Source organism: Zea mays, chromosome 1 (genome assembly GCF_902167145.1).
Source record: "Zea mays cultivar B73 chromosome 1, Zm-B73-REFERENCE-NAM-5.0, whole genome shotgun sequence".
Classification (NCBI taxonomy): Eukaryota; Viridiplantae; Streptophyta; class Magnoliopsida; order Poales; family Poaceae; genus Zea; species Zea mays.
Genome location: NC_050096.1, coordinates 40,057,851 through 40,129,939, shown reverse-complemented (window position 1 = coordinate 40,129,939; position 72,089 = coordinate 40,057,851). Strand labels below are relative to the sequence as shown.

At 42.6% G+C, this 72,089-nt stretch overlaps 1 protein-coding gene across 1 annotated transcript; it reads left to right on the top strand.

Annotated features, from left to right (window-relative positions):
- Positions 1-36,350: 36,350 nt before the first annotated feature.
- On the top strand, positions 36,351-39,994 carry LOC100216906 (uncharacterized). Its single transcript, NM_001359518.1, has 3 exons — positions 36,351-36,550; positions 37,174-39,520; positions 39,662-39,994. The coding sequence occupies exon 2, from the start codon at positions 37,205-37,207 to the stop codon at positions 39,407-39,409; it is 2,205 nt and encodes a 734-aa protein (NP_001346447.1). The 5' UTR covers positions 36,351-36,550; positions 37,174-37,204; the 3' UTR covers positions 39,410-39,520; positions 39,662-39,994.
- The last annotated feature ends 32,095 nt before the right edge of the window (positions 39,995-72,089 follow it).

Here is a 72,089-nt window from a genome sequence, read left to right as displayed (position 1 = left end):
AGTGGGTTTCAACTCTCAAAGCTTGGCAGCAGAAGGCGCGATACGCCACGCAACCTAGGATTAACCTCGCCGCCGTACCAGTATTCACCCCAGAGTCCAGACCCTGCCATGGGAAGACGCACGTATCGGGTTGCAAATTGCAATTGCATTGGATCAATCGGCGTCCGCCCAGCCCTCGTGCGCCACACTTCATTTGTCGCCTCGCCTTCCCTTGGACCTTGGCCTGTGAAAAGCACCATTTCATTAAAAAGTAATCCGTTCTAAGTACGAAAATGAAAAAAAAGAAACATGTTTTTTCTATAAAACTCTAAATTTTGTAGTATGAATCAAACCAATCCGCTATTTCAGTCTATCTATCTTCTCAAGTTACGCTTGACGCTGTACAGACCTGTCTTAAGACCCTTATTAATTCCTAGAATTATTAGGGCTAGCCAACTAAGGGCAAGTTTGGGAACCCAATTTTTCATGGGATTTTCATTTTCTTAAAAGAAATTAGTTCATTTTCCCTTAGGACTGGTTTGGTGGACATGTAATTGGAGGGGATTCATGGGGAAGTAATCTCCTCCTTATTCAAATTTGAATAGGGAGGAGATTTTTCCCACATGGATCCCCTCCAATTCCCTATCCACCAAATCAGCTCTTAGAAAATTAGAAATCTCTTAGTAAAATATAATTCCCAAACTAGACCTAAATAAAAAAAACCTGGCCCATAGCTAGCCGGCCTTTTATAATGCATCAAGCAGCTAGCATTAGCCACCAATTCTCACTCACCGATGCAACGGAATTACACCAATGAGTGAAACCCCTCTTTTATCAACTGAACACTTTCCCTTTTCTTGAACCAGAAACGGTAATCGACACTGGAATTTTCTTTATTTTTTTCAATATACGAATACAGGTAGTTACTACTCATCCTACAAGTTAATATAGACCCTGAGTAGCAGAGCACTTCGATAATACGTTCAACTTTCTTTCTTTGGCTTTCCTATATGCCATTATGGAGTAGCAGAACACTTCGATAACTCTCCATTCTTATTTGTTCTCTTATCAGTAACCAAGAAAAACATTCCTTTCTTATGAGAACAGGGTTGTGACTCAAGAAAATACTATGAAAAGTTAGGGTAGTAAATAGAAAACGTTCAATAAGTAAGAGTAGTAGCAGTTAGGAGAGTAGTCGTTATCGTACCTAATCTAGCTACCAGGGTGAGTACTAAACAGATTAATTTCTATAAGTAGTAGTTATTAGACCAAATCATAAGTAGGGCTTTACCTGGGATAGGTGACTTTATGGATTTATAGCCTAGTTTAAATATTATTTTATTTTCACTACATAGGCATATGTGCAGAGTTTCTCCGTAACCAAGAAAATAAAAAAGATCCATAGGAGAAGAATCCCCTTGCTATTCAAACTATTCAATTCAATTTTGAATAGAAAGATAATTCATCTTCCATATATCTCCTCCGTTTCTTTGGTCACCAAACAACCATAAAGAAAGTGACCCTATTAGTACTACCATAAGGCATTTGCACTTCTTATGGGCAATTCTAACTTCGCTAGCATTTTTATAAGCAGAAAACAAGAAATGTCTTTTATAAACAAGTTGGCCATGCAAGTCACTAACCTATAGATGAGAGAGCAAAAGTTTACTGATTCTAACCATTCCCCCTCTTATTTCCCCCTATTTATATTTTCTATTCATTTTTAAATGCATCTCCCTCTTTCATTCATCCCTATATTTCTCCTATTCCCCCTATTTTCAGCTCCCCTTTATATTTAAATTGAGGTATTTGACTTTTATACATCACTTTCTAGACTTCAAATATTATATAAAATATTTGTAATACTGTAATGCACATTGTTATCTGGTAATTAAACTTGAAAAGGATCAACTTCACAGTTAATATCACTGATTAGTGAATGGGTGATTAGAGCTTCCCCATAGGGCTTTATTTGGATACTCTAGCGTTTACCTCAATACTCATGGATTGAGGTGGCCTCAATCCATGTGTATTGGGGCAAATACTAAAGTGCCCAAACAAATCCTAGAGGGTGATTTCCCTCTCACTCAATAGAGAGAGAGACTCAGAGAATTGTTGGAGCAACTCGGGGCGCTACATTACACTGAATATTCAAGGGGAACAACTCAGGGAACTGTTGGAGCCGGAATGTGGCTAGGTAGAGTTTTGTACTGAGTACTACCAAGCAACTTGCAGCCCGAGCGTTGTGGCGAACATTAGTCACATCAGAAGGACGTCAGTTTATTTAATAATTATATAATAGTTATTGTAAACAAGCAAACATGTTTTGAATCATATAATAGTTATTATAAACAAACAAACGTGTTTGAAAGGAAGAGGCCTCGATATCATTCTACTTCTTTGACCCTCTCTCACGGCACACAAGGGAGATGTCTTGTTCCTCTTCTTCGCTATCATCTATCAAACGGTCCCAGTCAACGAATGAAGAAGGACTAACATCATTGTCCTTTGCTCTTCCAAACTTTGACCTTCTTGCTTGGATTATCAATAGTCAGCGTCAACCTGACTATAGTGGCAACAGATCTTTTGTTGGATGTTCGTTGCTCAGCTACTTTCTTCCTCTTTGACACTACGACCTTGGTAGTAACCACCTTCTAACGTGTTCGCTTTGAAATTGTTTGGGCTAATACCTTTTCCCTGTCAATACTTGATTGCTCGGGGGCTGTATTAGTTGAATTTATGTCTTCACGCTCAGGGCTTTGCCCTTAGGGATACATGCTGCTGCTGTCCCCTCAAGAACCGTAGCTAGTCACTGAATTGCGATAAAGGTTGATGATTCATTATTTTCAAGATTCTGAGTAGCTACAAGAATGGCTTCCATTTCATGTGGGGTCAATTCAGAAGTTTGCTTCAATATCTGCCTTTCCCTTGTTGGGTGGATCGGACTCGGATAGAAACTTGGTGATGTTACTCTGCAAAGACTAGTTGGAGGCAAACTTTAACTGCAACACATGTCAATGGGTTTTTGTGATTGTCTCAGCCTGAAAGAAATTACTTACTGATGAAGAAGGCTGCCATGCAGAATATGGCTAAAGAGCTCCCTCATTATGAATATCACCCCTCAACATTAAACTAACTCGAGCTAAGATCTCTTGTTTAGTAATCACTCGGTTAAACTCTTGTGTGGGGTTTTTGGCTCCAACATACAAGTAGGTTGGATAAACACAGTCCTTTAGAGGTTGAATGTTGTGAAAACAAAGTCAATCAAAGTAGCTTGATCTGTCAAACCCTCTTCCTTTAGACCGGCAATTTGATTTAACAAGACATCAGTTTCGATAGTCTCCTGATCAGTTTGTGCCTCTTCCCAACAGGGCAACTTTGTGTTAGGTTATATTCCTAACTGTGTCAACAATGAATTCCCATGATTTTCCATAGTGAACCACTCATCATGCCATCCTCTATTGCTATCCTTGAGAGGAATGTCCAAGTACATTGATTTCCGACCTCGATGTAATTCAAGACTTGCGCCACCAACAACTTGTAGTACTCTCGTATTGGGCTTATAGTGGTACAGATATTTCCACAAACTGAAATATGGAACGATTCCAAGAAATGCTTCACACAGATGAATGAAGATGAGAATTTGCAATATGGAATTCAGGTTTAAATGAGTGAGATCTATGGCATAGAAATTGAGCAAGCCTTGGACAAAGGAGCAAATGGGTAAACCTAATCGCAAAAAAAGAAGGGGCGAAGACTACTACGTCATGGGCATCTTTGTTAGGGGCTTCTTCTCCCTCCAACTTTTCCATGCACCTAAATCTTTTAGGGGAAGAACACCCATATCCACTAATAGTAGGAGATTTGCTTCAGATATACAGTGGACTTATGAAAAAGCAGCAAAAGGGAGGGGACCCGCGAGTCTTCATTATACGGAAGCTCGCTATTGGCGTTCCCGCACTCGCTCAAGGTTTTCCTCTTCAGAGCCATCGTCGACGGGGTGAGCAGCGCGGTGTCACACCCGGGTTTTAGGGGCACCAAACCTAGGCGCGAATAATCACCCAATGTGCTGGGATCAAGTCTCACACATATGATGACTCATGGTACAGAAACGAATATCACATCTTTAATATATAACAGAATTCTGTACAAAATAGTTAAATAATTACATCATACGAAGACAATGATCCAACAACCCAAAGTTGACTGAGAGACGATGACCTAGACCTCTCACGAACTCATCACGACATCCTTCATGCGCCTCATCCAGTGGTACCTATTCTTGACCTGGGTGGATGTGAGTACAACAAAGGTGAGCTCACATACGTTCATCGCTCAACATGTTGTGGGGAATGTGCATGAACTTACCAAAGTTGGGAGCTCATGTGAAGTGTAAGGCTTACCAAAGGAAATGGTTAAAGCTGAGCATTGCTTTTAGAGTTGGTCAAAATTTTATTATCAGTTACTAAGTATAAGTAGACACCAACCTAATTAAATAAGAGATCAAAATTAATAATATCACCCATAATGCAATGCATATGACAGATTAGGTTTAGTTCCATAAGTTAATCATGTGAGGGTCCGAGCTGCTCATGACCGTGAGCATGGCTGATATACCAGTTTTACACTCTGTAGAGGTTGCACATCTTTACCCACAAGTCGTGTATCCCGTCTAGCCAGGGTTTGCAAGGCCCTTATACACTTTCGAGGTGAATGGCTAGGGATCCACTACGAGGCCTTTACAAAATTCCACTAGCTTCAGAAAACCCGCTACGGTTTCTGAGAAGGGAAATATAGGAATCCCTCGTCCGAAAAGCCATCGCAGCATGATCGACCCGAGAACCTCCCTATACGTAGCTCCTCTACCGCTCTTGCCCCTTTCGGGTAAGGTAGTCCTCCACTAGCTTTTCTAATTAGTCAGCCAATGGCGTCCCATACCACCATTGTGGTAGCACTGTTTTCTCAAGTGGTTCTCCATGTTCCAATTAACATAATGACCTTATCATGAACAATAATTAAAGCAATGGCTGAATTGGAACATGGTTATAATATAACATTTATTTCCCAAAACCAAGTAGAGCAATAACAAATCTACCCAATTGTTCTTTGGTTGCAAGGTGAGGGATAAACAATGCTAGGAAAACCTATTAGGTCCCATCAAATTAACCTAAGCATGTCACAGTGAATTAACAGGAACATTATTAGGTATAGAAAAGTGATTAAGGGCATAATTTGCCTTAGACTCGAGATCCCTAGGTACCAACTTGGTCTTCAAGTGACTCGTAACCTCGCTGCTACTCGTAGCAATACATACAAATAGACAAGGATCACATAAAAATTGCAGTACACCAAACATGAGAACAAACATCGTAATAATATTCTACACGATGCTACGAGATTGTGGGTTCGAGAACGGCTAAGATCGAAGTTATGGTGAAGAAGTTATGGTTTTCTGAAGTTCTAGGTGATTAAGTAGTGAAACTATATATTCTATGTTAACTAATATAAACCTTGTGAGGAAATAATATGAAGGAACAACTGATCAACTTTTAATCTAAGTTAATCTTGAGCAGGGGCCATATCCTAGTTTGGTTATAATTATGCATAGATTAAGAAAGATTAATCTACCAAATCATAGGTTAAATAATATCTATTTATAAAGTTTATGGGACATGGTCAAATTATATTGCTACAGTGTAGGCAACTTTATTACGAGTCTAGCGCAATTGGAATGAGTTAAATCGAATGAGATATGAATTTTACAAGTTTCTAGAAATTACTTTATACTACAAATCAGTTTCATATTTGATTTATATAATTTAATAAGGTTTTGGACGATGACTACCATTATTTGGAACCTTAGGGTCTACTATGCGAAAGAAGAGACCTAGTTGTAATAATCTTATAACTATAATGGATGGCGGGTTGTTTATGAAGAAATCTGAGGGTCCTTTTGTAAAAAGTACGAATAGAAGGGGTATAGGCTCACATGGGTCGTTGGATCTAAGATCGATGACATCCAAGAAGTCGGACGCCATTGAAACGGTAGGGGTGAGGCGGAGCGCGAGCACGGCAGGGGCTCGGGCGAAGCGCGGGCCGAGGGAGTGGGTTCAGGCGAGCGCGACCGAGGCAGCAGACTTGGGCAAACCAAGGCGGAGCGCGAGTGCAGGGGCTCAGGCGAGACGCACGCCGAGGAGTGGGTTCGGACGAGCACGGGCGCGAGCACGGGAGCTCGAGCGAGTGTGATATCTTGGCCCCTGGGATGCTGATATCCTGGCCCAAGGCTTAATAGAATTAATAGAGTATCCATACCAACAAGGTGCATCTTCTTTTTCGGAAGCCTATCTCGAAAGAACCTTCAAGTTAAGTGTGCTTGGCTTAGAGCTGTTGCTCCTTGTTCTTAGATGCTATACATTAAGAACAAAGTAACACAATTGTTAATAATTAAAGACCTTCGTCCTTCAACACATTATCTCCTTTCGGATATAATGATCTTCAGACGAAGGTCATGAATGATATACCTTCATCATCTCAATCAATGAACAAATATAAATGAAAGTACATCAAATACAAAAGAATGTAAATAGTGATGGTATATCGATAAATTATTTATATTCTCATTTCATAAACATGGATAAATATTCACAATATTTATATTATATTAATATCTTCGGCTTGCCAGAAGGTGAAAATGCGAGAGTGACGTAAGAGCGATTGCCGTTCAGCGTGAACAGTACGATGCTACTGTTCATCTATTTATAGGCGCGGGACGCAGCCTAGACAAAATTACATTCATGTACCTGACATTTACTGTTAATCATAAGGCAAGCTATCAAGGACTAAGTAGTCTTTTCTCCTTTAAGTCGGTTCCATCTTTCGCCTTCGTCATTATACTAAGCCAAAGCTCTTTCAGCCACAGCTTCAGCGTCTATTCATCCTGCCTTCAGGTCGTATCTTCATATCACGCATACCTTCATCTCAAAGCTGAAGCCTCCTATAACAGTCTATATTACATTGAAAAACATGTTAGTCACGTTTTTAGGACCTTCGCAAGAGGAAGGCCCCCAACAGTAGCCCCTCGCAGTATAATTTGTTTCTATATTAACAAATTCATACTGCGATGTGAACGAAGGCCTTTAACCGAAGGTCCAAAAAAACACCTTCCAATTTGGGATGGGTGACCGACCGGGAAGTTTTCTCGGGTGCGCATGAGTGAGAACAAAGTACGCACAAAAGACCCGTGTTGGTCTGTGGGGACGATATATGATCCTATAGAGCTGCCAGGAGTAAGTACAGCTTGTCCACGGATTGGACGGGGTGTTTGAAAGGGAATTAGGCTTACACCTATTTCCTAAATGATTTTGGTGGTTGAATTGCCCAACACAAATAATTGGACTAACTAGTTTGCTCTAGTGTATAAGTTATACAGGTGCCAAAGGTTCACACTTAGACAATAAAAAGGCCAAATATTGGGTTCAATAAAAGAGCAAAGGGACAACCGAAGGCACCTCTGGTCTGGCGCACCGGACTGTCCGGTGCACCACCGGACAGTGTCCGGTGCACCAGAGAACTCCAAGTCGAACTCGTCACCTTCGGGAAAATCCAGAGGCGACTCCGCTATAATTCACCGGACTGTCCGGTGTACACCGGACAGTGTCCGGTGCTCCAAGGAAGAGCGGCCTCAGGAACTCGCCAGCTTCGGGAATTCAAAATGGCTAGTCCGCTATAATTCACCGGACTGTCCGGTGTGACATCGAAGCAACGGATACTTCGGCGCCAACGACTACCTGCAGCGCAATAAATGCGCGCCAGCGCGCGCAGAAGTCAGGCATGCCCATACTGGCGCACCGGACACTCTACAGTACATGTCTGGTGCGCCACCGGACATCCAGGCGGGCCCAGAAGACAGTGCTCCAACGGTCGAATCCCAACGGCTTTGGTGACGTGGCTGGCGCACCGGACATGTCCGGTGTGCACCGGACTGTCCAGTGCACCATACGACAGTCAGCCCTACCAAACGGCTAGTTTGGTGGTTGGGGCTATAAATACCCCCAACCACCCATCATTCATTGCATCCAAGTTTTCACACTTCCAACCACTTACAAGAGCTAGGCATTCAATTCTAGACACACTCAAGAGATCAAATCCTCTCCCAAATTCCACACAACGCCCTAGTGCTTAGAGAGAGAGATTTGCTTGTGTTCTTTTGAGCTCTTGCGCTTGGATTGCTTTTCTTCTTTCTTGATTCTTTCTTGCGATCAAACTCACTTGTAATTGAGGCAAGAGACACCAATCTTGTGGTGGTCCTTGTAGGAACTTTGTGTTCCAAGTAATTGTGAAGAGAAAGCTCACTCGGTCCGAGGGACCGTTTGAGAGAGGGAAGGGTTGAAAGAGACCCGGCCTTTGTGGCCTCCTCAACGGGGAGTAGGTTTGCAAGAACCGAACCTCGGTAAAACAAATCCGCGTGTAACACCTCTTATTTGCACCCTCTCCCGCGGACACGATTATATTTCTAACGCTAACCCGGCTTGTAGTTGTGATTATTTTTGAGAATTTCAGTTTCGCCTTATTCACCCCCCTCTAGGCGACTATCAATTGGTATCAGAGCCCGGTGCTTCATTAGAGCTTAACCGCTCGAAGTGATGTCGGGAGATCACGCCAAGAAGGAGATGGAGACCGGCGAAAAGCCCACTACAAGCAACGAGAAAGCTCTATCGGGAGAGTCCCACGACAAGGAGAAGCGGAAGGAGAAGAAGAAGGAAAAGAAGACTTCTTCCCACAAGTCGCATCAGAGTGGCGACAAAATTAAGAAGATGAGGAAGGTGGTCTACTACGAGACCGACACTTCATCACCTTCTACCTCCGGCTCCGACGCGTCCTCCATAACTTCGAAGCGCCATGAGCGTAAGAAGTTTAGTAAGATCCCCTTACATTATCCTCGTACCTCTAGACATACTCCATTACTTTCCGTTCCATTAGGCAAACCGCCAACCTTTGACGGTGAAGATTATGCTAGGTGGAGTGATTTAATGAAATTTCATCTAACCTCACTCCACAAAAATATATGGAATGTTGTTGAGTTTGGTGTACAGGTACCATCCGTAGGGGATGAAGACTATGACTCAGACGAAGTGGCCCAAATTCATCACTTTAACTCCCAAGCCACCACTATACTCCTCGCCTCTCTAAGTCGAGAGGAGTATAATAAGGTGAAAGGGTTAAAAAGTGCGAAGGAAATTTGGGACGTACTCAAGACCGAGGGAGACGAGGTGACAAAAATCACCAAGCGGGAGACGATCGAGGGGGAGCTCGGTCGCTTCATGCTCCACCAAGGGGAGGATCCACAAGCTATGTACAACCGCTTGAAGACCTTGGTGAACCAAGTGCGCAACCTCGGGAGCGAAAAATGGGATGACCATGAGATGGTCAAGGTTATTCTTAGATCCCTCGTATTTCTTAACCCTACACAAGTTCAATTAATTCGAGGTGATCCTAGATATAAGCTAATGTCTCCCGAGGAGGTTATAGGAAAATTTGTGAGCTTTGAGCTAATGATTAAAGGCTCAAAGAAAATCATCGAGCAAGGCACCTCCTCCACGCCCGAAGCACAACCCGTCGCATTCAAGGCAACGGAAGAAAAGAAGGAGGAGGCTACTCCATGTCGAACACCCATCGACGCCTCCAAGCTCGACAACGAGGAGATGGCGCTCATCATCAAGAGCTTCCGCCAAATCCTCAAGCAAATGAGGGGGGAAGACTACAAACCCCGCTCCAAGAAAGTATGCTACAAATGTGGTAAGCCCGGTCATTTTATTGCAAAATGTCCTATCTCTAGTGACAGTGACAGGGGCAATGACAAGAAGGAGAGAAGAAAGGAGAAGAAGAGATACTACAAGAAGAAGGGCGGTGATGCCCATGTTTGTCGGGAGTGGGACTCCGACGAAAGCTCTAGCGACTCCTCCTCCGACGAGGACGCCGCCAACATCGCCGTCACCAAAGGCCTTCTCTTCCCCAACGTTGGCCACAAGTGCCTCATGGCAAAGGACGACAAAAGAAGAAGGTTAAATCTAAATCCTCCACTAGATATGAGTCTTCTAGTGATGAAAATGCTAGTGATGAGGAAGATAACTTACGCACTCTTTTTGCCAACCTCAACATGCAACAAAAAGAGAAACTTAATGAATTGATTAGTGCTATTTATGAGAAGGATGATCCCTTGGACACCCAAGAGGACTTCCTTATTAAAGAAAATAAGAAGCATGTTAAGGTCAAAAATGCTTACGCTCTAGAAGTAGAAAAATGTGAAAAACTTTCTAGTGAGCTAAGTTCTTGCCATGAAACTATTGACAACCTTAGAAGTGAAAATGCTATTTTGTTAGCTAAGGTTGATTCTCATATTTGTAATGTTTCAATTACCAATTCTAGAAATAATGATGATGATTTACTTGCTAGGATTGAAGAATTGAACATTTCTCTTGCTAGCCTTAGAAATGAAAATGAAAAATTGCTTACTAAGGCTAAAGATTTTGATGTTTGCAATGCTAATATTTCTAACCTTAGAAGTGAAAATGATATATTACATGCTAAGGTTGTAGAATTAAAATCTTGCAAACCCTCTACATCTATTGTTGAGCATGTATCTATTTGTACTAGATGTAGAGATGTTGATATTAATGCTATTCATGATCACATGTCTTTAATTAAACAACAAAATGATCATATAGCAAAATTAGATGCTAAGATTGCCGAGCACAACTTAGAGAATGAAAAATTTAAATTTGCTCGTAGTATGCTCTATAATGGGAGGCGCCCTGGCATCAAGGATGGCATTGGCTTCCAAAGGGGAGATAATGTCAAACTTAGTGCCCCTCCTAAAAGATTGTCTAATTTTGTTAAGGGCAAGGCTCCCATGCCTCAGGATAACGAGGGTTACATTTTGTACCCTGCCGGTTATCCCGAGAGCAAAATTAGGAGGATTCACTCTAGGAAGTCTCACTCTGGCCCTAACCATGCTTTCATGTATAAGGGTGAGACATCTAGTTCTAGGCAACCAACCCGTGCTAAGTTGCCTAAGAAGAAAATTCCTAATGCATCAAAAGAACATAATTTTTCATTTAAAACCTTTGATGCATCATATGTTTTAACTAACAAATCCGGCAAGGTAGTTGCCAAGTTTGTTGGGGGCAAACACAAGGGCTCCAAGACTTGTGTTTGGGTACCCAAAGTTCTTGTTTCTAATGCCAAAGGACCCAAAACCGTTTGGGTACCTAAAGTCAAGAACTAAACTTGTTTTGTAGGTTTATGCATCCGGGGGCTCAAGTTGGATCATCGATAGCGGGTGCACAAACCACATGACTGGGGAGAAGAAAAATGTTCTCCTCCTACGAGAAAAACCAAGATCCCCAACGAGTGATCACATTCGGGGATGGAAACCAAGGTTTGGTCAAAGGATTGGGTAAAATTGCTATATCTCCTGACCATTCTATTTCCAATGTTTTTCTTGTAGATTCATTAGATTACAATTTGCTTTCTGTATCTCAATTATGCAAAATGGGTTACAACTGTCTTTTCACTGATGTAGGTGTCACTGTCTTTAGAAGAAGTGATGATTCAATAGCATTTAAGGGAGTGTTGGAGGGTCAGCTATACTTGGTAGATTTTGATAGAGCTGAACTCGACACTTGCTTAATTGCTAAGACTAACATGGGTTGGCTCTGGCACCGCCGACTAGCCCATGTTGGGATGAAGAATCTTCATAAGCTTCTAAAGGGAGAGCACATTTTAGGACTAACCAATGTTCATTTTGAGAAAGACAGGGTTTGTAGCGCATGCCAAGCAGGAAAGCAAGTTGGAGCCCATCATCCACACAAAAACATAATGACAACCGATAGGCCACTGGAGCTCCTACACATGGATCTATTCGGCCCGATTGCTTACATAAGCATCGACGGGAGTAAGTACTGTCAAGTAATTGTGGATGATTACTCTCGCTTCTCTTGGGTATTCTTTTTGCAGGAAAAATCTCAAACCCAAGAGACCTTAAAGGGATTCTTGAGACGGGCTCAAAATGAGTTCGGCTTAAGGATCAAGAAAATAAGAAGCGACAACGGGACGGAGTTCAAGAACTCTCAAATTGAAGGCTTCCTTGAGGAGGAGGGCATCAAGCATGAGTTCTCCTCTCCCTACATGCCACAACAAAATGGTGTAGTGGAAAGGAAGAATATAACTCTATTGGACATGGCAAGAACCATGTTTGATGAGTACAAGACTTCAGATCGGTTTTGGGCGGAGGCGGTCAACACCGCTTGCTACGCCATCAACCGGTTGTATCTACACCGAATCCTCAAGAAGACATCATACGAACTCCTAACCGGTAAAAAGCCCAATATTTCATATTTTAGAGTCTTTGGTAGCAAATGCTTTATACTTGTTAAAAGAGGTAGAAAATCTAAATTTGCTCCTAAGACTGTAGAAGGCTTTTTACTAGGATATGATTCAAACACAAGGGCATATAGAGTCTTTAACAAGTCCTCGGGACTAGTTGAAGTTTCTTGTGACGTTGTGTTTGATGAAACTAACGACTCTCAAGTAGAGCATGTTGATCTTGATGAGATAGGTGATGAAGAGGCTCCGTGCATCGCGCTAAGGAACATGTCCATTGGGGATGTGTGTCCTAAGGAATCCGAAGAGCCTCCAAGTGCACAAGATCAACCATCCTCCTCCACGCAAGCATCTCCACCGACTCAAAATGAGGATGAAGCTCAAGTTGATGAAGTAGAAGATCAAGCAAATGAGCCACCTCAAGATGACGACAATGATCAAGGGGGAGATTCAAATGATCAAGACAAGGAGGATGAAGAACAAAGACCGCCACACCCAAGAGTCCACCAAGCAATCCAACGAGATCACCCCGTCGACACCATCCTCAGCGACATTCATAAGGGGGTAACCACTAGATCTCGTGTTGCACAGTTTTGTGAGCATTACTCTTTTGTTTCCTCTATTGAACCACACAGGATAGAGGAAGCACTTCAAGATTCGGATTGGGTGGTGGCGATGCAAGAGGAGCTCAACAACTTCACTAGAAATGAGGTATGGCATTTAGTTCCACGTCCTAACCAAAATGTTGTAGGAACCAAATGGGTTTTCCGCAACAAGCAAGATGAGCATGGTGTGGTGACAAGGAACAAAGCTCGACTTGTGGCCAAGGGATACTCCCAAGTCGAAGGTTTAGATTTCGGTGAAACCTATGCACCCGTAGCTAGGCTTGAGTCAATTCGCATATTATTGGCCTATGCTACTTACCATGGCTTTAAGCTTTATCAAATGGACGTGAAAAGTGTCTTCCTCAATGGACCAATCAAGGAAGAGGTCTATGTTGAGCAACCTCCCGACTTTGAAGATAGTGAGTACCCTAACCATGTTTATAAACTCTCTAAGGCGCTTTATGGGCTCAAGCAAGCCCCAAGAGCATGGTATGAATGCCTTAGAGATTTTCTTATCACTAATGGCTTCAAATTCGGAAAGGCCGATCCTACTCTATTCACTAAAACTCTTGAAAATGACTTGTTTGTATGCCAAATTTATGTTGATGATATTATATTTGGGTCTACTAACGAGTCTACATGTGAAGAATTTAGTAGGATCATGACACAAAAATTCGAGATGTCTATGATGGGGGAGTTGAAGTACTTCTTAGGTTTTCAAGTGAAGCAACTCCAAGAGGGTACCTTCCTTAGCCAAACGAAGTATACTCAAGACATTCTAAGCAAGTTTGGAATGAAGGATGCCAACCCATCAAGACACCCATGGGAACCAATGGGCATCTCGACCTCGACGAAGGAGGTAAATCCGTCGATCAAAAGGTATACCGGTCGATGATAGGATCTTTGCTATATTTATGTGCATCTCGACCGGATATTATGCTTTCCGTTTGCATGTGTGCAAGATTCCAAGCCGACCCTAAGGAAGCTCACCTTACGGCCGTAAAACGAATCTTGAGATATTTGGTTTATACTCCTAAGTTTGGGCTTTGGTATCCTAGGGGATCCACTTTTGATTTGATTGGTTATTCGGATGCCGATTGGGCGGGGTGTAAAATCAATAGAAAGAGCACATCGGGGACTTGCCAGTTCTTGGGAAGATCCTTGGTGTCTTGGGCTTCAAAGAAGCAAAATTTCGTAGCTCTTTCTACCGCCGAAGCCGAGTACATTGCCACAGGACATTGTTGCGCGCAACTACTTTGGATGAGGCAAACCCTTAGGGACTACGGTTACAAATTAACCAAAGTTCCTCTTCTATGTGATAATGAGAGTGCAATCAAAATGGCGGATAATCCCGTTGAGCATAGCCGCACTAAACACATAGCCATTCGGTATCACTTTTTAAGGGATCACCAACAAAAGGGAGATATCGAGATTTCATATATTAACACTAAAGATCAATTAGCCGATATCTTTACCAAGCCACTTGATGAACAAACTTTTAACAAACTTAGGCATGAGCTAAATATTCTTGATTCCAGGAACTTCTTTTGTTAATTTGCACACATAGCTCATTTATATCCCTTTGATCATGTCTCTTTCATATGATATGACTAATATGTTTTCAAGTCTATTTCAAACCAAGTCATAGGTGTATTGAAAGGGAATTGGAGTCTTCGACGAAGACAAAGGCTTCCACTCCGTAACTCATCCTTCGCCGTCGCTCCGCGCATCTCTCCATCTTTGGGGGGAGAGAACATGAGTCTAAAGCAAAAGGACTCCATCTTTGGTATATTCTTCACTCATTTATTTATGACCAAAGGGAGAGAGTGATTCAAGGGCTCTAATGATTCCGTTTTTGGCGATTCATGCCAAAGGGGGAGAGAGTATGAGCCCAAAGCAAAAGGACCGCACCGCCACCTAATTTTAAAAACTAATGATTTTTCAATTGGTAAATTTCAAATTGGTATCTTATTGTGTTCAAAAGAGGGAGAAAATAGTATTTTCAAAATTGATATCTTAAAACCTCTTGAACACTAAGAGGAGAATTTCATTAAGGGGGAGTTTTGTTTAGTCAAAGGAAAAGCATTTGAAACAGGGGGAGAAAATTTCAAATCTTGAAAATGCTTTGCAAAAATCTTATTCATTTACCTTTGACTATTTGCAAAAGAACTTTGAAAAGGATTTACAAAAAGAATTTGCAAAAACAAAACATGTGGTGCAAGCGTGGTCCAAAATGTTAAAAATGAAGAAACAATCCATGCATATCTTATAAGTATTTATATTGGCTCAATTCCAAGCAACCTTTTGCACTTACATTATGCAAGCTAGTTCAATTATGTACTTCCATATTTGCTTTGGTTTGTGTTGGCATCAATCACCAAAAAGGGGGAGATTGAAAGGGAATTAGGCTTACACCTATTTCCTAAATGATTTTGGTGGTTGAATTGCCCAACACAAATAATTGGACTAACTAGTTTGCTCTAGTGTATAAGTTATACAGGTGCCAAAGGTTCACACTTAGCCAATAAAAAGGCCAAATATTGGGTTCAACAAAAGAGCAAAGGGACAACCAAAGGCACCTCTGGTCTGGCGCACCGGACTGTCCGGTGTGGCACTGGACAGTGTCCGGTGCACCACTGGACAGTGTCCGGTGCACCAGAGGACTCCAAGTCGAACTCGTCACCTTCGGGAAAATCCAGAGGCGACTCCGCTATAATTCACCGGACTGTCCGGTGTACACCGGACAGTGTCCGGTGCTCCAAGGAAGAGCGGCCTCAGGAACTCGCCAGCTTCGGGAATTCACAACGGCTAGTCCGCTATAATTCACCGGACATGTCCGGTGTACACCAGACTGTCTGGTGTGATATCGAAGCAACAGATACTTCGGCGCCAACGGCTACCTGCAGCGCAATAAATGCGCGCCAGCGTGCGCAGAAGTCAGGCTGGCGCACCGGACAATCTACAGTACATGTCCGGTGCGCCACCGGACATCCAGGCGGGCCCAGAAGATAGTGCTCCAACGGTCGAATCCCAACGGCTTTGGTGACGTGGCTGGCGCACCGGACATGTCCGGTGTGCACCGACATGTCTGGTGCACCATACGACAGTCAGCCCCACCAAACGGCTAGTTTGGTGGTTGGGGCTATAAATACCCCAACCACCCACCAGTCATTGCATCCAAGTTTTCACACTTCCAACCACTTACAAGAGTTAGGCATTCAATTCTATACACACTCAAGAGATCAAATCCTCTCCCAAATTCCACACAACGCCCTAGTGCTTAGAGAGAGAGATTTGTTTGTGTTCTTTTGAGCTCTTGCGCTTGGATTGCTTTTCTTCTTTCTTGATTCTTTCTTGCGATCAAACTCACTTGTAATTGAGGCAAGAGACACCAATCTTGTGGTGGTCATTGTAGGAACTTTGTGTTCCAAGTGATTGTGAAGAGAAAGCTCACTCGGTCCGAGGGACCGTTTGAGAGAGGGAAGGGTTGAAAGAGACCCGGCCTTTGTGGCCTCCTCAACGGGGAGTAGGTTTGCAAGAACCGAACCTCGGTAAAACAAATCCGCGTGTAACACCTCTTATTTGCTTGCGATTTGTTTTGCACCCTCTCCCGCGGACACGATTATATTTCTAACGCTAACCCGACTTGTAGTTATGATTATTTTTGAGAATTTCAGTTTCGCCCTATTCACCCCCCTTCTAGGTGACTATCAGTGTTACAAGTGGTATCAGAGCCGACCCTCAAGGTTTCACGGGCGTGCGTGGGCTAGGGGGTTCGGGTATATGGCGCATGGCGTATGTAGGCCCGGAGTGGTCACATGGCATTGGCATATGACGACACTAGACACACAGATGTGGCTAAGAGGGGAGGTTCCTGGATTGGGGTTGACCGACGAGGACGTCAGTCTTCTAAGGAGGATGGATTATGATATCCTGGCCCCTAGGATGGTGATATCCTGGCCCAAGACTTAATAGAATTAATAAAGTATCCATACCAACAAGGTGCATCTTCTTTTTCGGAAGCCTGTCTCGAAAGAACCTCCAAGTTAAGCGTGCTTGGCTTGGAGAAATTTGGGATGGGTAACCGACCGGGAAGTTTTCTCGGGTGCACATGAGTGAGGACAAAGTGCACACAAAAGACTCGTGTTGGTCTGTGGGGACAATATATGATCCTAGAGAGCTACCAGGAGTAAGTACCGTCGGTCCAGGGATTGAACGGGGTGTTACAGCGATACACGCGCCGAGGGCAACGACTCAGGCGAGAGCGTGGGTGCTCGGGCGACACTATGGAGGAGATGAGTCTATGATTGATGGATTGATGTATTATGATGGCATGTATTTATATAGGCTGGGAGGTGGGTGGTTACATGATAGATTTAATCTGGTACTTATCTCCTACAACCATATTCTATATATTAGGAACTCTAACAAACTCGAAACCAAATATGTTACATGATAGATTTAATCTGGTACTTATATGTTACAATCTTATCATATCTATTAGGAACTCTAACAAACTCGAAACCAAATCCGTTGCATGACAGATCTAATATGGTACTTATCTTTTACAATCATATCCTATTTTTTAGAAACTCTAACTTATCTCTTTTATTTCAATAATATTGTTGTTAATTTATACTAATCATATTAGACCTTCAATTTAAATAAATCTTAGAATATATTTTTATTTAAAATTTTAAATTAAAATTTTGGGTGTTATACGTGAGCTGAAATGAGTATTTTCTTAAATACTTTATTGTGATATCCTAATTTATATCGACTTTACCTAAAGGACGTCGTGTACAAACAAACCAACCAAACATACATCGATCCATTATATTAGATTATATTTCTAATTTCTGCTTTCTATTTTAAATTTAAAATTCAAGTCTAATTTAGAGCTAAGTTAAATTTTCTATTTCAAGCATAAATTGCAACAAACAAAAACTCAACATGAATGCAAAGCATTTTTATTAATTAATTTATCCATTTAAGCAAATGAAAATTAGTAGGAATAATTCATGTAAAATATTTTATAATAATAATTATTATTATTAAAGAAAATAATTCAAACACATAGCCACATTTTAGAAGTATAATAAAATAAATATATAATTTTCACATATTTATTTAAAAGGATATAATTTCTTATGTAAACTCTATATTAAGAGATAGTTTAACTTAATTCTTTTTTGGAGAATAGATCTTTGACACAAAGGATAGTACACATAATAATCTTTTAGGTAATCTATTATTTGAAAACACATTTATTTAAATCATGAAATGAGTTTCCTAATTTATTTAGAATGTGATTTTGGAGTGTTACGACGGCTGAATCTAGAGGCAGTTGAAGTTGGGGGGTTTCGAACTCAAGAACGACGGTGTGCTAAAAACGAGGAAAACTAGGGAACAAGGCTTTGAGTAGAAGGAACAAATAAGGGCGTCAATATTCTTAGGAATTGATGATGTCAAATACAATGGGATCGATCCATGTTTCAATTATAACCTTGTTAACATAATGAATGATGGTGTTCGCGTCATGGTTTTTGGTTTTCACGGCGAGTTTACATCAACAAATGCTTACTTGGGCCAGAAAAGCCGGATTTTCACCAAAGATCGAGTCATGGTATTTAGACATGGTCTAGTAAATAGCATAGGGGATTATTTGGCAGTGGTTTACACAAACAATGAAATATAGGTGACATCATCAACGAATATAGGTGAAATCATCAACACTCAGAGAACACATTGGGCCATCATCATTAAAATTGTAGTTCATTCATATGAAAAGTACTAGTTACAAGTGTTTCTTCATAAGAACCATCCCTACAACTACGAACTACGGCTACCCTACATCTACACGGTGTAGTGGATATGGAGTGGTGGTGGCCTCATCTCCATCTCCATCCTCCTTCTCCTCCTCATCAGAGAATCCCTCGAGCCCATGGCACTTGAGGCCCCTCATAATGGCCCACTCCTCGGTATTATAACCCTTAGTTGGGGAGAGCTCCTCCAACAACCCTTTGTCGTCGCTGCTGTCAGAGAAGGCCTCTTTGGACTCGTCGAAGAAGTCTAAAAAGGAGTCTTCATTCTTGCCCTTTGAGCCGACCATGGAGGTTGTGGAAGCAAGGGAAAGAGGGCTTTTGAGAAGAAGTGTGAAGAGGAGTATGTCAATGTGGCAAGAGGAGGCGTTGATTGGTATTCCCGACCGTACACACGTGTGTCACGATGGTAGTTCGGTTTCCAAGGCAACACTGGTTTTTATTTACATGGCTCAGTGGTAGTTATTTACATCATGCCAAATTATCAAGTCAAGCACTGGTTTTTGTGGTAATTATTCTTCCTTTATTTACACCCATTAGGTGGGGAATTTTTCAAAAATTCTGCTGATTCAAATGATGGAGCTTTTAGTCGGGCATTACCGCAAGCTCGCAAGACACAACATTGACCGACCTAACTCATGGCGAGTCGAGGAAATGACTCGGAGGAAGTTTCTTGTTTTTGGTGACCTTCGAGTTGATTGTTACTCAAGTCATATCAAATCTTAGGGGCTACACTTATTGGGTGCACCTAGGCGATGCACCCAATGGAGAAAAGCATCAAAGAAAGAGGATCTCTACTGACACAGCAAGAGCGGTTCTTGGTGGTCTTCATACATGGAGTCAAGGTTTTCTTTGGAGCATAGAGTCAATTGCTCTAAAAATTAGCTCGAGTCTCGGGGCTTATGGGGGATAGATGTCTCCTAAGTTCTCATAGTGTGGATTCTATGCATGGGTCGTTGAAGGGCCTAAGTAGGCCGAGCTACTAATTTCATGGGTCGACCGACCAACTTAGACCCAGAGATGGCGAGAAGACTTGGAGATAAAGATAGAGCAATGGTTGTTTCGGTTAAGAAGGCATGAAGACTCACGCACGTCTCGGAAACAAACCCCCAAGATCGCAATTCTGCTAGTTAGGGAAGAATCTGACTTGTAGCCCTAAATCCATCAATCAACATAAGGCGGGTTGGGGACCCCTATGATTCATCAGTAGATCCCATCTCACAACTACCATATACCCAAACCTAAAGCTAGAAGGACACCATTGTAACCTCAGGCTCAGAGCAATATAATCTCAGCAACACACAAGACGTAGGGTTTTACACCTTTTGGTGGCCTGAACCTATATAATTATTGTGTCACGTCACTTTCCATGCTAACCATCAAACTACAATTGATCTCACCAACCATGAAAAGCACCTTGTGATACATCATATGGTGTGTTGTCGGTACCAAACATTGACAGGGGTCAAAGGCATTTTCCTCCCGCATTCAAAATGTAGCATTCCCACAATGCTTTCGACCCTTGGTCAATGTATTAAAGTACACTAGGGAGATGAACCTTAGCCATTTAATAGAGGATTCCTAGATCGTCTATCAGGCTAAGTATGTGACAATGATTTATTCATCATCTGCAACCTGCCACTACTTCAAGTCGACTAGGCTAGGGCGTGGCTCAAACAAGTGTCGTCTGACTAGATCCATAGTCGATCAGACCTCAGGGAGGTATTAGTTGGGAAGTTCTAGGCTACCTACATATGCTAAGGGAACCCATGGCACATCAAGAACTATCGATAGAAGTTAGGTGAAACTCTATACGAGTACATCCAACGATTCTCTCGGTAGTGCAATGAGTTGCCCAACATCGGATGTCGCACATCATTGAGGCATTCCTCTTTTGGACCACCTATGAGTCCCTAGCCCATAAGCTCGGGCACAAGCATCTGAGAACCACAAAGGAACCCTCTCAACATTGCCATAAGTTACATCTCGGGTGAGGAGGCCATGGGGTGATCTTTGATCTCTCCAAAGGCAAAGGCATGTGGGGAGAGGTTTCCAATGATTGCACCTCTGACCGCTCCAAGAAAAACAAGAAGGACAAGGGGCGGATAGATGCCCAATTTATCGCTACCTCAAAATGAAAGAAGGGCGAACCTCGCACCAAGGGGACTCCAAACTTCCTCGAGAAGAAGATGGAACAACCATGTACCAACCATGCCTTCCCCATTAAGCATCTATAGAAGGACTATACCTTGACAAAGAAGTTTTATCCTTATGGCCTCAAAAGTGGGGAGCCACACAAGAAGCTCGCCCCAATAGCGGGAAACAATAGAGAGACGAGAAGGATGATGGGTTTCCATAAATAGATGGATGTCTGATGATCTTCAGAGCATTGATTGCCAGCGACATTAAACATCAGTAGAAGATTGTGTTGTGCAAGGTCTACGTGACAGAGCTTACTAGGCTACATTTCCTTCAATGTTTGAGTCGTCCATCACATTCAATCGGTCCGAACACTCGGCGAGCATCTCGTAGCCTGGGCAATATCTATTCGTCATCGACTCCATCATTGGCACAGTGGCTCTCCAAGGTACTGATGTATGGAGGCAATAGCCTCAACATCAAGTATTTAGAGATGCTGGGCGCAATGGGCATCGATTGCTCATGCGTTCGACCAGCTAGGGCATATTTCTAAGGCGTCGTGCCATAGAATTAGGCCATTCCCATAGGTTAGATCAATCTACCTAACACTTTTGGGGAGTTATCTAGCTACGAAACATAAACTTTGACCTTTGAGGTGGTCGAATTCAAGAGATCCTACTACACCATCTTGGTGCGATCGTGCTACACGAAGTTCATGGTCATTTCCAACTATACCTACCTCAAACTCACGATGCCAAGAGCACATAGGGTCATCACCGTTAGATCCTCATTCTGTCATGCTTACGAATGCGAGCTCAAGAGCTATGAGCTTGCCTTAGAGACTATTGCGTTCGAAGAGCTCGTAGCCATTTGCCAGCAGATGGTCAAGAACGCCATGACTCCAAAAAGTAGGGTGGGTCCTTTGAGCCCACCAAGGGCACCAAAGGAGGTCATCATCGACCCCAACTACACCCAAGGCAATGTGGTGCGCGTCAGTACATCACTTCTTGAGAAATATGAAAGCATGCTCGTCGACTACTCTCTGCGCAAATAAGGTCATATTTGCATGGAAACCCACGGACATGTCAGACATCCTAAAGGAAGTCGTCGAGCACTCCTTGAAGGTCACACCTGGCTCCAAACCAGTCAAACAACACATGCGCCACTTCAATGAGGAGAAGCGCAGGGGCGATTGATGAAGAGATTGTGAAACTTTTAGCGGTCGATTTCATCAAGGAAGTGTACCATCCTGATTGATTAGTCAATCCTATTGTTCTATGAAAAAGGAATGGGAAATGAAGAATATGGATTGATTACACAGACCTTAACAAGGGATGTCCAAAGGACCCCTTTCGTTTGACGTGTATCAACCAAATGGTTGGCTCAACCTTGGGATACGAAGTCATTTTCTTCTGTTATGCGTACTTGAAAGTCACCTAGAAGAGGTGAATAGGAGAAATCTGAAATTTATAGCTTAAAAACAAAAATTGATCCCAATATTAAGGTTAGCATAAATATAAGTCAATCTAAGTAGGGAATAAGTTCAACTTGCAATATGTTTCTCTTATGGATGTGTGGAATGAGTCTTGGAGGAACACTTAAGTAATTTAGATGAAGATCAATGCAAGAGAACTTAGGGAAGAAAGGAGAAAACAAATTGCATACAAACAAACACAAGAACACGTCAATTTGTTTACCAGAGTTCGGTTTCCAAATGAAACCTATGTCTCTGTTGAGGAGTCTCTAAGGCCTAGGTCTCTTTGAACCCTCTCCTCACTCAAGCAATCACCAAGATCAAACTTGAGTCCTCTTTGCTTTTCGCAATCAAGAGACCAATATCCCAAGGCACTTCACAACTTGAAGGCTCTTGCTAGATTTACAATGAATGGGAGACTTGCTCCAAATCTCAAGACCACAATGCAACTCTCTAGCTTCATCTCGCTTAAGTGCTCTATCTCAATTCACTTAAGAAATGGCTATCTTTAAGCTCTATTCACTATTTTTCTCACTAGGGCACTTTGATCACTTGGGGATGTTGCACTTGTGTATTGGAGTTATTGTATAGATCTTGTATATTAAATGTGCTAATTGGGGTTGTATTTATAGCCCCAACCCCCTATATAGCTATTGGACATCCACTACAACAATGTTTGGTCTGGTGAACACCAGACCGCTGACCTTGCAGTCTTGTTAGTAGCCATTTTAAGGTATTTCTCAAATGTTAGCACGCACCAGACCTTGCCACGTCAGCTGACCATTGGTCTGTCCCATCCGACCGTTGGGTGTACGACTAGTTAGTGCACACCGGACTGAGTCTAGTGAGTCAATGCCCTATGCGTCCGAAAACACCTACTCTAGAAAACTAGTCTAGTGCACAGTTGTCTAGGTCATTAAAATCCTTCTCTAGAACTTTGATCCGGTGCACCACTAGACCTGGTCCGGTGCACCTAGAAACAGTCTGACTTGTCCAAATGGGGCTCTTTTCTCTTGTGTTCATTTGGCTGTATTTTTAGCACTTCTATGACTTAGATAAACATATTCTCAATCTATCCAAACACTCTAAGTCATAGGTCCTCATAATTTTGATCCCTTTATTCCATATGCTTGATTCTACTCAGTTTTTCCAAACTTAGCTCATGTAACCCCTTTCTGTATTCCTAAACTTTGTAGCCACCTCCAAAGATTTGTTCCTAGGGCCTTTTAGAGCTTATCCAAACACTTGAACCAATTAAGGTTCCTCTTTTCCAAATTATTCCCTTTCTAATTGAGTTCTGAGTTATTGTTCATAAGGATTTTTTTATTCTTATTCTTATGAACCTGCAACCATTCACTTAGCAGACTAATTCATAATGTTACGATGGTCATCAAGCACCAAAACCAATATATAAATGGCTTAAGGTCCATTTCCCTTTTAGTACTCTAAGTGCCATCAGGTCATGATGGAGTCCAACTAGCTCGTGACTTATTTCATCACATCGTTTGGCATGTATCGCTATGTAACGATGCCATTCTGGCTAAAAACGTGGGAGCCACATACTAGCGCTTCATGCTCAAATGCTTTGGCAACCTCATCGGTCGAACCGTTGAGCCATACATGGACGATATTGTAGTCAAGTTCCAACAGGCCAATGACCTAGTGGATGACCTAGGGTAAACATTCAAAAAAACTCTAAGCAAATGGTATCAAATTCAACACCGAGAAATATGTATTCAGAGTCCCAAGGGGAATGTTGCTTGGGTTCATAGCCTCTAAGTGCAACATCGAAGCCAACCCGAAGAAGTCTCAACCATCACGCAAATGGGGCCAATTCATAATGTAAAGGGAGTGCAGTGGATCACGAGATGCCTAGCGCGCTAAGTCGCTTCATCACGCATCTCAACAAACAAGGGCTCCCTCTTTACCAGCTTTTGAAGAATTCTGACCAGTTTGTGTGGACCCTAGATGCCCAGGAAGCGCTCGATAAAGTCAACACAATCTTGACAAACACTCCTATGTTGGTCCCACCGACCGACGACGAACCTCTCCTGCTCTTTGTCGTGACCACCTCGCAAGTGGTCAGCACGACTCTTGTCGCTGAGAGGCAGGAGGAGGGCGACACCCTCAAGGTACGGTCTTGTCGGACTCCAAGACACATTATCCATTGATCCAAAAGCTACTATATGTGGTCCTGATCACAAAAGGAAAATGTGCCACTACTCAAATCACATCCAACGACGGTGGTGACGTCCTTCTTGCCTAACGAGGTCATCTAGAACCAGGACGCCATCGAAAGGATCACTAAGTGGCACTTGAGCTCATGGATCAAGGGATATTATACACCCTCGAACTACCATCAAATCCTAGGTACTCGCTGATGTCATTGCTGAGTGGACCAAAACACAGATGTCGCTGGTAGCCATGGATCAGGAGTACTGGACGGTGTTCTTCGATGGGTCGGTGAGGAAGAGGGGCGCATGGGTCAGACTCATCTTCGTCTCCCCGCTTGAGGTGCGCTTGAAGTATGTGATCCCACTCCACTTCACTGCATCCAACAACATAGTTGAGTACATGGCACTCGTTAACGACCTACACATCACCATGTAGGTCATGAAGGAATCCAGCTGCCTCAACACGAAAATTTAGGCTTACTGCAGAGAGGATCGAAGCCAAAGGACAAGTTTGATGGCCACGAGCTCAACCATGTTCCAAGGTGCAAGTGTTAATAAAAGTGAACAATTCTAAGGATAACGTGAAGTCTACAAGCCATGTGAAAAGGCAGTTGAAATCTGTTAGACAACCGATAAATTCTAGAGTAATTGCATTGGACTATGTCCATACGTTAAAGAATTTAGCACATCAGTTTACAAAGGGTCTGCCACATAATATGATAGAAGATGCATCAAGGGAAATGAGCTTGAGACTTACTTGAGGTCACTCCATAGTGGTAACATGTTCTATGTGGTCAGAGATCCTATGAAGTAGAATGGTGAAAGAAGTCATGGCTTGACTGAGGGAAAGGCCCCTTAAATCAAAGTCCAGATTATTTGAGATGTGCATCTCTCCTTTTGGTATGGCAGGATGATCAAAATCCTAATATCACCCGAGTGGCTTAATTAAGCAGGGATGTTGTCCTATAAAACATCCTAGAAGGATCATACCTATATAGAGTTCGACTGTTAGTCACAATCTATGAGATGTGGGTAATATCTAGATACACAAAAAATGCCCTAAAGTGTGACTTATATGCTTCAAACCGCGGGGATGTTTTTGTAACCTAGTATCGGTTAAGAGATTTGGTTAAGCTTTTTTTTTCACAAAAGTATCAATTCAAGGTAGACTCCTTTGTCTAGTTGTGAATAAGTGCAACCTTAGTTCTATGTGGATGTTTTCCGAAACACTGGTTTATCAAACAACAGAACACTTAGAATATTTGTTATGTACCTTGAAATAATGGTTGGGATTGTTCGATTTAATGAGCCAGCCTATTTGATTCATTTAATATTCCATGTCACAATAAATGTTTGGGGGTTAAGAGTTTAATCCCATATTGACAGTGAAGAAAACTTTAACCAACTTAAAAGGTGGATTTGATGTACATCTTCTATAAAGTTAGAAAAAGGAGGCTGGCGTACACACGCGTGTGCGCTCTGGCTCGCCTCGTCAGGCTAGGCCAAGTCATGGGCGTGGCGAGCCAGGTACTCCACCTTAGAAAACATTTATCTTTTCCAGTTGTGTTTTCCCTATTAGCTACATGAGGGACAAATAATCATGTTTTGGGGAGTGTCATCAACAATTGCTCAATGGTTATTGCTACATTTTTGCACCGTGTGCTCTAGGGTATGGTCCTTATATCCCATGATTATCATTTATGTTTAATTCCAATAAGTCCACACATACACATTCTTATTGTCACTAGTTATTTAATATCAATTTTTAGATTAAAATACAACGAAAAGGTCTAACTCTGTAACCGTAATCACAAATAATCACAAATAGTTAAAAGAAAAAAAATAGTCTCACCATAATTTTTATACGTTCTACTTCTATCTACTAAGGGCTTGTTCGGTTATTTTCAATCCATATGGATTGGAAGGGTGAGAGCACCTAGAGGAGGGTGAATAGGTGGTCCTGTAAAATCAAACACTAAATAGCCACAAACTTGATTATTGAAGCGTTAGTGTGACCAAGTAGCTATGAAGCGAGTTCTTGTGAACAAAACAATCACAGAAAAGCAACACAAGAGACACACGATTTTTATCACGTGGTTCGGCCAAGTAACACTTGCCTACTTCCACGTTGTGGCGTCCCAATGGACGAGGGTTGCACTCAACCCATTTCAAGTGATCCAATGATCGACTTGAATACCACGGTCTTTTATCTTTTGAGTATCCTTCCCGTTTGCGAGGAATATCCACAAGTTGGAGCCTCACGCCCTTACAATAATGATCACAAAGAAAGCACAAGAGTAAGGGAGGGAAAAAACCGCACACAAGATTCAATCCGCAGCACACTCACGCACACAAGCCACGACTTGAGCTCAAAGCACAACACAGGGAGTTCACAACTCGAACGGAGCTCAAATCACTAACACAACGAATCAAATGTGTGGAGGCGGAGTCTGGATGTCTTAGTATGCTTAGAGAATCCTTGGTCTTCTGCTCCATGCGCCTAGGGGTCCCTTTTATAGCCCCAAGTCAGCTAGGATCCGTTGGACATCAATTTGGTAGGCAATTCTTGCCTTCTGTCGAGTGGTGCACCGGACAGTCCGGTGCACCACCGGACAACCACTGTAGCAGTCTGGTGCTCGATTTCCTTCCATACAGGGAGCAGCCGACCGTTGGTCCTCAGGATCGGTTGGCGCACCGGACACTGTTCGGTGCACACGGGACAGTCCGGTGTGCCCAACCGTCTGTTGGCGCGACCACGTGTCGCGCGCTGATCGCGTGGCCGACCGTTGGCCGCTGGCGCAGTTGACTCACCGGATAGTCCAGTGCACCACCGGACAGTCCGGTGATTTATAGCCACGTCGCCTTCTCTTTTCCCGAGAGCGCCCAATTGACGTCGAGCCAGCCTGGGGCACCGGACACTGTCCGGTGTGCCTGGCCCGAGCTGGTGTTGGCTGAACTTTGCCAACTTTTCTCCAATTCAAATCTTCTTTTCTTGGCACTGTTTCTAGCACTTAGATAACCATGTTAGTGTTAAAAAACAATTCACTAAGTCTAGAAACATACCTTGTTCTTGATTACACACTTCTCATTCATTTGGCACATAAGAACTCACTCAATATGTGTTGGACATCTAATCACCAAAATACTTATAGAAATGGCCCAATGGCACATTTCCCTTTAAATCTCTCCCTTTTTGGAGATTTATGCCAACACATCAAAAAGCAACAAGAGAAGTGCAACATCAATGCAAATGAAGACCAATTTCCTTTTTACTTAAGATTTGGCATATTTGGATCACTCTTTGCCACCACCTGGTTTGTTTTTGTAAATCAAATTCTTTTTCCTATCTCTAAGTCAGACACACTTGTTTGGGAAAATCGAGAGATATTCCAAGAGTAAAATTGATTAAGTGCCAAAACTCCCCCTTTTCCCCATAATCAAAATTCTCCCCCATAAGAGACCAAATTTTGCAATAAGAGTATTTTGACAAAAACCAAACTCTAACTCCTCTATTTTCAAAATTCACAAGTGGTTGGTTGATCTAGTTGCTTTGACCCTTAATTTCTCCCCTTTGGCATTAAGCACCAAACCGAGATCATTCTTGGCCCTAGAACCCCATTGCCTCACCGAAATGTCAAAAAGGAGCAAAAAGGCTTAGTCGTCCAAGTTCACTTTCCCTTTCAATGTACCTTTGAGACTACATCAAGTGTACTCAACCAAACACGTTAGTCTCAAACGAGTCACGTTGTAGCACATCTCCCCCTAAGTATGTGCATCATGTGCATACGAACTTGTGAGGTCCGGGGATGACTTGTATAACTTGAGTACCATAAATATACAACGAATAATGTAAATGCTCGAAGTAACACAATCAAAGGCATAGACTACATGTATGTTGTAGATCAATCCAAGTTACGTGAATCTAAGACATTTAGCTCACTTCACAACCTGCAAAATGTTTTCTTATCCAACGGCTTGGTGAAGATATCGGCTAGCTGGTTCTCGGTGCTAATATGATAAATATCGATATCTCCCTTTTGCTGGTGGTCTCTCAGGAAGTGATGCCGGATATCTATGTGCTTAGTGCGGCTGTGTTCAACAGGATTATCCACCAAGCGGATTGCACTCTCATTGTCACATAGGAGTGGGACTTTGCTTAGATTGTAGCAAAAGTCCCGGAGGGTTTGCCTCATCCAAAGTAGTTGCGCGCAACACTGTCCTGCGGCAACGTACTCGGCCTCAGCGGTGGATAGGGCAATGGATGTTTGTTTCTTGGAACTCCAGGACACCAGGGACCTTCCAAGAAATTGGCACGTCCCTGATGTGCTCTTCCTATCAACCTTGCACCCGGCATAATCGGAGTCTGCGTATCCAATCAAGTCAAAGATAGACCCCTTTGGATACCATATCCCGAAGCAAGGCGTAGAAACTAAATACCTAAGAATTCGCTTAACGGCCACAAGGTGACATTCCTTGGGGTCGGATTGAAATCTAGCACACATGCATACACTAAGCATAATGTCCGGTCTACTAGCACAAAGATAAAGTAATGAACCTATCATTGACCGGTATGCCTTTTGATCAACAGACTTACCTCCTTTGTTGAGGTCGAGATGCCCGTCAGTTCCTATTGGTGTCTTCACGGGCTTGGCGTCCTTCATCCCAAATCTCTTGAGAAGATCTTGAGTGTACTTCGTTTGGGAGATGAAAGTGCCGTCTTTGAGTTGCTTCACTTGGAATCCAAGGAAGTAGGTCAACTCGCCCATCATCAACATCTCGAACTTTTGCGTCATCACCCTGCTAAAATCCTCACAAGACTTTTGATTAGTAGAACCAAATATTATGTCATCGACATAAATTTGGCAAACAAAAAGATCACCATTGCATGTCTTTGTGAAAAGAGTGGGATCGACTTTCCCAACCTTGAAAGCATTAGAAATAAGGAAATCTCTAAGGCATTCATACCATGCTCTTGGGGCTTTCTTAAGTCCATAGAGCGCCTTAGAGAGCTTATATACATGGTCGGGATACCTGTCATCCTCAAAGCTAGGGGGTTGTTCCACGTATACCTCCTCCTTGATTGCCCCATTGAGGAAAGCGCTCTTTACGTCCATTTGGAATAGCCTAAAGGAATGGGGAGCGGCATAGGCTAATAAAATCCGAATTGACTCTAACCTAGCCATAGGAGCAAAAGTCTCCTCAAAATCCAAACCTACGACTTGGGCATAACCTTTTGCCACAAGTCGAGCCTTGTTTCTTGTCACCACTCCGTGCTCGTCTTGCTTGTTGCGGAACACCCACTTGGTTCCCACAACATTTTGCTTTGGACCCGACACCAGGCTCCAGACTTCATTTCTTTTGAAGTTGTTGAGCTCTTCCTGCATGACCAACACCCAGTCCGGATCCTGCAAGGCCTCTTCTACCCTGAAAGGCTCAATAGAAGAGACAAACGAGTAATGCTGACAAAAAGTAACTAATCGTGAGCGAGTGGTTACTCCCTTGCTGATGTCACCTAAGATCTGGTCGACGGGGTGATGTCTTTGGATTGACGCCCGGACTTGAGTTGGATGGGTCTGTGGTGCTTCTTCCTCCATAACCTGTTCTTCATGTGCTCCCCCTTGATCCTGCCCCTCTTCTTGAGGTACCTATACATCGTCTTGAGTTGGGGAATGCACCAGTGTCGAGGAAGAAGGTTGATCTTGTTCCTGTAGTTCCTGTGGTCGCACATCTCCTATCGCCATCGTTCGCATTGCGGCCGTCGGAACTTCATCTTCATCTATATCATCAAGATCAACTTGCTCTCTTGGAGAGCCATTAGTCTCATCAAATACAACGTCGCTAGAGACTTCAACTAATCCCGATGATTTGTTGAAGACCCTATACGCCTTTGTATTTGAGTCATATCCTAGTGAAAACCCTTCTACATCCTTGGGAGCAAATTTAGAATGCCTACCTTTCTTCACCAGAATGTAGCATTTGCTTCCAAATACATGAAAGTAAGAGACATTTGGTTTGTTACCGGTAAGAAGTTCGTAGGAGGTCTTCTTGAGGAGGCGATGCAGATAGAGTCGGTTTATGGCGTGGCAGGTTGTGTTCACAGCTTCCGACCAAAACCGCTCGGGCGTCTTGAACTCTCCAAGCATCGTTCTCGCCATGTCGATTAGCGTCCTGTTCTTCCTCTCTACCATACTGTTTTGTTGTGGTGTGTAGGGAGCGAAGAACTCGTGCTTGATGCCTTCCTCCTCAAGAAACTCTTCAATCTGTAGATTCTTGAACTCGGACCCATTGTCGTTTCTTATCTTCTTCACTGTAAGCTAAAACTCATTTTGAGCTCTCCTTAAGAAGCGCTTTAGGGTCCCTTGGGTTTCTGACTTATCCTGTAAAAAGAACACCCAAGTGAAGCGGGAAAAATCATCAACAATTATAAGACCATACTTACTTCCCTCGATGCTTAGATAGGCAACGGGTCCGAAGAGATCCATGTGAAGAAGCTCCAGTGGTCTTGATGTTGTCATCACATTCTTGATGTGATGAGTGCTTCCCACCTGTTTCCCTGCCTGACATGCTGCACAAGGTCTGTCTATCTCAAAACAGACATCGGTTAGTCCTAACACAGGATCTCCCTTTAGAAGCTTATGAAGGTTCTTCATCCCAACATGTGCTAGACGGCGATGCCAAAGCCAGCCCATATTAGTCTTAGCTATTAAGCATGCATCTAGATCGGCATTCTCTTTTGAAAAGTCAACTAATAGAGCTTGCCATCTAGTACACCCTTAAAAGCTAGTGAACCATCACTCCTTCTAAAGACAGATACATCTACATTTGTGAATAAACAATTATAACCCACGTTACATAATTGACTCACAATAACAAATTATACCCGAGTGATTCAACTAAAAACACATTAGAGATAGAATGTTCGGATGTGATGGCTATATTTCCCAATCCTTTGACCTTGCCTTGGTTCCCATCTCCAACGATGATCGAATCCTGGGAATCCTTGTTTTTGACGTAGGAGGTGAACATTTTCTTCTCCCCTGTCATGTGGTTTGTGCATCCGCTGTCGATAATCTAGCTTGAGCCCTCGGATGCATAAACCCGCAAGGCAATTTAAGCTTGGGTTTTAGGTACCCAACCCTTGTTGGGTCCTACAAGGTTAGTCACAATAACTTTTGGAACCCAAATACAAGTCTTGTCTCCCTTGCATTTGGATCCCAATTTTCTAGCTACTACTTTTGCATTTTTACATGAAAGTACAAAGGAAGTATCGCAAGCATGATAAACAGTAGTAGGTCCATTGCAAACTTTTCTAGAAGCATGAGAAGTAGCATAATTTCTCCTAGGCCTACTTCTACCATGAACAAAAGCAGAACTCGATGCAATCATAGCATGTGAATCATTATAAGCAGCATGATCATAACTCCTATTATAATGAGAAACTTTCTTAACATGAGCATAAAGATAGACATGTTTCTTTTGATCATGTGAGCTACTGGCCATAGGAGCCTTCCCTTTTCCTTTGAGATCGGAAGTCCTTTGGCTTGTTAAGTTCTTGGTTTCCTTTCGAAAACCATGTCCATCCTTAATTGAGGGGTGTTTACCAATGGTGTAGGCATCCCTAGCAAATTTTAATTTCTCAAAGTCATCTTTGCAAGTCTTAAGTTGAGCATTAAGACTTACAACCTCATTGTTTAATTTAGCAATAGTGATAGCATGTTCATCAAAATTAACATCTTTACACCTATTGCAAATAACTACATGTTCTACACATGAACTAGTTGCTTTTGCTTTCTCTAGTTTAGCATTTAATTCATCATTTAACTCCTTTAGACTAGATATAGATTCATGACAAGCAGACAATTTAGAGGATAGCATTTCATTTCTTTTAATTTATAGAGCAAGAGATTTTTAAACACTAACAAATTTATCATGTTCCTCATACAAGATATCTTCTTACTTCTCTAGCAATCTATCCTTTTCATTAAGGGTATAAATTAATTCATTTATTTTGTCTACTTTATTTCTATCTAATCCCTTAAACAAATTAGTATAATCTACTTCATCATCAGATGACTCTTCATCACTAGAAGAAGTATACTTGGGAGAGTCCTGAGTACGTACCTTTTTCTCCTTAGCCATAAGGCAAGTATGGCGCTCGCTGGGGAAGAGCGAAGATTTGTCAAAGGCCGAGGCAGCCAATCCTTCATCGTCGGAGTCAGATGAAGAGCAGTCAGAATTCCATTCCTTTCCAAGATGCGCCTCGCCCTTCACCTTCCTGTAATTCTTCTTCTTCTCTTTCTTCCCATGCCTTTCTTGTTCCTGGTCATTATCATTATTGGGGCATTGAGCTATGAAATGACCAGTCTTACCACATTTGAAGCAGGAGCACTTTCCCCTTGTTTTGTTCTTGTTGGGGTACTCCTTGCGTCCTTTCAGCACGGTCTTGAAATGCTTGATGATGAGTGCCATCTCATCTTCATTGAGCCCGGCAACCTCCACTTGTGCCACCTTGCTTGGTAGCGCCTCCCTGCTGTTGGTTGCTTTGAGAGCAATGGGTTGTGGCTCGTAGACGGGTAGTGGACCGTTTAGTGTATCGTCCACGTATCGAGCTTCTTTCACCATCATACGCCCGCTTATGAATTTTCCGAGTATCTCCTCGGGCGTCATCTTGGTGTACCTGGGGTTTTCACGAATAAGATTCACAAGATGGGGGTCAATAACTGTAAATGACCTGAGCATGAGTCGGACGACGTCATGATCCATCCATCTTGTGCTTCCATAGCTTCAGATTTTGTTGACCAGAGTCTTGAGCCTGTTGTAGGTCTGTGTTGGCTCCTCTCCCCTGATCATTGCGAACCTCCCCAACTCGCCTTCCACCATCTCCATTTTGGTAATCATGGTGGCATCATTTCCCTCATGAGACATCTTGAGGGTGTCCCATATTTGTTTGGCGTTGTCCAAGCCGCTCACCTTATTGTATTCATCCCTGTAAAGAGATGTTAGCAAAACAGTAGTGGTTTGGGCATTTTTATGAATTTGTTCATTTATGACCACAGGGTTATCAGTACTATCAAAGTGCATCCCATTCTCTACAATTTCCCAAATACTAGGATGGAGAGAAAATAGATGACTACACAATTTATGGCTCCAAAATGAATAGTCCTCTCCATCAAAATGTGGAGGTTTTCCAAGGGGAATTGATAGTAAATGCGCATCTGAATTGTATGGCATACGAGAATAGTCAAAGGAGTAGTTCTGATTGACCGTTTTCTTTTTCGACGAAGAGTCGTCATCGTCGTCGTCTCTTGGTGAAGAAGAGGAGGCATCGCTGTCGTAGTAGATGATCTTCTTGATGCGCCTCTTCTTCTTCCCGTCCCTCTTCTTCTGACTCGAGCCTGAGTCAGTGGGCTTGTCGTCTCTTGGCTCGTTGAAGAGGGACTCCTTCTCCTTGTCGTTGACCACCATCCACTTACCTTTAGGATCCATCTCTTCGGGCGGTTAGTCCCTTAGATGAAGAGTACAGCTCTGATACCAATTGAGAGCACCTAGAGGGGGGGGGTGAATAGGTGATCCTGTAAAATCAAACACTAAATAGCCACAAACTTGATTATTGAAGCGTTAGTGTGACCAAGTAGCTATGAAGCGAGTTCTTATGAACAAAACAATCACAGAAAAGCAACATAAGAGACACGCGATTTTTATCCCGTGGTTCGGCCAAGTAACACTTGCCTACTTCCACGTTGTGGCGTCCCAATGGATGAGGGTTGCACTCAACCCCTTTCAAGTGATCCAATGATCGACTTGAATACCACGGTCTTTTATCTTTTGAGTATCCTTCCCGTTTGCGAGGAATCTCTACAAGTTGGAGCCTCTCGCCCTTACAATAATGATCTCAAAGAAAGCACAAGAGTAAGGGAGGGAAAACAACGCACACAAGATTCAGTCTGCAGCACACTCACGCACACAAGCCACGACTTGAGCTCAAAGCACAACACAGGGAGTTCACAACTCGAACGGAGCTCAAATCACTAACACAATGAATCAAATGCGTGGAGGCGGAGTCTGGATGTCTTAGTATGCTTAGAGAATCCTTGGTCTTCTGCTTCATGCGCCTAGGGGTCCCTTTTATAGCCCCAAGGCAGCTAGGAGCCATTGGACATCAATTTGGTAGGCAATTCTTGCCTTCTGTTGAGTGGTGCACCGGACAGCCACTGTAGCAGTCCGGTGCTCGATTTCCTTCCATACGGGGAGCAGCCGACCGTTGGTCTTCGGGATCGGTTGGCGCACCGGACACAGTCCGGTGTGCCCAACCGACCGTTGGCGCAACCACGTGTCGCGCGCTGATCGCGCGGCCGACCGTTGGCCGCTGGCGCAGTTGACTCACCGGACAGTCCGGTGCACCACCGGACAGTCCGGTGATTTATAGCCACGTCGCCTTCTCTTTTCCCGAGAGCGCCTAGTTGACGTCGAGCCAGCCTGGGGCACGGTGTGCCAGACCCGAGCTGATGTTGGCTGAACTTTGCCAACTTTTCTCCAATTCAAATCTTCTCTTCTTGGCACTGTTTCTAGCACTTAGATAACCATGTTAGTGTTCAAAACAATTCACTAAGTCTAGAAACATACCTTGTTCTTGATTACACACTTCTCACTCATTTGGCACATAAGAACTCATTCAATATGTGTTGGACATCTAATCACCAAAATACTTATAGAAATGGCCAATGGCACATTTCCCTTTCAGGCTTTGTTCGTTTCATCCCTAATCCATGGGTATTGAGGGTGATTGAAGTGGATTGAGGGGGATTTTGACTTGTAGGGGATTCAATCCCCCTCAATCCCCATGGGTTTGATAAAAACGAATAGGGCCTCAAAGGGATTGATATGGATTGAGAGAGATTTTGACTTACTAGGGATTGAAACCCCCTCAGGCCTTGTTCGTTTCTGTCGGATTGGACCCGGAATCGTTCCAGCTAATCAAAGTTTATATAAATTAGAGAAGCAATCCGGTTAGGAATCGTTTCGACCCACCGATCCGACACAAACGAACACGGCCTCAATCTCTCTCAATCCATATGGATTGGGGTAGAACTGAACAAGCCCTAAGTGGGTGATTAGTTGGGATTATAATCTGTCTAAATTATATAATTCAACAAATTTTAAAGTGTTAGTTTAAAATTTATTGGATTATATAATCTGAACAGATTATAATCCAAAATAAACGTCCCTAAGTCAATTATAATCAACGGTAAAATTAAATCTGACCATGACAACGTGTTTTACAACCAAGCAAACAAACAAAAATGTCGTCCCTGTGTTGCTGTTTATAGCGTCTACCAGCATGTGTGCTGGTACAGGGTCTGTCCTTTTTTAGTAAGACGCTAACGTGCCGGCGGCATCGGTGGTCGTACGTGCCAGATGAAATGGGGGACTCGCACCCGAGGACGAGGAGATCAGGTAGATAGCCCAGTTTTTGGCAGCCGCAAATCACCTGCTGGGCCCCGCGCGCGTGCGCGTCGGCCAGGAAACGCGCCGAGGTGTCGCGCTGGGACTGGGCCGCCGCGCCGCTCCGGGCGCTCGGGTTTGTTTCCACTACTTTAATCCCCCGTCCCGATCCTCTGGACCGACGGCGGCGATCGCGCCACGGCGCCCCCCGCCGGGCCCCGAGAAGGTTCGGACGCCCATGGTTTTGTAATCCCCCGGCACGCAGAGAGAGGGGGCCCGGGAGCAGAGCACACCATCCTCGCATTATTCTTTTCGGATTTGCTCCACCCCTCCACTCCCATGCCCGTGTCCATCTCAGGCTGCGTCACATCATCGCCGCCACACCCAGCACCAGCACCAGCGGCGGCGCACCACCACCGGCGCCATCACCAGCGCCAGCGCTAGCGCCGGCGCAGGCGGAGGCCCGGGCGACGCGGACTGGGCGAAGTTACTGGCCTTCTTTTCGTCAGCGGCGTCCCTTGCCATCAAGCTAAGGTCAGCCTCGCCCTGTCCCCCTCGTGTTACCCGTTCCTGCGTCGTTTCCTTCCTTCTGGCGGTCAAGTGAAGCAACGGGAAAGCTGCTTCTCTCGGGTGGGTTCTGGTGCCCTGATCTCTAGTGCGCGAGGACGAGAACGAGAGGTCTGTGTGTGATCAGTTCTTGCGGATAGCTGCATGCCGTGCGAGACTGCTAGAATTTTAGCCTTGGAGAAGGGGATGGGGGAACCACTGAGGAGGATCTGCTGTTTGGTTGCTGCTTTACTCATGCGGTGGCGTGGATCATGCTAGTCAAGGGAGCTTCCCACCATTTCTCTTATGATCAACCTTCTATATCTTACTTCCACGCATGATTTTAGGCTTGTTGATCCGCGTCTTCAATTGTTTCTCTACTCATTGAGTAACCCTGTCGGTTCTTAATCTTACTTTTATTAGTAAAGTGAGATAACGGATTAGTGTATCTGTGTATGCTTCTTATGAATTAAGATCCATCATTGTTGCTAAGGATTGTAGCATTTGTTGATATTTGTAAATAAGGCGATATTAGTGTGGATCTATGTTTGTTTGCCTAGCAAGAGTTGACAAATTTGTTACTACTAACTACAAAAGGTGAAATGAAACAGGTCTTCCAGCAAGGTTACGTGGAGTTTACCAATGGGTCTGGATAATACTTATGGCGACCTATCTGGCATGTTCTATGGAGGCCTGTCTTATGATGGCTACACAGACCACAGCAGCGCAAGTGATTACTTCAGATTTGCCGATCCACTTCCTGCCACTGTGCCCCAGATGGCACCAGAAGCCTGTTCAAATCCTTCCTCCACTGTGTCAAGGGCCAATACTGAAACTGACAACCCAGAGGATTGGGAATTCATCTCAGATGAGTCCCTCGACTATATCAGCCGGATGCTCATGGAGGAGGATATTGATGAGAAAGTTAGCATGTACCAGGCGGAGTCAGCAGCACTGCGTGCTGCTGCAAAGCCGTTCTATGACATTCTTGGGCACAAGTTCCCACCGTCTCCTGACCGCCAGCTGATCTCTTGGTCCATGGACAGCCCCAGTGAGAGTAGCAGTAGCATCTGCACACAATCTGTGGCAAGTACTGTCACGAGCAGCAGTGTTGGTGGCACAGTGGATAGCAACCGGCGCTATGACATTGGACTTAGTGAGCAGCTGGAAGCTTACCGAGGCTTGTGTGGTCAAGCTTCTCATCCACTTGTTGGTACATCAAGTGATGCTTCCAATGCAGTGGATGTGCTAGAAGACCCTTTGATCACGAACGGTCAGATCCCTGAGTATTTGTTTGAGAGCCTTCCAACTTGGGATTTCAGGAGAGGTATTGAGGAAGCCCAGAAGTTTCTTCCTGTTAACAATAAACTAGTCATTGGTTTAGAAGCTGGTGGTATTGCAAGACCCCAAGAGGCAAGGAAAGATGTTTCTTTGAATGCCAAAAAGGCAGATGCATTGAAGGTCAAGAAAAATAGACAGAGTGAAGACCTTGACGTGATTGAAGGCCGGAACATTAAACAGTCTGCATTTTGTTCCGATGAACCTGATTGGATTGAAATGTTCGATGATCTGCTTCTTCAAACCGAGAAGAAGGCCACAGATCTGCGAGAGCTGATGCGGAATGAAGCTTCCAAGAATTCTCAGGTCACCCAGACGAAAGGACCAAGTGGACCACGGCCACGGGGAAGGAAACCAACAAAGAAGGATGTGGTGGACCTTAGGACCATCCTCATCCACTGTGCACAGGCTGTGGCAGCAGATGACCGCAGGACTGCTAATGAATTGTTAAAGCAAATAAGGCACCATTCCAAGCCAAATGGTGATGGAACCCAGAGGTTAGCACATTGCTTTGCAGATGGTCTTGAGGCTCGATTGGCAGGCACAGGGAGTCAGCTTTACCGCAAGCTTATAGCAAAACGAACAACTGCCTCAGACATGCTTAAAGCTTACCACCTTTACCTTGCGGCATGCCCATTTAAGAGGCTTTCACATTTTCTTTCCAATCAAACAATCTTGAGTATGACTAAACATGCATCAAAGGTGCATATCATTGACTTCGGCATTTATTTCGGCTTCCAATGGCCATGCCTAATCAGGCGTCTCTCCAAGAGGGAAGGTGGTCCACCTGTTCTGCGCATTACTGGAATTGATGTACCTCAGCCAGGTTTCCGACCTACTGAGAGAATTGAAGAGACTGGACAAAGGCTTGCAGAATATGCTGAGAAGTTGAAGGTGCCTTTTGAGTATCAGGGAATAGCATCTAAGTGGGAAACCATCCGAGTTGAGGATCTCAAAGTTGGCAAGGACGAAGTTGTGATTGTTAATTGCCTATACAGATTCAGAAACCTGATTGATGAAACAGTTGCTGTAGACAGTCCTAGGAATAGAGTGCTCAACACCATAAGGCAAGTAAACCCAGCAATTTTCATTCATGGAATTGTGAATGGGTCATACAGTGTTCCCTTCTTCATCACACGTTTCCGTGAGGCGCTGTTCCATTTCTCTGCATTGTTTGACATGCTAGAGACAACTGTCCCACGGGATGATGCACAGCGTGCACTCATAGAGAGGGAAATGTTTGGCCGAGAGGCACTCAATGTTATTGCATGTGAGGGCTCAGACAGAGTTGAGAGACCCGAGACATATAAACAGTGGCAGGTGAGGAACCTCAGGGCTGGATTTGTTCAGTCCCCGTTAAACCAAGAAATCGTGATGAAAGCCAAGGACAAAGTAAAAGACATTTATCACAAGGACTTTGTCATAGATGAAGACAGCGGATGGCTCCTGCAAGGCTGGAAAGGAAGGATAATCTATGCAATATCTACCTGGAAGCCTAAGAATAACTAGGTTCTTGGTCTCACATGTTACGTTTCCTATTCCATTGACGGTGGCAGCTAATTAACCAGTCCTGCTATGTTATAGCATGTGGACCTTGACTTGTGAACCTGTCTGATCAAGGTAAGCACTAAGCCAAGTTTGGTGCAATGTTAAACAAATCAAGGGTGTAGTTGCCGTATAACATTTAAATAATGTGGGCCTAATAGTCCTGTTCTCAGGACAGAATTTTTGACAATGACATAAAAATGTTTTAATCTGCAGGAAATGGCTTGAAGACGGATAATGATCAACATGGAGCTTTGCTAGCTTCACATCTGTCCAGCCAGTACTCTGATAGACTGGATGTAGGCCTCTCTACCTTGGTGTTGGTACAATCACTTCTATTAAATTTCGTAGTTTTCTTCTTTCCATTTACTTCTATGATCGGCCAGGCGTCCTATTAGCAATAACCAGATCACTGCTTCTAGTTAATTGGTTAGCCAAACTACCTACTATCTTGAGCTTAGTATTTTTGACTTGTATCCATCCATGTTGAACATTATTTGGTTTTCAGCACCAGCAGATAAAAAATTCCCCAACGAGGAAGCATGAAGCATCTAAATTTGTTATACGAGAATGGGCGCTGCTGTTTGTGTGGAATGTAGTATCTCATGGAGTGCTTTGCCTTTGAATTCTCCATTTTTTATTTCATCTCTTTGTAGCAAGTGATGCGTGCTGTCACAAAATGACTCTTTAAACTTGAGTGGAGCACTAGTTTGAGAATATCGCTAGAAAGTGGCGCTACAGATTTTTGGAGACGACTAGCGAATGGTGCCACCACAAGGCGGCATGATATTAGTGCAATGCGACCACTATCAGCGTATCTTCATTTGATAACGCATTGTTTTAGCTGATCCTTTCAGTCCATTCTCTTTTATCGTACGGTTTTCAGATCTGCCATGTCTAACATTTATCTAGGAATATCTGGAGTTTTATTCTCATAAAACTTCATCTCCTATGAAACTCTCACTCTTCATTAAATTACATGTTATATCATCCAGTTTGCTCTCCCATTTTCTATGAAACTCTTTTATATGTCTCTTCATTAAATTGCATGCTATATTATCCTGTTTGCTTCGGTGACATGTCATTTAATAGGAATGAAACTCTATTGAGAATAACCTCACGATCAAAGGCTGATTTTATTGGCCGACTCATTGTTGGGTATTTGGGTTGATTTTTAAGAGCCATTTATACGATAGTTGTTTATTGGTTCTATGTTCTCTATATAACTTTTTTTTTTGTGGAAAGTCCTCTGCATAACTGAATTGTTTATCTCTCTTTATTAAATTGCATGATATGTCAACCTGTTTGCTTACCTGATATATCATTTAATGAGAATTAAACTCACATGAAAACTCCTACCGAGAATAACCTCATGATCAAATGCTGATTTATTGGGCGACTCATTGTTGGGTTTTTTGGATTGATTTTTAAGAGACAATTATATGGTAGTTGTTTATCGGTTCTATGTTCTCTATATGACTTTTTTTTTTCGAAAAGTCTTCTGCATAACTGAATTGTTGGAATATGTGCTGTCTGCATTTGTGTTAACAAGTATCCTAACTTTTTTTTTGGGAATATGTGATTATATCCCTCTATGGTCTTACAATTGTGATTAGGTATAGTTCAGACATTTCACTCGTTTCTTTTTAGGTTTTTTAATCATTAATTCTGATTTTCACTAATGTCGTTGAGTTTAGAGTTTTTAATCATTAATTCTGATTTTTACTAATGGCGTTGAGAGGAGGGGTAAATGGTAACTTCACTTTTAGAACAAGGGTAAAATCACAAAGTTGAAAATGGAGGATAAAATCATAATTGCAAGGGCCAATGAAAGATATAATCACAATTGCCTTTTTTATAATTAGAGGTTGGAGTATAATGCATTGCAAACAAGGCCAATTTGGCCACAATGCCTAGAAAACTACATTTGCATAATTTTGAAGGCCTTCCTTCCTCAACTCATGATTGACGATAGACTATATATTGTCACTATCGGAATCGTCTTCTTTGCCGAGTGTATTTTACACTCGACAAAGTCTTTGCCGAGTGTAACACTCGGCAAAGAACACTCGACAAATATTTCATCGGCAAAGGGTTCTTTGTCGAGTACTTTTTTCGAACACTCGGCAAAGACTTTGCCGAGTGTCAAAAAGCACTCGGCAAAGAAAAACACTCGGCAAATTAAGAATCGAAAAAATTAAAAAAAACAGTATTTTTTTTTAAATTCTACGAACAACTGACAAAAAAACGATAGACTATATATTGTCACTACCGGAATCGCGTTCTTTGCCGAGTGTAACACTCGGCAAAGAACACTCGTCAAATATTTCATCGGCAAAGGGTTTTTTGCCGAGTACTTTTTTCGAACACTCGGCAAAGAAAAACACTCGGCAAATTAAGAATCGAAAAAAATAAAAAAAAACAGTAAAACATTTTTTAAATTCTAGGAACAACTCTCCACAACCCTATCTATACCTTACCTGTTGCACTATCATTTTTCACTAATATTTTGAATCAAACTTATATGTTTTGTAAATAGTGAGATTCGAACTCGCAACCTCTCTCTCGCGCATACCCTCCTATACCACTGCACTATTACACCAATTATATCTATATTACGTTTTCATTCACCATGTACTATAACAAATCGAGAGTAATTTGATTATTTAAGGCACTAAATAAGTTCATTTGAAAATGTGACCAACTATAAAGTTGCATAACTTTTTGAGATCTACAAGTTTTATTTTAATAGTTTATACATCCGAGACCGTTTACAAAATTTGGATTTTAAATTTGAAAACTTCACACGATTTTTTCAATAATAAGATGATTTCAAATAAAAAAAATTGTCAACTACAAAGTTTCATTACATTTCAAGACTTACAACTTTTATTTTGGTGGTTTTTCCATCCGAGACAGTTTGAAAAATTCAAATTTCAAAATTTAAGCATAGTTTTGCATAACAAGATGATTTCAAACCAAAACATTGTCAACTACAAAGTTTCATAACTCTTCAATACCTACAACTTTCATGTTGGTGGTTTTTACTTTCGAAGTTGTTTTCAAAATTCAAATTTTAAAATTTTTAAATTCAGACGTAGTTTTCGTTGACAATATGACTTCAAATAAAAAAGTTGTCAACTATAAACTTCTATAACTTCTCAAGATATACAAAGTTTATTTTGGTTGTTTGGTCATTTGTTTATCTCACATGATGGTTCTAACAATATGCACAAATTCTATACGTCTCTCTCGTAGTTTCATAAACTACGAGAGAGATAGGTTTTATGAACAATTTTTTTATTTTGTTATATGAAGAAATGTTCAATATATAAATTGTACATCATGATGAGCTATACAAATTTGTAGTTGAAAATTTTTTCATTTGAATTAATTTACTACTTTAAAATGTGATTTTTAAATTGTCTTTGCCTAGTGTTGGAGAAAAAACACTCGGCAAAGAGCTCTTTGCCGAGTGTTGTATTTGTGACACTCGGCAAAGAGCCCTTTGCCGAGTGTCAAAAAAAGACACTCGGCAAAGAAACTCTTTGTCGAGTGTCAAAAATAAAAAACTCGGCAAAGAGCTTCTTTGCCAAGTGTTTTATTTTGTCGAAGGTTTTTTTGTGTGGCACTCGGCAAAGAGCTTCTTTGCCGAGTGCCCGAAAAAAACACTCGGCAAAGAATATGACACTCGGCAAAGAGCCAAATTGTAATATGTGAATATGTTTGCGGTAGTGTGTTGAATATGTGAAAGTCGTCTAAAAAGGGAGGGTGAATAGGTGAAACATGAATTTTATCACTTGATAATAAAATTTGATCACAATATTAAGGTTAGTGCGAGGTATAAGTTAAACAAAGTAGAGGATAAGTTCAACTTGTAATATGTTGCTCTAATGAGTGAGGAATTAAGATTTGGAGCAACAATGGATGATTTAGATGAAGATCAATCCAAGAGAAATTAGGGAGAAGAGGATAAAACAAACTGCAAAGAAGAGAGCACAGTAACACGACAATTTATTTATCGGAGTTCAATATCATAATGAAACCTACGTCTTCGTTGAGGAGTCTCTAAGGCCTGGGTCTCTTTCAACCCTTTCCTCACTCAAGCGATCACCAAGACCAAACTTGAGTCCCTTTTGCTTTTCTCAATCGATAGACCAAAGTCTCCTCAAGGCGCTTCATAACTTGAAGGCTCTTGTTAAGTTTATAATGAATGGAAACCTTGCTCCAAAGCTCAAGATCATAATGCAACTCTATTCTCAGCTCTCTCAAGTGCTCCATTTCAATTCACTCAAGGTAGGGGAAATTACTTGTGTGCCATCGGAAATTATAATCATTCCTTGGGTGCCACTGGCTCCACATGTCATACACACAAAAAATCTATATATGTCATTCAATGGCACACAAGGAATGATTATAAATTTTGATGCACATAGGGAATTTTCCATCTCTAAGCTCTATTCACTATTTTGATCATTATAAATAGAGGGGCAAGGGCCTCCTCCCAAGTTCCGTTGATGAGGCACCAGAAGACCAATCAAGGAAGAAATCCATGTGGAAGTTCGCAAGAGGAAGGTTTGTGTGTTGGCATCGATGCTTCCTCAAAAAGCTACCTGCCAAGCGAAACCTAAAAGCCTGAAGATGATCTTTGAGTAGCCAGAATCAACGTTTGCAATCGGCAACCAGATGCTCCTCAAAGGCCAGATTTTGTTGAAGCTTCATCTCCTCGAAGAGTCTGCAAAGTGAAGATATGTAGCTGAAGTAAAGCTATACCCATAACCCTTCTAAGCCGAATCTCGAGGACGAGATTCATTTTAAGTGGGGTAGATTTGTAGCATCCCAAAAATTCAAATCTTAGAATTTTCTCAAACTCGTTCTAAATTCAAAATGAATTTTAAATTTCATTTCGAAATGTTTGTTTGTGAGTTGATATCAGCAAATGAAATATAGTGATCTATATTCTCTCCAAAATCCTGCTCAAAATATCCTACAAATATTTCCCCAGTGATCCCTCTCAAATTCTTTCCAGAAATACTGTCCAGATATTTTCCCAGTGATCCCCCTCTGATTCTTTCTAGAAATACTGCCCAAATATTTCCCAGTGATCCCCCTCAAATTATTTCCAGAAATACTACCCAGATATTTTCCTAGTGATCCCCCTCAAATTATTTCTAGAAATACTACCCAGATATTTCCCCAGTGACCCCCTCAAATTCTTTCCAGAAATACTATCCAAATATTCCACTGATAATTCTCCAAGTATTTTCCTCCTGAGAAATACCTTCTGAATCATTCTTAAAGTCCTCACAAATATTTTCTTCATAACTTTCCTCATGCTCATACGTTGAGCTCTACAAGCTAATCTCACTTATACAAGACAAATACATGCTAATCTCCCACTAATCCTCTCATTCTCCCACTAATCCTCTCATCCCTCCCCCTAAACCCCCATGGCTATAAATAGAGGGGCAAGGGCCTCCACTCAAGCCACCCCAAACCATTTCATGGCAACTCTCCCCCCCACACGCCCACTCCACATCCCACACAAGCACACACTAGCACAAGGATCGTTCGGTCGTTCTTCGATAGTTCGTCCACATGTTCTTAGTTTGTTTGTTCGTCCGATCGTTCGTCCGATCGTTCATGGTTCGTTCGTCCGTTCGTCCGATCGTTCGATCGTTCGTCCGTTCGTTCGTCCAAATAATCTTTTTCCTACCGTTATGCTGCCGAAATTCCGATCGTTCGTTCGTTCGATCATTCGATCGTTCATCGTTTATTCATAGTTCCTATTCATCGTTCGTTCATAGTCCCTATTCATCTTTTGTCCAGATAATCTCTGTCCAGTCGTTATGCTGCCGAAATTCCGATCGTTCGCTCGTCCGATCATTCGATCGTTCGTCCATAGTTCCTATTCATCGTTCATCGTTCGTTCATAGTCACTATTCATCGTTCGTTCATACGACTATTCAACATCACTATTCACCATCACTATTTACCATCGTTACTTACTATTCACCGTTACTACTTACCAACACTATTCATCATTGTTACTATTTATCATCGTTACTATTCATCGATGATATCTATAATTACTTTTTCGTCGTCACTATTCATCGTTACTATTCATCGATCATCCGATCACCCCAAATTTCAACTACTCATCCATCATGCTGTCCATTCCACCTAAGACCAGCCAGACCCATATTCCAGTCATACGAACTCTGTGACTGTGATTTTTCTTCCAGTGGGAACTTCCCATCTGGTCACCCATCCTAGGTTTCTCCAAGTTGAGCACGCTTAACTTTGAGATTCCTTCGAACCAGGCTTCCAAACTCCGATTCCAATAATTCTTGTTTATAAATTCTTATCAAACTATTCCCTATCCAACCATGTCATCCCTTAAGCATGGTTCATGTTCCAGAAAACTCCCAAAATACTCTTATCCCATATTCTGCCTATAACTCTCCTGTTCATACTAAGTCAGACGATTCATTCATCACTATTCTCACCAACAGTGAACTTCACTGTGTTACACCACGTACACCCAGCTATAAATACACCCAGCTACCCTCTCCCTATCCACACACACTCAACACCCTCAGCCAAGGTAAACACTCCACCCACTCAGTTACTCCGCTATGCCGGCTACACGCATAGTGTCGCTTCGCCTCCAGTCCACTCCCCTGGTAAGCACCTCCACTCCACCACTAGTAGTATCTCAACACCACATGACACATATTCTACTCAAGACTCTACCCATCCATATATCGCTATTCTGACCACTATATTAAATATCTGTTGATATACTTGCTAGTTTGTATGTTTGCTTATTCATGTTGCATAGTTATCGGAGCGTTCGTGCCGTCTCGTGGAGGTCAGATCTACAAGTCTACGCCAGGCAGTGGAGCTAGAAGCCAGTTCCACGAGCTCCCCTTCCCCCTTCACCGGATAAGCACGGCAAGCTCACTAGATCCCTTTGATGCATAAATTACCTATGCTTTTTCAACCACAACCCTCAGCCTGTTATTTTATGCATGATATCATTTTGAGACAAGTTATTATGGCCACCCAGCCGCTTGCCGCAATCAATCCTTGATATATTTGTTACAAATGATTTGAGAAAATGTGTGAGTTTTCAAAAGAAAATGCTTTTCAAAATGGGTATGATGAAGGGTTGCCACCCTTATCACCTTTGAGTAGGGATGATCATGGACTCCCTGGTTTAGGGGAGGGCCTAAGGTGATGACTCAGCAGGGTTAGGTTTGAGCAGAAGGATTGTCCTCTCATATAAGGACCGGTTTGTCATCCTTCACTACCTGTACACATGACAAGTACAACCACTCGAGACTGTATGGGCAGTCACTCAATCTGAACTTGTACGGTCCGAACCCCAGGGTTATGATGGCTGGGGAGCACCGGGAGGATAAGGAGGGGGAATGTTTTGTTCGGTTTGGACATGGCGGTGGCCTGACTCCTTACGGTATAACCGTTAAGGTAAGGACATGCGAGGAAAGAAAGAGATTCGGATTCGGGTCTCATTGGCCATGAGATCGCAGAGCCGGACTAGAGGGTAAAGTGTACCCCTCTGCACAGAGTTCAAACCTATTCGAATAGTTCGCATCCACGGATATGGATAAGTCTGGTGTGGTATGACAATTAGTGTTTTGTTTTTCAAAAAAAAGTGCTTTTGAAAAGTGGTTTTAAAAGGTCCGGCGGTTGAGCCGTGAGCTATGGTGGACGGGAAGTCTAGTAGCTGTTTTTGAAAATGAAAACCAGTGGGAAACTACTGAGATACCTGGATGGTTTAGTCCAGGGGATTTTGTTCTATACTAAAAAACTTCCTGCTCCTTTGGGAGAGGATGCGCTTTGAAAAATATAAAATGTTTTACAAAATAACCCTGCATCAAATATTGCTATTTCTGCAAAATATTCTAAGCTCCACATATTCCATGCATTATATCTGATTTCCCCATTCCACGGGTGAAGGTGGGCTGCTGAGTACATAAGTACTCACCCTTGCTTATTTGTTGTTTTTCAGAGAAGGTGATCGCTGATCGGGTAAGAGTTACGCCTGTTCCCAACCTTGCCTGTGGCTGTTGGACCGCTGATTTGCTTCGCTGCGTATATCGGGTTGCTTCAGCCTCACTCTGATGATATGTCCCGAGTTGTGGACCAACTCTTAAAATTGATCGCCACCTTTATAGGTTTGTTTCGTTTAAGCAGATCTGGAATCATCTTTTGTATAAATGTGTTTACTAGCCTCCTGGGACTAGTAATTGTATCACATTTGAGTCCCAAAGGATTGAGACGCTTCAGGTGGTATCAAAGCTGTTAGGTTGGCCGCAGGACGTAACCCTTAGCCTGATCCAAAAGTTTTTGAGTCAAAACTATTTTCTTAAAAAAAATCTTGCCCTCATCCCTTCATTTCAAAAATGCTTTCCCCCTTTCCTTCTCTCAGAAGTTAGATGGAGGTTCGCTGCCAAACCAGCTTTTGCCAGAATAAAGATGGTTTCCCCAAGTTGCTGAGAGCATGCACAGTCCGCCTCGGAATCAGAAGCCAGCCAGAGTATGATGGTCGTGAATTTGTCGAGCATGGCACAGAGAAGTGTGTCGTGACTATATACATTGGATCCAGTCCGCACCATGTGGAATGGAGTGTCACTGCTGCTGGGCACAGATTCAAAGACACCTGCCAAGTCGTCGCTCGCAAGGCATTGAGGGCCCTGTGTCAGATCTATGAAGAAGTGGCCGACACCCCGCTCAGATTCTTTTCTCCCTTTCAGAGAGACCGTCCCGTTTGGATGGCCAGGATGCGTGCATTGGAAGGACAACAGCTGCTTGAGGATGACCCCACAGTTGTGTACCTCACTGCATACCTGCTCACCCTGGATGCGCAGTAAATGATTTCTTGGCTCGGCACCACCGTCAGATGATTTCCCGAGCAGAAGATGCAGAGAAGTGCAACCGTCAGCTCCATGTGGATCTCACCACAGCTCAAGCCCGTGTAGCTACCTTAGAAAGTCGTGAAGTCATTGCTGTTGAAGCCCTGAAGCAAGCCAAGGATGAGCATGTCCAGAAGTTGATAGAGGCCTACTTGGTAACCCGCAACCAACGTAGAGCCCTGCGGATCCAAGAGCCTGCTTCATCCAACCCAGTTCAACCAATGAGAGCTGAAGATCCCCAGATTCTTGAAGGTCACTCAGTCTCTATCAAAGGAGAGAAGAAGGCTTGGGAACTCTCGGAAGGAGACATAGTCTTGGAAGGAATTCCAGTCTTATCTCAGGCTATGAATAAGCAAGAGCACCCCGAGTCCTCCCAAGATCCCCCGCCAGAGTTGTTTGAGCCCCTCATCATGAAGAAGATTCCAGCACCGTCCCGTGAGATAAAGAAGAAGCTGCAAGCACCCCACCAGCATCGCCGCCCTCTGAGGAGCTACAAGAGCCAATCCCGCTTGAAGAAGAGTTCGACCCCGTCTTGCCATCTCAGTCGCCGCCAGAAGAAGTCATCAACATCAGCTCCCTCTTGACCCATCCAGGAGATGTCTCAGATTGATGTTGTGTGCCAGCCTCGCTAGAAGAGAAGTTGCATGGTCTGAAGCTAGTTATGCCCAGTCCTCTGCATGTATTGGGTAGTGAAGTTTTTCTTCACTTTGGCTAGAGCCCTGCATGTACGAGAGGTAATCGTAGACTCGTGTTTTGCAAAACTCTATTTGTGGCCCCCTAGGGCATTTCAAAATGAATTTCACTTGATGTTTTCTTCCCTTTTGAGTGCATATGTGATGCTTTAACGCTAGTGCTCATAAGTTGCATAGTTCTCAGTTCAGAAGCGGAGCAATAGAAGTTATGCTTAGCCCCCGAATCTGAGTAGTTCGTGCTTTGGAAAAACTCTATCCTTCCCTTATTCAAAACATTTTATTTGTTTATGCTTATCATTGCTGAGCTTGTGTGTTTTCTTTCTTTTTAAGAAAGGTTTTCTCTAAAAACATAGATCACAAATTAGAGCTAACCCTCACCTTATGCTTCTATTCTCATCTTAACCCATCTCAAGAGAAAAGCACCTTACCCAAGAAGAAACCGGTAAGCTTACCCTTGAAGCCTGGAATAAGCTACAGAAGGAACCCGTCTAGTCGCTAAGTCAAAAGGACCGACTATGAGAATCAAAGCATTGCCCCTGAGTCAAAGTAAACAGAAAAGAGGACAAAAGGAGTTATTACCATACAGAGAGGCAAAGATTCTTGGAACTAGAGACCATAAACATCAGGGTCATTGACCCCACCACTCACTCGTGCCCCCACACGCGTGCCCCACCTCCGACCACCACCCCACGCCCCCCTTTTGTAGCGCACCCACCACCATTACCACCAGCAACACCATCCCCACTCCATCGCACTTGTTGCCTTGTGTCACCTGCTCCATCACCGCCACTCCGCACCTGAGCACCACCTCGCATACTGCTCACCTATAAAACTTCCACACCAGCTCCCTCAGTTCCCATCCCAAGCAAAACACACCTGATAAAATCCCCTTCGCCAAATCGCAAGCAACTCCATTTTTCCACTCCCTCGCCCCTAAGATCACGATGCTTGGTGATTCTTGGGTTGAAGACTGTTATACATGGTTCATAGTCTTTGGTTTCCTCCTCTGTATGATGGTAATACTCTTTGATAGAATCCTCCAGTGGGAAGAGCAAAGAGAAAGAAAAGAGGCAGTGAGAAGTGAAGTGAAAAGTGAAAAGAAAAATAGTGAAGAGAAGATAAGAAGAAGGTTCTCCCAGAATCAACCGTATGTCAGTCATTTCTCCGCAGCCTGCTCAAGCAGCAACAGCAGAAGAAGGCCCCGTAACACCCTTGTTATGAGGTACTTCAGGGAGTTCATATCCCCAAGATTCAAGAGTTCTACCCTCATTCTTTTTAAGTGGGGTAGTGTTCCAGTAAGGTTCCTGCTATGGAGAAGAAGAAGGCATGTAGCAAGCTTATCGAGGAGCAGATCGTCCAAGCATATAAGTTTCTGGATGAGAAGTGGTCACCCAAGTTCCGTTGATGAGGCACCAGAAGACCAATCAAGGAAGGAATCCATGTGGAAGTTCGCAAGAGGAAGGTTTGTGTGTTGGCATCGATGCTTCCTCAATAAGATAGCTGCCAAGCGAAACCTAGAAGCCTGAAGATGATCTTTGAGTAGCCAGAATCAACGTTTGCAATCGGCAATCAGATGCTCCTCAAAGGCCAGATTTTGTTGAAGCTTCATCTCCTCGAAGAGTCTGCAAAGTGAAGATATGTAGCTGAAGTAAAGCTATACCCATAACCCTTCTAAGCCGAATCTCGAGGACGAGATTCATTTTAAGTGGGGTAGATTTGTAGCATCCCAAAAATTCAAATCTTGGAATTTTCTCAAACTCGTTCTAAATTCAAAATGAATTTTAAATTTCATTTCGAAATGTTTGTTTGTGAGTTGATATCAGCAAATAAAATATAATGGTCTATATTCTCTCCAAAATCCTGCTCAAAATATCCTACAAATATTTCTTCAGTGACCCCCCTCAAATTCTTTCCAGAAATACTGCCCAGATATTTTCCCAGTGATCCCCCTCTGATTCTTTCTAGAAATACTGCCCAAATATTTCCCCAGTGATCCCCCTCAAATTCTTTCTAGAAATACTGCCCAGATATTTCCCCAGTGACCCCCTCAAATTCTTTCTAGAAATACTGTCCAAATATTCCACCGATAATTCTCCAAGTATTTTCCTCCTGAGAAATAACTTTCGAATCATTTTTAAAGTCCTCACAAATATTTTCTTCATAACTTTCCTCATGCTCATACGTATACGTATGCCTCCGGTGTCATACGTTGAGCTCTACAAACTAATCTCACTTATACAAGACAAATACATGCTAATCTCCCACTAATCCTCTCATCCTCCCACTAATCCTCTCATCCCTCCCCCCTAATCCCCCACCATGGCTATAAATAGAGGGGCAAGGGCCTCCTCTCAAGCCACCCCAAGCCATTTCATGGCAACTCTCTCCCCCCACACGCCCACTCCACTTCTCACACAAGCACACACTAGCACAAGGATCATTCGGTTGTTCTTCGATCGTTCGTCCACCTGTTCTTAGTTTGTTTATTCGTTCATCCGATCGTTCAATCGTTTGTCCGATCGTTCATGGTTCATTCGTCCGATCATTCGATCGTTCGTCCGTTCGTTCGTCCAAATCATCTTTGTTCAGCCGTTATGCTGCCGAAATTCCGATCGTTCGTTCGTTCGATCATTTGATCGTTCATAGTTCCTATTCATCGTTTATCGTTCGTTCATAGTCCCTATTCATCGTTCGTCCAGATAATCTCTGTCCAGCCGTTATGCTGCCGAAATTCTGATCGTTCGTTCGTCCGATCGTCCGATCGTTCGTCCGTTCGTTCATAGTTCATATTCATCGTTCATCGTTCGTTCATAGTCACTATTCATCGTTCATCATTCGTTCATACGACTATTCAACATCACTATTCACAATTACTATTCACCGTTACTATTTAATAACACTATTCGTCATCGTTACTATTCATCATTGTTACTATTCATCGATGATATCTATAATTACTTTTTCTTTGTCACTATTCATCGTTATTATTCATCGATCATCCGATCACCCCAAATTTCAACTACTCATCCATCATGTTGTCCAGTCCACCTAAGACCAGCTAGACCCATATTTTAGTCATATGAACTCCGGTGACTGTGATTTTCCTTCCAGTGGGAACTTCCCATCTGGTCACCCATCCCAGGTTTCTCCAAGCTGAGCACGCTTAACTTCGAGATTCCTTCGAACCAGGCTTCCAAACTCCGATTCCAATAATTCTTGTTTCTAAATTCTTATCAAACTATTCCCTATCCAACCATGTCATCCCTTAAGCATGGTTCATGTTCCAGAAAACTCCCAAAATACTCTTGTCTCGTATTCTGCCTATAACTCTACTGTTCATACTAAGTAAGACGATTCATTCGTCACTATTCTCACCAACAGTGAACTTCACTGTGCTACACCACGTACACCCAGCTACCCTCTCCCTCTCCACACACACTCAACACCCTCAGCCAAGGCAAACACTCCACCCACTCAGTTACTTTGCTCTGCCGGCTACACACATAGTGTCGCTTCGCCTCCAGTTCACCCCCTGGTAAGCACCTCCGCTCCACCACTAGTAGTATCTCAACACCACATGACACAGATTCTACTCAAGACTCTACCCATCCATATATCGCTATTCTGACCACTATACTAAATATCTGTTGATATACTTACTGGTTTGTATGTTTGCTTATTCATGTTGCATAGTTATCGGAGCGTTCGTGTCGTCTCGTGGAGGCCAGATCTGCAAGTCTACGCTAGGCAGTGGAGCTAGAAGCCAGTTCCGCGAGCTCCCCTTCCCCCTTCGCCGGATAAGCACGACAAGCTCACTGGATCCCTTTGATGCATAAATTACCTATGCTTTTTCAACCACAACCCTCAGCCTGTTATTTTATGCATGATATGATTTTGAGACAAGTTATTATGGCCACCGAGCCGCTTGTCGCAATCAATCCTTGATATATTTGTTACAAATGATTTGAGAAAAGGTGTGAGTTTTCAAAAGAAAATGCTTTCCAAAATGGGTATGATGAAGGGTTGCCACCCTTATCACCTTTGAGTAGGGATGATTAGGGACTCCCTGGTTTAGGGGAGGGCCTAAGGTGATGGCTCAGCCGGGTTAGGTGTGAGCAGAAGGATTGTCCTCTCATATAAGGACCGGTTTGTCATCCTTCACTACCTGTACTCATGATAAGTACAACCACTCGAGACTGTATGGGCAGTCACTCAATCTGAACTTGTACGGTTCGAACCCAAGGGTTATGATGGTTGGGGAGCACCGGGAGGATAAGGAGGGGGAATGTTTTGTCCGGTTTGAACATGACGGTGGCCTGACTCCTTCCGGTATAACCGTTAAGATAAGGACGTGCGAGGAAAGAAAGAGATTCGGATTCGGGTCTCATTGGCCATGAGATCGCAGAGCCGGACTAGTGGGTAAAGTGTACCCCTCTGCGTAGAGTTCAAACCTATTCGAATAGTCTGCGCCCACAGATATGGATGAGTCTGGTGTGGTATGACAATTAGTGTTTTGTTTTCCAAAAAAGTGCTTTTGAAAAGTGCTTTTAAAAGGTCCAGCGGTTGAGCTGTGAGCTATGGTGGACGGGAAGTCCAGTAGCTATTTTTGAAAATGAAAACCAGTGGGAAACTACTGAGTTACCTGGATGGTTTAGTCCAGTGGATTTTGTTCTATACTAAAAAACTTCCTGCTCCTTTGGGAGAGGAGACACTTTGAAAAATATAAAATGTTTTACAAAATAACTCCGCATCAAATATTGCTATTTCTGCAAAATATCCTGAGCTCCACATATTCCATGCATTATATCTGATTTCCCCATTCCGCGGGTGAAGGTGGGCTGCTGAGTACATAAGTACTCACCCTTACTTATTTGTTGTTTTTCAGAGAAGGTGATCGTTGATCGGGTAAGAGTTACGCATGTTCCCAACCTTGCCTATGGCTGTTGGACCGCTGATTTGCTTCGCTGCGTATATCGGGCTGCTTCAGCCCCACTCTGATGATATGTCCTGAGTTGTGGACCAACTCTTAAAGTTGATCACCACCTTTATAGGTTTGTCTCGTTTAAGCAGATCTAGAATCATCTGTTGTATAAATGTGTTCACTAGCCTCCTGGGACTAGTAATTGTATCACATTTGAGTCCCAAAGGATTGGGGCGCTTCAATGTTGCACCTGTGTATTAAAGTTATTGCACAACTCTTGGATATTAAATGTGCTGGATGGGGTGTATTTATAGCTCTCGACCACCCATATTGCCATTAGACATCGACTACAAAATTTGCACTGTTTTCGGGTGCACCCTCAAACAGTGTTTCGTCCAGTGCACATCGGACCTATGACCTTGTAGTCTTGCATCAGCCATTCTAAGGAATTTGCTAGGTGACAACACACGCTGGACCATCTAGTACACCACCGAACCTTGCCATGTCAACGCCACGTCAGCCAATCATTGGTCTATCTCATCCAACCGTTGGGTGTATGACTGATCCGGTGCACCATTCGACTTCTCCAAAACATGCTCTCTAGGAGACTCGTTCTGCATCCAAAAACACCCTCTCTGGAAAACTAGTACAATGCACACCGGACTCCAGTCTGGTGCGCCAGCTCTTTGGGTCGCTTGAATCCTTCTCTAAAACTTTGGTTCGGTGCATGACCGGACTGATCTGGTGTACCCAAAAACAGTTTAAGTTGTCTAAATCGATCTATTTTCTCGTATTTTTGGCTATACTTTTGAGCACTTCTATGACTTAGACAAACATATTCTTAGTCTTTTCAGTTATTCTAAGTCATAGGTTCATCGTTTTGATCTCTTTAATCCATATGCTCTTTTCAACTTGGGTTTTCCAAACTTAGCTCCTGAAACCCCTTTTTGCATATCTAAACATTGTACACTCTCAAGGGTTCCAAAATATTCCTAGGGCCTTCTAGAACTTATCCAAGGTTCACTTATTCAAAAATATGCCCTTTCTAACCGAGTTTTAAGTTATTGCTCATATTAAATCTTCTATTCTCATTCTTATGAACCTGCAACCATTCACTTAGCAAACTAGTTAGTCCATTATGTTGTGTTGGTCATCAAACACCAAAATAAAGATATAAATGACTTAAAGCCCATTTTTCTTTCATTATCCCCTTTTTGTTGATTGATTCCAACACAACTAAAGCAAATATGAAACTTATAACCAGTAAACTTGTTTCCTAAAGATCATATGTTCATAAGTTGAAGACCAAAACTAAGTTGGATGTGAGTTTGTTGTGATTTTAACATTTTGGACAACATATGCAACCACTTTGTATTTTGATATTGCAAATCAAACATTTATTTTCAAAGTTTTGGTTTTGAAAATTTCTACCCCTTTGTCAAGGAATTATTTATCTCAAAACATTTTAAATTCTCCCCCTTTGTTGAACTCTTTTGCTTTGGCCAAACATAAACTTTTGTTTTAAAATTTCTCCCCCTTTTCAAATTCTTTTGTTTTGACCAAAGTCTCCATTTTTACAAAGTCTCATAAGAGAATCTCCTCTTAGCTTTCAAGAGGGTTTTCATAAGATGTTTGTAATTTTTTAAAAATTAGTGGTTTGCGGTCCTTTTGCTTTGGTTGAATAATTCTCCCCCTTTGGCATCGAACACCAAAAAACGGAGAATGCTAAGTGCCCTTATGAAATGACACATCTATGAAAACATTAATCGGAGCAAAGATTTTTTTTGATACTAATCAAACTACAGTGGAAGCGTTTGTCTTTGCCTCGAAACTCCATTTTCCTTTGAATTTGAGAGTACACACATAATAGACTTGGAAATGATGTTAGTCTCAAAGATTTAAATTATAGACTATCCTACCCCTAAATATGTGCATACAAGTGATGAATACTTGTTTAGCCTATGCACTTGGACTTGTGAGGCCCGAGGATTCAATGTTATTATTTTGAACCTTGATACAAGCAAAGTGTGAGAATTGTGAAATTGTATCAATTGAAAGAACTATCCATGATCAAAGTTATAATGAAGAACATGATATGCAACATTTCAATCCATGTTTTGAGAATCAAGAATATTTAGCTCATTTCTAAGTTTACAAAATCTCCTCATCTAGGGGCTTTGTGAAGATATTGACTAATTGTTTAGCTCATATAGTCTACGACGATATCTCCCTTTTGTGAGTGATCTCTTAAGAAGTGATATTGTATGTTTATGTGCTTTGTACGACCGTGATCAACAGGGTTATTGGCCATTTGGGTTGTACTATAATTGTCACATAGGAGAGAAACTTTTCTCAGATTGTAGCCAAAGTCCTTTAAGGTTTGCCTCATCCAAAGTAATTGCGCACAACAATGTTCTACAACAATATACTTGGTCTCGACAATGAATAGAGCAACAAAATTTTGTTTCTTTGAAGACCATGAAACCAAAGATCTTTCCAAAAACCGGTAAGTCCTAAAAGTGTGCTTCCTATCTACTTCACATCTAGCATAATCTGCATGGGAATATCCAATGAGATCAAATTTGGAACCTTTAGGACACTAAAACCCTAGATGAGGTGTATAAACTAAGATTCTTTTTACGGTCCTAAGGTGACATTCCTTAGGACCGGCTTGAAATCTTGCACACATGCATACACTAAGCATAATATTCGGTCTAAATGCATATAAGTAAAATAATGAATCTATTATAGACTAATATACCATTTGATCTATGGATATACCTCCCATGTCGAGGCCAAGGTGCCTGTTGGTGCCCATAGGTGTCTTGATGGGTTTAGCGTCCTTCATGCCAAATTTCTTTAAGATGCCTTGAGTGCACTTTGTTTGGCTAATGAAGGTGCCATCCTTGAGTTGCTTGATTTGGACTCATATGACAAACTTTAAGTCTATCATCGACATCTCAAATTTCTTAACCATTATCCTACTGAACTCTTCACAAGACGAGCAATTAGTAGAACCAAAGATAATGTCATAAACATAAATTTGACAAATAAATGGATCATTATTCGTTGTCTTTGTGAAAAGCATAGGATCGACCTTTCCAAGTTTAAATGAGTTTACAATAAGGATATCTCTAAGACATTCATACCACTCTCTAGGTGCTTGCTTAAACCCATATGTCTTCGTCGAGGAGTCCTTAAGGTCTAACTCTCTTCCAACCCTTTCCTCACTCAAGTGATCACCAAGATCAAACTTGAGTCCCCTTTGCTTCTATTAATCGAGAGACCAAAGTCTCCTTAAGGCGCTTCACAACTTGAAGTCTTTTGCTAGTTTTACAATGAATGGGAGCCTTGATCCAAAGTTCAAGATCATAACACGACTCTCTATTTTTAGCTCTCTCAAGTGCTCTATATCAATTCACTCATGGAATAGCTATATGTAAGCTCTATTCACTATTTTGATCACTAGAGGCACTTTGGGGATGTTGCACTTGTGTTTTGGAGTTATTGCACAACTCTTGAATATTGAATGTGATGGTTGGGGGTATATTTATATCCCTCAACCACCCAAATAGTCGTTAGAAATCCACTACAAAATTTGCACTATTTTCAAGTGCACAGTATCTCAAACGGTGTTTGGCCCGGTGCACACTGGACCTCTAACCTTATAGACTTAGTCTGGTGCGCTAAAGTCTTCTGCATCCAAAAACACCCTATATAGAAAACTAGTCCGGTGCACACCGAACTCTAGAACGGTGTGCCAACTATTTGGGTCGCCTGAATCTTTCTCTATAACTTTGGTCCAGTCACCACCAAATTGGTCTGGTGTACCCAGAAAGACCCTAACTTGTCCAAATTGGGATCTTTTCTCTAGTCTTTATTTGGCTATACATTTGAGAACTTTTATGACTTAGACAAACATATTCTTAGTCTTGGCAACCATTCTAAGTCATCAATATTCATCGTTTTAATCCCTATTTAATCCATACTCTTTTCAACACAGTTTTTCCAAACTAGCTCCTAGAACCCCTTTGTGCATACCTGAACATTCTAGCCTCTCTCTCAAGGGTTACAAAATATTCCTAGTGCCTTTTAAAACTGATCCAAGTACTTAAACCACTCAAGGTTCACTTAATACAAATTATGCTTGTTGGTCACCTGTTAGGATTCCTATAGAAAACCAGAATAGGGCAACACAATTAAAGGTATTAGACCTCGTCCTTCAAATCTATCCCATGAGAGATAGATTGAAGGAAGATCTTTACAAATTAAAAAGGAGCAAGATAGGTAAAGATGCTCAGGGTAGTTGATCATTGATACACTCCTTTTATTATTCCTTCTTGATTACAAATGATTACAATTATACCTTTGAAGGTTGTGACAACAATTTGAAGGTGTCAAGGCAGCGTATGTTTGAAGGCGGAGCAGTTCTGTTCTTAAGAGTTCATCCGTGCATGACACTGTGCGTCTATTTATAGTGGTGGATCGGCGTACAACTTTGTATAAAATGACAATCATGCCCTCAATTACTATACATACAAACTACAAAACCCACTAAGGGAACACTGTCTTTTTCCTTATAATCATGTTGAGCAAGCATTTATGTTTTCCCTTTGTCCAATCAATCAGAAGCCTCCTTCATCCAATCGATCGTGAGGTTCGTATCCAAATCATAGGATCGAAGCTTCCAAATCCACATTTGTACACGTTATCAGGACAAAGATGGTTCTATCATTCTTTCGGAGCACCTGAAAAAAGCTTAAAGACGATCAATATCTTGGTGTTTTGAGGACCTTTGGCAAGAATAGGCTCCCAATAATGCCCTTTCTAACTGAGTTTTGATCTATTGTCATATAGAATCTTTTTTCTCATTCTTATGAACCTGCAACCATTTACTTAGCAACCTAGTTAGTCCATTATGTTTTGTTGGTCATCAAACACCAAAACCAATATAGAAATAGCTTAAATCCCATTTCCCTTTCAATATGTCAGTTATATGTTGTTCAATATTTAGTCGTTTATGAGATGGTCTAATCCAGACATATGATATCACATACATCATGCCATGTAAGAGCATATGTGCATGAACAATTCACTAATTGTATATGTAGATTTGCTATCAAACCACATAATAGCAGATCCTAACAACAAATCTGTAGCACATACAACTAAGAGATGAGTCGAGTTTGTACATACATCATGACATGAGACTAAGGAATCCATTAATTGTGTATGCATACCCATTGTCAAACTACATAATAGCATATCCTAACAACAGATCCATTGCACGTATAACTAAATACGCTAGAGAGAAGTTAAGTTTGTACCCTTGAGTGGAATCCAAGTCAAATATAAGAGAAAATTGTTACCATCATCAAACATGGTTACAATAACATGCTTCAAGTACTCAATCTAGGTTGTACAATATCGCAAACAAGTTTTAGCATAGTCATTCAGAATGCAACTGATGGATCATTGTCGTTGGAGCGGATGAAGATAAAGAGTAGTCATGCAGATGTGCTTCCTAAAAACTTGATTGTCTATCTACACATGTATAGGTACATAAGTGGCTAAAGCTTTAGAGACCTGCTCACTTAAGTCCCTTGCGTGTGCAAGGAACTCAGGCCAGAGATCGTAACGAGTAGCACAAAAGCAAGAGCTTAGTAGAGAGGAGAGTAATGAAGAAGAGGTGGTCTTCTGGTGGAAGGAAAAGATGTCTTTAAGGAGGCTCTAGACTAAGGGGATCAATCAAGATGGGTTTTGGATGTGGGATGAATCTGGCTAGGTTCTAGGAGTGGTAGAAACATAAATATGCATCTGACTTAGACATGAGCTAGGACCACTCGACCCGACTAACCCGACCTGACCCGACCCGACCAATGCGACTGGTAGGCATAGGTCATAGTTTTTGACCCACAAGAACCCACAGGCCGGGTATGGGCCATGATTTTTTACCCAGAATTCAACCCAGCCCGAAAAACCCAACACAAAGCCAGAAAACCCGACCCAACCCAAAAAACCTTGACCCGACACGTCCAATAGGGAGGCACGAGGCAACCCAACCCGACCCAACACTATGCATAGGTCGGGCGTTAGCCGTGTCAAATGACCCATGGCTCGACCCTTACCCTATCTGACCCGACGTTTGAACAAGTCTAATCTGACATACTATTAGTGTCAGGCCCACATGTTTTACGCAAATTGCCCTTCTACGTCTACCCATTATCCATTGTGCCCTTAGTGTTTGTTGCCTTGACTATGTTGACCCCATAAAGGTGGCCCAAACAATAGCCAGTTTTGTGTGCTCGTGCAATGACTCTTCGGAAGCCTTAAGTAGCTCGAAGAACTTCAGAACCTTAGAAGTAGGAGGATCCTCAGAATCGAGAGGTCGAGGTGAATTCTCATCATTGTCAGGTAGAAGCTCATGTCATACATCGTCAAACATATCTTTCATCCTATCGTAGTCCCTCTCTTTATTTGACTGAACTTCCGATACATTATGATGAGATAGGTCCTCACTGTGGTGAACCCATACCTCATAGCTAGGCATATAATTGTTCTTACAAAGATCTATTGCCATAGTCCTCCTATCATGAAAATAAATGTTCTGACACTTACTACAAGGGCATCTAACATTAGTTCTGGTCTCTAACCTACCAAAAGCACAATCGAGAAAATCGTCAGTCTTTGCAACCCACTCACTAGATAGAGTCCCTCTTCTTTCAACATTCATTCATCCATCGATGGCCCTTCACCATACTAGATGCGAGACATTAACTTAGTTAAGTCATACACGAACCATCGGATATTACGAAGAAATCATGCCCCTACATCTATAGAAAAGGAAAGGGCCTAAACCCTACCAAGAGTGACCAATAGAACATGTATTTATAACAAGGCAGGAGCTCAAGCAAAATTTCGGCAACATAACCCCGATATTCTCCATTTGTACACCTAGAAATGGTTCAACGTGGAACTAAGGGGTTATGTTGTCGAAATTATGCATGAGCACATGCCTTGTCATAAATACGAGATCTATCGGTCACTTTGAGGCTGTCTAATAAAGAGACAATTCTAACCCAACACACCTCACATGTATTGGATGTGAGGTATGTCATTCCAAAACAGGTGATGCATAGTTTCGTTTGTTAACACTATGACACATGCGTTTACGCTATAATTGAAAGGGAAATCGGGTTAACCATTTCCTATAATTAATTTTGGTGGTTGATGATCAACACAAACACATGAACTAACTAGTTTGTCTAGATATGATCTATTACAGGTGCATAAGGTTCAACACAAACCAATAGAGAAATCCAGTTAGGGATACAATAAAAATTGGAGCAAAGAACTTGAGTGTGCCGAAATATGGCGCACCGGACAGTGTCCGGTGCACCAGGCCATACAACAGATGAACCAGCCACTCTCGGGAATTCCAGGGGCGCACTACGCTATAATTCACCGGACTGTCCGGTGTACCACCGGACTATCCGGTGCGTAGCGGAGCAACGGCTAGCTCGCGCCAAAGGTCTACTATACAGAGTGAACAGTGCCGCGCAGAAGTCAGAGAGCACCGGACTATCCGGTGCAGCAAGACGACAAAGGCTCCAATGGTCGACTAGCTCCAAACCCTAACGGTTGCGCTGACGTGGCGCACACCGGACAGTGCACACTGTCTGTCCGGTGCGCCCATCGCCAGCAGAATTCAGTCAACGGCTAGAAGTGGTTAGGAGGCTATAAATACCCCCCAACCACCTCATTCACTCCCATCCAAGCATTTCTGAGTTCTCATTCATTGCAAGAGCAAAATCCCAACACTCCAAGACACAATCAAAGCAATCAATCCACTCAAAGCCCCAGAAATCAACTCTAGTGCATAAGGGCTTGTGAGAGGATCACTTGAGTTCTTTGTTTCTCTTGTCGCTTGGTTTGGCCTTTTTCTTTTCCCTTCTATCTCTGAAGTGACTTGTAATCGAAGCAAGAGACACCTAAGAGTGTGGTGGTCCTTGCGGGGTCTAAGTGACCAGAGAGATTAAGGAAAAGGCTCACTCGGTCTAAGTGACTGTTTGAGAGAGGTAAAGGGTTGAAATAGACCCGCTCTTTGTGACCTCAACGGGGACTAGGTTCTTCGGAACCGAACCTCGGTAAAGCAAATCATCGTGTTCACTTACCTTGATTCTTGTTTGATTTGTTTTCCCCTCTCTAATGTTTCCTTGGTAGTGTGAATTTGAGTTGGCTCTCATACGTCATCCACAATCCTTGAGCAAATCCTAGCAAGAGAGATATTCTTTTAGACATGAATTTAATTCTAACGCTAACCCCAACCTCAGTGTGTGTTTAAGTTTATAAATTTCAGGTTTCGCCTATTCACCCCCTCTAGGCGACTTTCAATTGGTATCAGAGCCAGTGCTTCATTAAGAGTTTAACCAACTCGAAGTGATGTCTGGAGATCACGCCAAGAGGGAAATCATGACCGACGAAAAGGCCGCAATCTCGGGGAGGACTCTCCCAAGGGAGTCCAGCAACAAACACCATGAGGAATCCTCTTCCTCCATCAAGTCGCATCGAAGAGGTGACAAGAAGAAGAAGATGAAGAAGGTGGTCTACTGCGAGATCGACTCTTCGTCACCCTCCACATCAAGCTCCGAGTCGTCCACTACTTCTAAGCGCCATGAGCGAAAGAAGTATAGTAAGATGCCCCTACGCTATCCTTGTATTTCAAAGTGCGCTTCATTACTTTCCGTTCCTTTAGGAAAACCACCATATTTTGATGGTGAGGATTATTGTATGTGGAGTGATAAAATGAGGCATCATCTAACCTCACTCCACGAAAGCATATGGGACATCGTTGAATTTGGAGCGCAGGTACCAAAGGTGGGGGACAAAGACTACGACTCGGATGAAGCCGCCCAAATTAGGCACTTTAACTCCCAAGCCACGTCTATCTCCTTGCCTCCTTGTGTTGAGAGGAGTATAATAAGGTGCAAGGGTTAAAGAGTGCCAAAGAAATTTGGGACGTCCTTAAAACCGCGCACGAAGGGGACGAGGTGACCAAGATCACTAAGCGCGAGACGATCGAGGGAGAACTCGGTCGATTCGTCCTCAACAAAGGGGAAGAGCCGCAAGCCATGTACAACCGGTTCAAGACCATGGTGAACCAAGTGCGCAACCTCGAGAGCACCAGATGGGATGACCATGAAATGGTCACGGTTATTCTAAGATCCCTTGTTTTTTGTAATCCTACTCAAATACAATTAATATGTGGGGATCCTAGATACAAGCTAATGACTCCCGAGGAAGTTATTGGCAAGTTTGTGAGCTTTGAACTTATGATCAAAGACTCCAAACACATTATCAACTTGGAGTAAGGCGCCACCTCTACACCCGAGGTGCAACCCATCGCATTCAAGTCAACGGAAGAAAAGGAGGGGTCTACACCAAGTAGGCTTCCAATCGATGCCTCAAAGCTCGACAATGAGGAGATGACGCTCATTATCAAGAGCTTCCGCCAAATCCTCAAGCAAAGGAGGGGGAAGGACTACAAGACCCGCTCCAAGAGGATGTGCTACCAATGTGGTAAGTCCAGTCATTTCATAGCTAAATGTACAATTTCTAGTGAAAGTGACAGGGACGAAGACAAGAAGGGGAAGAAGGATAAGAAGAGATACTACAAGAAGAAGGGCGGCGATGCGCACATATGCCGAGAATGGGACTCCGACGAGAGCTCCACCGACTCCTCCTCCGACGAGGACGCCGCCAACATCGCCGTTAACAAAGGCCTCCTCTTCCCAAACGTCGACCACAAGTGTCTCATGGCTAAGGACGGTAAGAAGAAGAAGGTACACTCTAGAGCCAACCCCAAATAACATCTAGTGATGAGGGTAGCTCTAGCGATAATGAAGATAATTTATTTTCTCTCTTTGCCAACCTTAGCATGGAACAAAAGAAAAAATTGAATAAATTAACTGAGACCATTAACGAGAAGGATGATCTCTTGGAATGCCAAGAGGACTTGCTCGTTAAAGAAAATAAAAAATTGTTAAGTTGAAAAATGCTTATGCTCAGGAAGTATAAAAATATGAAAACTTATCTAAGGAGCTTAGCATTTGTCATGATTCAATTTCTAGTCTTAGAACTGAAAATGATAATTTAATTTCTAAGATTGAAAAAATGAATGTTTGCAATGATCCATTTTCCTGACTTAGAGATGAGAATATTAGATTAAATGCTAAGATATAAGAATTGAATGTGTGCAAACCATCTACTTCTACTGTTGATCATGTTACTATTTGCACTAGATGTAGAGATATTAATATTGAAGCTATGGATGATCACATTGCCATGATAAAACAACAAAATGATCACATAACTAAACTAACTACTAAAATTGTCGAGCATGAACTAGAAAGTGAAAAAAATTAAATTTGCTCGTAGTATGCTTTATAATGGGAGACGCCTTGGCATTAAGGATGGCATTGGGTTCCAACAAGGAAATCAATCCAATGTCAAGCTTAATGCCCCTAAGAAATTGTCTAATTTTGTTAAGGGTAAGGCTCCCATGGTTCAGGATAGTGAGGGTTACATTTTATATCCTTCAAACTACCCCGAACACTAAATTAGGAAGATTCATGCTAGGAAACCTCACAAAGTTTCTCATCATGCATTTATGTATAAAAATGAGGCTTCTAGCTCTAGGCATACCACTCATATTAAAATGCCTAAAAAGAAAATTCCTAATCATCAAATGAGCATAATGTTTCATTCAAGACGTTTGATGCTTCCTATGTTTTAACTAACAAATCAGGCAAAATGGTTGCCAAATATGTTGGGGGCAAATACAAGAGTCCCAAGACTTGTGTTTGGGTACACAAGGTGCTTGTTTTTAATGTCAAAGGATCCAAGACCGTTTGGGTACCTAAGAACAAGGCCTAAATCTGTTTTGTAGGTTTATGCATCCGGTGGATCAAGTTAGATAATCGATAGCGGGTGCACAAACCACATGATGAGAGAGAAAAGAATGTTCTCCTCATATGAGAAAAATGATGATCCCCAAAGAGCTATCACATTCGGGGATGGAAATCAAGATTTGGTCAAAGGTTTGGGTAAAATAGTTATATCTTCTGACCATTCTATTTCCAATGTTTTTCTTGTAGATTCCTTAGATTACAATTTGCTTTCTGTTTCTCAATTATGCAAAATGGGCTATGAAAGTCGCCTAGAGGGGGGTGGATAGGCGAAACTGAAATTTACAACTTTAAACACACTACAAGCCGGGGTTAGCGTTAGAACAAATGTCAAGTCTGGGAGAGAGGGGGGAAAACAAATCAACCAAGAAATAAAGTGGATGGACACGGTGATTTGTTTTACCGAGGTTCGGTTCTAAAGAACCTAGTCCCCATTTAGGTGGTCACAAAGACCGGGTCTCTTTCAACCCTTTCCCTCTCTCAAACGGTCACTTAGACCGAGTGAGCTTTCTTCCTTGATTTCTTGGGTCACTTAGACCCCGCAAGGACCACCACACGATTGGTGTCCCTTGCTTCGCTTACAAGGCTTTGAGAATGAGAATGAGAGAAAGAAGAAAGCCAACCAAGCAACAAGAGCAACAAAGAAACACAAGAACGATCCTTCTCACAAGTCCTAAAGCACTAGAATTGAATCGAGGACTTTGATTGGATCAATGGCTTTGATTTGTGTCTTAGAGTGTTGCACTTTGCTCTTGTATTGAATGAGGAGTAGTGAATGCTTGGATGGTTGGAGTGGAGGTGGTTGAGGGGTATTTATAGCCCTCAACCACCAAACAATTGTTGGGGTTGGGCTGCTGTCGATGGGCACACTGGACAGTCCGGTGCGCCAGCCACGTCACTCAACCGTTAGGGTTCGGGCGCAGACGACCGTTAGAGCTTTGTCTTCTAGTGGCACCAGACAGTCCAGTGCCGCACCGGACAGGTACTCTTAACTGTCTGGTGTGCCTCTGATGGCTGCTCTGACTTCTGCGCGCACTGTCCGCGCACTGTAGCGTTCGCAGGTGTTCGTTGTAGTCGATCGTTGCGCTGGTAGCCGTTGCTCCGCTGGTGCACCGTACAGTCCGGTGGCACACCGGACAGTCCGATGAATTATAGCGGAGCGGAGCTGGAAAAACCCAAGACTGCCGAGTTTGATCCTATACGGTCCTGGTGCACCGAACACTGTCCGGTGGCACACCGGACAGTCCGTTTCGCCAGACCAGGGCACATTTGGTTCCTTTGATATTTTATTGGTTTGTGTTGAACCTTTATGCACCTGTAGAATATACAATCTAGAGCAAACTAGTTAGTCCAATTATTTGTGTTGGTCATTCAACCACCAAAATTATTTATAGGAAAAGGTAAAACCCTATTTCCCTTTCAGGCTACAACTGTCTATTTACTGATATATGTGTTACTATCTTTAGAAGAAGTGATGATTCAATAGCTTTCAAGGGAGTGCTAGATGGTCAGCTATACTTAGTTGATCTCAATGATAATCAAGCTGAACTAGACACTTGTTTAATTGCTAAGACTAATATGGGTTGGCTCTGGTATCGCCGACTTGCCCATGTTGGAATGAAGAATCTTCACAAGCTTCTAAAGGGAGAGCACATTTTAGGACTAACCAATGTTCATTTTGAGAAAGACAGGATTTGTAGCGCATACCAAGCAGGAAAGCAAGTTGGAGTCCATCATCCACATAATAACATAATGACGACTGACAGGCCGCTTGAGCTACTCCACATGGATCTATTCGGCCCGGCCGCATACATAAGCATCGGCGGGATTAAGTACTGTCTTGTTATTGTGGATGATTATTCTCGCTTCACTTGGGTATTCTTTTTGCAGGAAAAATCTCAAACCCAAGAGACTTTAAAGAGATTCTTAAGACGAACTCAAAATGAGTTCGGATTAAGGATAAAAAAGATAAGAAGCGATAATGGGACGGAGTTCAAAAACTCTCAAATTGAAGGATTTCTTGAAGAGGAGGGTATCAAGCATGAGTTCTCTTCTCCCTACACACCTCAACAAAATAGTATAGTGGAGAGGAAGAATAGAACTCTACTAGACATGGCAAGGACCATGTTTGATGAGTACAAGACACCGAACCGGTTTTGGGCGGAAGCAATCAACATCGCTTGCTACTCCATCAACCGACTCTACCTTCATAGAATCCTCAAGAAAACATCATATGAACTCCTCACTGGTAAAAAGCTCAATGTTTCATATTTTAGAGTCTTTGGGAGTAAATGCTTTATTCTTATTAAAAGAGGTAGAAGTTCTAAATTTGCTCCCAAGGCTGTAGAAGGCTTTTTACTAGGACATGACTCAAACATAAGGGCATATAGAGTCTTCAACAAATACACTGGATTAGTTGAGGTTTCTTGTGACATTTTGTTTGATGAGACTAATGGCTCCCAAGTGGAGCAAGTTGATCTTGATGAATTAGATGATGAAGAGGCTCCATGCGTCGTACTAAGGAACATGTCCATTGGGGATGTGTGTCCTAAGAAATCCGAAGAGCCCACACAAGCACAAGATCAACTGTCATCTTCCATGCAAGCATCTCCACCAACTCAAGATGAGGACCAGGCTCAAATTGATGAAGATGAAGATCAAGAGGATGAGCCACCTCAAGAGGAGGACATTGATCAAGGAGGAGATAAAGATAATGAAGATAAGGAAGATGATCAAGAAATTAGGGATCAAAGACCGCCACACCCAAGAGTCCACCAAGCAATTCAAAGAGATCACCCGTCAACTCTATCCTTGGTGACATTCATAAGGGGGTAACTACCAGGTCTTGGGCTGCACATTTCTGTGAACATTACTCTTTTGTGTCTTCTATTGAGCCATATAGGATAGAGGATGCACTAAGAGATCTGGATTGGGTGATGGCAATGAAAGAGGAGCTCAACAACTTCATAGGGAATGAGGTATGGCATTTAATTCCACGTCCTAATCAAAATGTTGTAGGTACCAAATGGGTATTCCACAACAAGCAAGATGAGCATGGTGTGGTGACAAGGAACAAAGCCCGACATGTGGCCAAAGGTTATTCACAAGTCAAAGGCTTGTACTTTGATGAAACTTATGCAACTGTAGCTAGGCTTGAGTCAATTCGTATATTACTTGCATATGTTACTTACCATGGCTTCAAGCTTTATCAAATGGACGTGAAGAATGCCTTCCTCAATGGCCCTATCAAGGAAGAGGTCTATGTTGAGCAACCTCTTGGCTTTGAAGATAGTGAGTACCCTAACCATGTGTATAAGCTCTCAAAGGCGCTTTATGGGCTCAAGCAAGCCCCAAGAGCATGGTATAAACGCCTGTGAGATTTCCTTATCACTAATGGCTTCAAAGTCGGTAAAGTCGATCCTACTCTCTTCACTAAAACTATTGCAAAAGACTTATTTATATGCAAAATCTATGTTGATGATATTATATTTGGGTCTACTAACAAGTCAACTTGTGAAGAGTTTAGTAGGATCATGATACAGAAATTAGAGATGTCAATGATGGGGGAGTTGAAGTATTTCCTTGGATTTCAAATCAAGCAACTCCAAGAAGGCACCTTCATTAGCCAAACCAAATATATTCAAGACATACTTAAGAAGTTTGGGATGAAGAATGGCAAACCCATAAAGACACCATGGGAACCGATGGGCATCTCGACCTCGACACGAGAGGTAAATCCGTACATCAAAAGGTATACCGGACGATGATAGGATCTTTACTCTACTTATGTGCATCTCGATCGTATATTATGCTTTCTGTATGCATGTGTGCAAGACTTCAGGCAAATCCTAAGGAAGTTCACCTTAGGGTCGTAAAGAGAATCATGAGATACTTAGTTTACACTCCTAAATTTGGGTTGTGGTACCCAAGAGATCTACCTTTGATCTAATTGGGTATTCCGATGTCGATTATGCCGGATGTAAATTAGATAGAAAGAGCACATCAAGGACTTGTCAGTTTCTAGGAAGATCCCTGGTGTCCTGGGCTTCAAAGAAGCAAAAGTCGGTAGCTCTTTCCACCGCCAAAGCCGAGTACATTGCCGCAGGCCATTGTTGTGCACAATTACTTTGGATGAGGCAAACCCATAGGGACTATGGCTACAAATTGAGCAAAGTCCCTCTCCTATGTGATAATTAGAGTGCAATCTGCATGGCGGATAATCCCGTTGAACACAGCCGTACTAAGCACATAGACATTCGGTATCACTTTCTGAGAGATCACCAACAAAAGGGGATATCGAAATAGCTTATGTGAGCACCCACAACCAATTAGCCGATATCTTTACCAAGCCACTAGATGAGAAAACCTTTAGCAAACTTAGGAATGAGCTAAACGTACTTGATTCTCGGAACTTTGATTGAAACATTGCACACATAATCATGAAAATACCTTTGATCATATCTCTTTCATTTGGTACAAATGCATATTTCTTATTCTTCTTGTGCCAAGGCTACGACTAATGTGCTTTCAAGTGTATTTCTATATTTAGTCGTAGATTGAAAGGGAAATGGAGTTTTTTGGCAAAGACAAGGCTTCCACTCCAACTCTAACAGTATCATTTACCCTTTGTCGTTACTCCTACAACTCTCAATGGTATGACCCTTCACTCGTATTCATTTTACCATTTGTGAGAAAGTATTAGGCCCCAAAGGGCGAGAAGTGCATGAGGGCTCTCAAGTTCTCCGTTTTTGACGCTTAATGCCAAAGGGGAGAAAATATTAAGCCCAAAGCAAAAGGACCGCACAACCATTTCAAAAAAAATTGAAATGAATTTTTCAATTTATGTATTTTTAAAAAAAAATTGGTATCTAATTTTCAATTGATATGTGTAAGTAAAATTTTAAATTGGCATCTATTTTAAAACCCTCTTGAAAGCTAAGGGGAGAATTGAAAGGGAAATGTGCTCTTGGGCCATTTCTAAGTATTTTGGTGATTTAGTGCCCAACACAAGTGCCTAAGTGTAAAATGGTGGACAAAGTACAAATCAAGGATAAAGGTATGTTTCTCAAACTTAGTACATTGTTTTATGGACTAATGTATTGTGTCTAAGTGTTGGAAACAGGAAAAATCCAATTGAAAATGCCTTGGCTCGAGCAGCCAAGTTTCTGCTCAGTCTGGGAGGTGCGCCAGGCTGGCTCGAGCAAAGTGGCTGCTCTCGGGACTTCGACGGCGGTGTACGGCTATAATTCACCGGACTGTCCGGTGGTGCACCGGACTGTCCGGTGGGCCGTTCACAGGCGAACTCGTCGCTCTCGGGAATTCATCGGCGACGTACGGCTATAATTCACTGGACTGTCCGGTGAGCCAACGGTCGGCCGGGCCAACGGTCGGCCGCGCAATCTGCGCGGGACACGTGGCCGAGCCAACGGCTAGAAGGGGGCACCGGACTGTCCGGTGTGCACCGGACATGTCCGGTGCGCCAACGGCTCTCAGGCTGCCAACGGTCGACTGCGCCATTTTTGGAAGGAAATCGGACACCGGACAGTGTCCGGTGTGCACCGGACTGTCCGGTGCACCAGTCGACAGAAGGCAAGATCAGCCTTCCTAGAATGCTCTCAACGGCTCCTAGCTGCCTTGGGGCTATAAAAGTGTCCCCTAGGCGCATGGAGGATTACACCAAGCATTCCTACAACATTTCTAAGCACCAAGACCTCGATTCCTCGCATTTGTTTCATTGTGATAGCATATAGAGCTCTAGTGGAGTTGTGAACTCATTGAGTTGTGTTGCGAGCTCTTGTTGCGACTTGTGTGCGTGTTGACACTCTGATTCTTGTGTCTTGTGTGCGTTGCTAATCCTCCCTTGCTCTGTGCTTCTTTGAGAACTTCAAGTGTAAGGGCGAGAGGCTCCAAGTTGTGGAGATTCCTCGCAAACGGGATTGAGAAAAGCAAGCAAAACACCGTGGTATTCAAGCGGGTCTTTGGACCGCTTGAGAGGGGTTGATTGCAACCCTCGTCCGTTGGGACGCCACAACGTGGAGTAGGCAAGCGTTGGTCTTGGCCGAACCACGGGATAACCACCGTGCCATCTCTGTGATTGATTTCTTGTGGTTATTGTGTTTTGTTGAGACTCCTCTCTAGCCACTTGGCATTTACTGTGCTAACGCTTAACCAAGTTTTTGTGGCTTAAGTTTTCAAGTTTTACAAGATCACCTATTCACCCCCCCTCTAGGTGCTCTCAAGAATTTCATTCAGGGGGAGCTTTTATTTAGTCAAAAGAAAAGCATTTGAAACAAGGGGAGAAATTTCAAATCTCAAAAATGCTTGTTGCAATCGCATCTCTATACCTTTGACTATTTGCAAAAGAATGTGAAAAGATTTTTCAAAAGAGTTGCAAAAATGAACAAGTGGTGCAAATGTGGTCCAAAATGTTAAATAAAAGAAAGGCAAACCATTCACTCTTATTCATATGTTTAAAATCTTTCATTGGTTTAATTCTAAGTAACCTATGCACAATCTTCTCAATTGCAAACTAGTTACATCTCTGCACTTCATATTTGCTTTGGTTTGTGTTGGCATCAATCACCAAAAAGGGGGAGATTGAAAGGGAAATCGTGTTAATCATTTCCTATAATTAATTTTGGTTGTTGATGATCAACATAAACACATGGACTAACTAGTTTGTCTAGATATGATATATTACAGGTGCATAAGGTTCAACACAAACCAAAAGAGAAATTCGGTTAGGGATACAATAAAAATGGAGCAAAGAACTTGAGTGTGCTGAAAAATGGCGCACCGGACACTGTCCGGTGGCAGCAGAGCAACGGCTAGCTTGCGCCAACGGTCGACTGTGCAAAGTGAACAGTAATGAACAGTACCGCACAGAAGTCAGAAAGCATCGGACTGTCCGGTGCAGCAAGATGACAAAGGCTCCAACAGTCGACCAGCTCTGAACCCTAACGGTTGCGCTGATGTGGCGCACATCGGACAGTGCACATTGGTTGTCCAGAGGCGCACCGGACTGTCCGGTGCGCCCATCGTCAGCAGAATCCAACCAACGGCTAGAAGTGGTTGGGAGGCTATAAATACCCCAAGCACCTCATTCACTCCCATCCAAGCATT

Bases quoted from the DNA above. Each gene is read 5' to 3' on its own strand.
- LOC100216906 (NM_001359518.1), top strand. From the start codon at position 37,205: ATGGGTCTGGATAATACTTATGGCGACCTATCTGGCATGTTCTATGGA.